This window comes from Anoplopoma fimbria, chromosome 17 (genome assembly GCF_027596085.1).
Source record: "Anoplopoma fimbria isolate UVic2021 breed Golden Eagle Sablefish chromosome 17, Afim_UVic_2022, whole genome shotgun sequence".
Classification (NCBI taxonomy): domain Eukaryota; kingdom Metazoa; phylum Chordata; class Actinopteri; order Perciformes; family Anoplopomatidae; genus Anoplopoma; species Anoplopoma fimbria.
Window position 1 is genome coordinate 683,677 of NC_072465.1, and position 59,862 is coordinate 743,538.

General features: G+C 38.2%; 5 protein-coding genes across 9 annotated transcripts; all 5 read left to right on the plus strand.

Annotated features, from left to right (window-relative positions):
- Positions 1–518: 518 nt before the first annotated feature.
- Positions 519–1,678, plus strand: gpr25 (G protein-coupled receptor 25). Its single transcript, XM_054617164.1, has one exon. It carries the CDS (start codon positions 587–589, stop codon positions 1,676–1,678), a length of 1,092 nt encoding a protein of 363 aa, XP_054473139.1. The 5' UTR covers positions 519–586.
- Positions 1,679–8,355: 6,677 nt separating this feature from the next.
- inavab (innate immunity activator b) lies at positions 8,356–25,652 on the plus strand. Of its 2 annotated transcripts, XM_054617240.1 has the most exons (11): positions 8,356–8,588; positions 10,213–10,258; positions 15,077–15,190; positions 18,144–18,277; positions 19,865–19,987; positions 20,089–20,320; positions 20,471–20,524; positions 20,750–21,053; positions 21,847–21,978; positions 22,173–22,878; positions 23,842–25,652. In XM_054617240.1, exons 3-11 carry the CDS (start codon positions 15,136–15,138, stop codon positions 23,932–23,934), a joined length of 1,833 nt encoding a protein of 610 aa, XP_054473215.1. In that variant the 5' UTR covers positions 8,356–8,588; positions 10,213–10,258; positions 15,077–15,135; the 3' UTR covers positions 23,935–25,652. The 2 variants fall into 2 exon arrangements, with proteins under 2 accessions (XP_054473215.1, XP_054473216.1); XM_054617241.1 differs by lacking the exon at positions 10,213–10,258.
- A 1,434-nt stretch (positions 25,653–27,086) lies between these two features.
- adipor1a (adiponectin receptor 1a) lies at positions 27,087–32,246 on the plus strand. 2 transcript variants are annotated; one of them, XM_054616535.1, is made up of 8 exons: positions 27,087–27,157; positions 28,781–28,996; positions 29,077–29,190; positions 29,816–29,987; positions 30,181–30,367; positions 30,968–31,155; positions 31,298–31,491; positions 31,850–32,246. In XM_054616535.1, the coding sequence occupies exons 2-8, from the start codon at positions 28,850–28,852 to the stop codon at positions 31,976–31,978; spliced, it is 1,131 nt and encodes a 376-aa protein (XP_054472510.1). In that variant the 5' UTR covers positions 27,087–27,157; positions 28,781–28,849; the 3' UTR covers positions 31,979–32,246. The 2 variants fall into 2 exon arrangements, with proteins under 2 accessions (XP_054472510.1, XP_054472511.1); XM_054616536.1 differs by having other exon boundaries at positions 27,094–27,157; positions 28,811–28,996.
- Positions 32,247–35,048: 2,802 nt separating this feature from the next.
- On the plus strand, positions 35,049–37,170 carry rabif (RAB interacting factor). 3 transcript variants are annotated; one of them, XM_054617341.1, is made up of 3 exons: positions 35,049–35,187; positions 35,627–35,772; positions 36,686–37,170. In XM_054617341.1, the coding sequence occupies exons 2-3, from the start codon at positions 35,629–35,631 to the stop codon at positions 36,932–36,934; spliced, it is 393 nt and encodes a 130-aa protein (XP_054473316.1). In that variant the 5' UTR covers positions 35,049–35,187; positions 35,627–35,628; the 3' UTR covers positions 36,935–37,170. The 3 variants fall into 3 exon arrangements, with proteins under 3 accessions (XP_054473316.1, XP_054473314.1, XP_054473315.1); XM_054617339.1 differs by having other exon boundaries at positions 35,050–35,187; positions 35,526–35,772; XM_054617340.1 differs by lacking the exon at positions 35,049–35,187 and having other exon boundaries at positions 35,197–35,772.
- Positions 37,171–39,352: 2,182 nt separating this feature from the next.
- kdm5ba (lysine (K)-specific demethylase 5Ba) lies at positions 39,353–59,446 on the plus strand. The gene is made up of 27 exons (XM_054616574.1): positions 39,353–39,894; positions 44,970–45,047; positions 45,355–45,477; positions 45,661–45,831; positions 46,593–46,718; positions 47,028–47,121; positions 47,245–47,348; positions 47,496–47,654; positions 47,805–47,924; positions 49,211–49,369; positions 50,013–50,194; positions 50,323–50,485; positions 50,898–51,017; positions 51,411–51,605; positions 52,229–52,410; positions 53,077–53,201; positions 53,372–53,522; positions 53,861–53,981; positions 54,244–54,599; positions 55,368–55,506; positions 55,622–55,801; positions 55,881–56,039; positions 56,867–57,286; positions 57,455–57,545; positions 57,647–57,834; positions 57,948–58,208; positions 58,310–59,446. Exons 1-27 carry the CDS (start codon positions 39,742–39,744, stop codon positions 58,445–58,447), a joined length of 4,458 nt encoding a protein of 1,485 aa, XP_054472549.1. The 5' UTR covers positions 39,353–39,741; the 3' UTR covers positions 58,448–59,446.
- Positions 59,447–59,862: the final 416 nt, after the last annotated feature.

A 59,862-nucleotide genomic window follows, 5' to 3' on the forward strand; every position in this document is an offset into this window, starting at 1 on the left:
ACAACATTGCATAACTCCACCTGCTCTTTCTCGGCTTGAATCAGAAGCATGTTTTCACTAATGAGAGAAAAATTCTCAGCGAAGCAAACATTTTCTTTTGCAGAAGATCAGTCACATTTGCTCCAGAACAGTCAGTCTGCATTCAGGCAGGAGTACCAGATATAAAACACAAGTAAATCTTACCTGCCCCCTACTGGCCACAAACCACTAATACACCATCTGAAACCAGAGCCATAATATGTGGTAGATCATTAAGGAATATAAACATAAGGAAGATGTGACAATTCATGTGAGCAAATATCTATATTCATATAATATGCCACATACACACACATACACACACTTTTTGTCTTGGGAAATATAATAGTTCACATTGCTCATTAAACTTCAAACTGTGACAATTTTTCAAGCCATTAGATAAAAAAATAAAGGAAATCCGGTCGAAGTAATACGTATCTGAAGGGCGAGAAGAAGAGAGTTGAAAGAGGATATCTCTTTCTCTGTGGTTTTCACGAGTGGCAGCACCCTGAGTCAGCGTCCTGCCACAATACAACTGCACTGCAGAACCAATCTGTGATCTCTCAGGATGGACGCCTACACTAGTTATCCACCTTACTATTACTATAGTGACATTGAGAACTCGACTGACTATGTGTTTTTTAATCTAAATGTCACAGTAGAATGCCCTGGCTCACCCATGCATGGCTCCAACATATTCATGCCCATACTGTACTACCTCATATTTTTCACAGGCTTTTTTGGCAACCTTTTTGTGATCTTGGTCGTGGGCAGCAAAGTTGGGAGAGGTGGGCGTCTGGTGGACACATTTGTTGTAAACCTGGCCCTGGCTGACCTCGTGTTCGTCCTCACGCTGCCTCTGTGGGCCATCTCCGCCAGCCAGAGCAACTACTGGGAATTTGGGCCAGCTGGGGACCTGCTGTGTAAACTGAGCAGCTATATTATAGCTGTGAACCGCTTCTCCAACATCTTCTTTCTCACCTGCATGAGTGTCGATCGCTACCTGGCCGTGGTGAAGCTGTTGGACTCGAGGTACCTCAGGAGCAGCAGGTGCATCCGTGCCACCTGTGCCGCAGTGTGGTTGGGCTCCATGGTGCTCGGCATCCCATCCCTGGTGTACCGCCGAGTGGAGGCGCTCAGGGGCGGACTCTCCTGCGTGGAGGATAACAACTCACCCTTTTTTCTTGGCCTGAGCCTCACCATGGCGTTGCTCACCTTTGTCCTCCCAGTGCTGATCATCATGCTCTGCTATGGCACCATCGTGGTGCATCTCAACCGCCACTGTGCAGCAAATCCCCGCGCTGAAGCCCGCCGCAGACACTCCCTCAAGATGGTCCTCTGCATCATAGTGGCCTTCGTGGTGTCCTGGCTGCCCTTCAACGTCTTCAAGGTCATCATAATTGGTTCTCAGCTCTCAAACGTTGATCTGAGTTGCGATTTCCAGTCGTGGTTAAGAAACGGGCTCCCCGTCTCGTGCTGCCTGGCCTTCATCAACAGCTGTGTGAATCCAGCCATTTACTTCTTCCTAGACCATCACTTCAGACGACTGGCCAAGAACCTGTACAAGACCTGCATAGGGGGGCAAAAGTCACTGCAGAGCCAAAACTCTTCAGCCTCTTTCACCAATGTTGGCACTTCAGATAGCCTTGGAAGAACTTAGCTGCAGATGTTTGAGTAGGAGAAGAAAACTTGGAAAGTTATTGTTCTTGTTCTTGGCTATTTTGTGAAAACTTTTCATACTCATCTTGATAAAATGTGTGCATATATTTCTCACAAGGGATGGTTACATGTGAAGAAAAACAGAAATGCGCTGCATGGTAAGAATGGAATTATTTCAGTTGGTAAGATTTTTTCAGTTGGTTTCCTTTGTCATATACTTCCTTTATTAAAATGTTCGACATACCTTGAACATGCTGTTTATAAGGCTTAACGTTTTTTACATAATTGTTGATTTATATATATATATATATATATATATATATATATATATATATATATATATATGTATGAAAGAGAGAGAGAGACCAATTTGGTGGTGTTATTGTAAAATGTTTGTTACATGAATATGATATAAATATTATTATATATTATTTTATATGATATAAATATCATTATATATTATTTTGTTTTGCTGATAAAATTGCAAAAATAAAAGCTGAACTTTTTTTGTGTATTTGTAACTTACAACTGAATCTTTAACTTAGGGCACATGGTGTTTTGTACTTGTTTTACTGATGACTCATCTAAAATAAAATAAATAAATAAATTGATTTTTATGCCACATTTGTCTCACACTTTAAAACAGACATCACCCTGAAGTTTATAACAAGCTTTTCCATAATTACAATTACAATCCAGAAACCAAATACTTTACGTTTAAATTACATCTGTCTTATTGCACTCAGACAAAAGTGAATGTTTATGGACATTTTTGTATAAACATATTTGGAGCTTGGCAGCATTCTACATAAAATGTTGTCATCTCCACTAAGTTGTAATTGCTTGTAAATGACATTCCTGAGCTCAAAGCAATTTAATAAAAAAATATATAAATATATATTTGTTTTGTCAAATTCAATTCAATTCAATTCAGTTTATTGTGTATAGCCCAGAATCACAAATTACAAATGTGCCTCAGAGGGCTTTACAATCTGTGCACATGCGACATCCTCTGTCCTTACACCCTCAGACTCGACTCAAATGGCAGTTTGGTCGTATTTGTGCAATTTCAAATAATACAATTCAGAGAATTTTAACATTTTATGCAATTCTCCAATGTAGCTTTGCTCATTGTTGATGTAAAAGTGCCTAGTTTTATCATTGTAAGTATAAAAGCAATATGTTTATGTGCAAATTCTGAATATTAATGCAATAATATCCAGTGTTTTGTGTTATAATGCAATAATAATAGTATTTATTATGACTAAACTCCTAAGATCTCGTAATTGGCTTGACCTCGCAGGTTTATCTTGTCTTTTAAGTAAACCAGTAGCTGTTCCACTCTGTGCACTTTCTGTGTGGTTCGACTGATGTTGTTCATCATCTTCGTGCTTCACAGAGTGCAACAGAAGACAAGAAATAAAAAAAAACACATGAAGACTAAAACTCAAAGAGAGGAGTGAAATATGAGGTTATTTATGTTTTACTACTTTCACATGTGAGTTTTGTATAAATAAACAAAGAGGGGTCGTGAGAAAAAAGTCTCACTTATTCATATGAGGAACTATTAAACTTGAAACCGAAAATCAGCCAGTACATTTGACTGCAACAGAAAGCAGAAGCTAATTGTGTGAAAGATGGTAGAACAATCACATGCAATCAGACAGTGGTTTAAAACATGACAACCGGCCCACTTCTCTAATTCTCTTAAGGTTTATCTTAAAATAAAATATTTCAGGAAATCACCCCGGCCACAGTTGATCTTATGGCAAGATAAATACAAAAAGAACAGGTAGCTCAGATCTGACATCTGGGAGGTCTCCTGAGAGGAAGAATGCAAAACATTTGTTATGCACACTTTTTCCTGGTGTCTTTATAAGAACTGTTTTTTTTTACTTCAGGCATGAGACACTGTTAAAAGTAACTTGTTATAAATCAAAGGCATTAAAATGAGTGTTACAGCTTTATGAAAGTTCAAATGTTCATGTGTGCCCACTTCTTTTTCAGTTGTATATGTGCAGTTTCAAATATGAGAAAACCCGATGCCAGGCTGTGGGTGCCGGGGTCAGGAATTTCCCCTCTCTTGCTTGAAAGAAGAAGGTGTTTCAGAGACAAATTTACCAACTTTTCACACAAAATTGTTTCAACACTATCCCAAATAACCCCAATGTGTTTTATTTCAAGTATAAGACAAACACAAGTAGAGTAGATGATCAGTAATTTACTGTTGTTACACAGTCTAAAGAACGCTAATACATGAACAGTGAAATCATTTACAGAACAGAATTTATTCTAGCTTAGTGGACAAGTGAGACAATGTTAAGTTCATCTGTTGCGGTTCAATTTCAGTTCTTTATTTTATGTAAACAATTAAGGAAAAGCTGTCGCTTTAAATGAAAATCTTAGATCCCAGGCTCCCTCCAACAATTACATTTGTATAAAGAGAAAATTCTGCAAGTAAAAAATTTGTACTTAAGACTTAAAATAATACAGAGGTTAAAATATTGCGACAAAATACATACATATGAAATATTAAAGTATGGTAGACAGCAGTACAGTAATTACAAAATGTATAAACAAATAATGAACCACAATGTAGTTAATTCATATGCATAATGAGGAGTGATGAATAAATGTAAACAGGTCATAAAAAGTAAAGTGGTTACATATATACTTTGTCAGTGCTTTGCATTTTGATGATTCTTTTTTTCTAAATATTTTTACCCATTAGATAACATTTTAAGTTTAAAGGAATCAGTTTCCAGCTTTCATTTGATGGGGGTTGGTTTGCTTTTATTGTACAGTTGAATATTTTTATAGATTGCACCTTTAACTGGAAAACAAAGCAGTTCACAAGCTTCACACACCCACATACACATACACACATTCACACATTGATGTCCGGTGTTTGAGGCTCTGGGGATTCGTGAATTGCTCATAGACACATAGTCACACAGACACGAGGGGACGGGGTTCAAACCACCAGCCTTGTGACAGTAATAGACCACAGCTGCTAATTTTTGTTATATGAATAGATGGGACATGTTACACAAAGATTAAATACAATAATGTTTTTGTTTTCAGCCTAATTGATTTATATGTTCAACATTGATAGGCTTTAATTCATGAGAAGTTAACTGTTGTGTGTTGTGGCAAATATTTTCTTCAATGCTGGTTGTAATTTTAAAGGTCAACTGGATTAAAAAAAGCAATTGAAAAACATGTTTCAAGTAGTTGTTTGCAAAAGATAAAAGTGTCTATATATTAACACAGACAGGCTTCATATTGGATCAACTTTGTAAGTCTATTTTTTGCTATCTTATTTAATATGTTTATTTTAAATAAAGGCACTTCAATCCATCTATAAAAGAAAAATTTGAATTTCTGAATTAATAGCAATATACTAAGAAAATAGTAAGAAATGATGGTTGTTAAGAATAGAAGACTTTCAATGAACTGGATGACTTATTGTGCCAGTCTGGCACACACAGAATGAAAGGTGTGACCTCCACTATGAGTCTTATCAGTGTTTTCCAGTGGGCGAGATGGCAGTCAGTTTCGGTGTTTGTAGTCTGTGAGACGGCGAACTGGTAATGTTCTCACAGCACTGTTGCGACTCTCTTTCCAGTGATTATAACCCGCTCATTACAAAACTTGCAAAGGTGAACTTGCCTTCAACTTCTCAAAGGAGTATTCTAACTGTAAAATAGTAACCTTCAATTAGATAACAAAAAAGGCAGCCCATGGGTTCATATGGCGCTGGCAGATTTATTGATGTTTCATTGATAGATTTATATCAGTTTTTTCAAATGGGATTTTTTTTTAATCTTGAGGACATTTTAGTCTTTAGTCAAACTATGTATCTTCTGTAAGAAGAATAAATAATGCCTCCTATCTTTTACAAATGAAAAATGTAATCCATAGGCAATTAAAATGTACTGGTATGACCATAGATAATGGTGTTAACTAACTTTAAGGCTGAATATTGTTACATGACTTAATGACTCTCTTGTAATGTCATGTAATGTTTTAGCATTTATTATTATGCTGTAGTTGCTGTAATTTAGTTTTATTTTAAGATACAAGTGATAGTATTATTTAAGCTATTGCACTAGTTATAAGTTAAACAAAGAACAAAACGTTCACACAGAGATAATGCCAACGCTGCAACTTTCAGGTCTGGTGAATGACTGGTTTCCTTAAAATGTCACATCAATTCTATGTGTGTGAGCTACACTCTGTTTGTACAGAGAACTTGTCTTCAACTTCTCAAATGAGTATTCTAACAAATGAGCCCATTGAGAAAAGCTTGTGGTAGTCACATAAATATATATATATTTTGTTTTATTATGTTGATTATTTAATTATTTTTTATTAATTTCTGCCTGTCCTGTTAGCAAACCTGAACTCTGATGATATTTGAATTGAGTCTTGTTCTCTAAAGGTTTTAGTGTCTCTAATGGTCTGTTGTGCAGGATTTAACATATACAGACAAAAGAGGATTTGGTTTGTACTGAAACTTAATCTGGATACAAGTGTCATTCATGTGTATGACGGTGTTTTCCAAAGATCAATTCTTCATACAATAAAGAACGGCAAAGAAAAAGTATCATAGGACCGTGGTTTCTGATTTATTCAATGCAACTAACTGCCTGGTAAACAGTGCGGTTTAATGTTGTTGTTTCTGACGAGAGGAAAGGAAGTACTAATAATAAGATTGTTTATCTTTAAATGAGGACTTGATCCTCCGTTAATCAGAACTTGAAGGATATTTAAAATGAGATATGTTTATGTGTTTAAATTTGAACAGTTTCACATATTATACAACAACGCAGTTGTAAATCAGGGCAGTTCAATGCATTTTAAGTTCCGAAATGAACATTCAAATTCAGTGCTTTAAAAAATATTTTATCTGAATTTCTCTGAATAATGTCTGACAATATATTTAATCAATACTGTTAAGTATATAAAATCCCTGAAAGAGCTATAAGAGGAACAATTTGGACTAAAATTATATAAAATGCAAACAATTTAATAAGTTTTAACAGCAAAAAATATGTGTTGACAAACCAGAAGAAAAACTTTTATCATTAATTCAAAATAGTCCAAGATAAAAAGGTATAAAGTTAAAAAGGTAGGAAAAGCTGACTCAGTTTCATTCTTTTCCGTGTTCAAAGACACATTTAGCCAACATTGCTTATTAGATTTGTCATTATATTCCTTTATTGATCCCCATGGGGGAAATTCAAGTGTTGCAGCAGCTCAACTACACAGAAACAGATAATTAATACACATATTATACAATAAAATAAAAATAAAAATAGAATAAAATAAAAAATAAGAATACAAATAAAAAAAATAAAAAAAATAAAAATGTTGATTGTGACAGCAAGAGTGTCCATTAGTGATAGGCTTCATGTTGATGGTTTGTAATGAACAGCAGATATGAGTTATTTATCTTTAATAATGAACCTCTAGGTTTTTAAACTAATGTTTGGGTAAATTACTATATCAGGTCTGTTTTACAGTGAACCACTGGATGAGTGAATGGCTAAGGTCATTAGATTGTCAGACACTGTGAAAAAGTGAGTCTGTAAAGCAAATATCCATTAGCCTATATCTATATTTCTAATCAGACTGCTTCTTGTAATTGATTTATGATTATTGTGCTAACAAAAGAATATCATCTCAGTTTGAAATCTAAGAAGTCTTACCTTCTGTGGTCAGATTATACTGTTCTATCCATTGTCATTGTAGTGGGCAAGTAATAGAAAGCTACACTTCAATCATATTATTTAGAATGTATTTAGTCAAAGTGTTGAATCTACAGTGGTTTTCATTATTTTTGTTCAATCTTTCATTTTATTTACCTGCTGATTAGTGGGTTTGAGACAACATCAGCCTAGACAATAATGCAGCATCGAAATACTTTTCAGTAAAGGCAAGTAATAGAAATAAAACATAAAAAAGAAGAGTTGTTTAGTCTCATAAAACACAGGATGTAGTGTTGGGCCCTGAACACTGATCACGTGTTTACAGGCTTCAGGCTGTGCAGCACTCTGGCGCCCTCTAGTGGCTCAAACACAAACAAGATAATGCTCATTTAAGTGGTTTCAACACGCGTTGTAGTAGTATAAAATAAATAACTGTGGACATATCAGATAAATAAGTGTTTTTTACGTCAAATCCGCTGAATAACCATGAAACGCGGGTTAATGCCAGCAGCGAAGAAGAGATGACCATGCGGCGTTCACAAGCCCATTTCAAGCTCGTAATTTCTAAGACTATAGTGGTAAATACAACGTGAAGCACTTTAAATGGACACTAAATGCAATAATAGCCACTTTACCTATCGAGGGATTGTTTGAAAAAAAGTGGCTATCGTTTTATTTCGGCAATCAACCAACAAATCGTCGGCACTCTTAACAGAGTGGGAAAACACAAAAAACGATCGATCCTTCATTGATACATTCATGAATTGATTTAACAAACATACTGACTCGTTTTAACATTTTTAACGTAGTGTTATTGATCTTGATAACCTTACTTGATACACATGGCTTTTAATACGCCGGGTGTCGGAGACGCGGTTACCATGGTAAAAACGTGATGTTGTTGTGTTGGTCGCGTTTCCGACCGCACCTGAAGGCAGCACAGCATTGTTTTACTTTACTTTACTCCTGAAGCAGCTTCTCCAACTAAAGTTGTGTTTAAGGAGTTCATCATTATGTTTGATGTTTGTGTTATTCTGTATCCAGCCTTCTAGACACGGAGACCTTGAGGACCAGTGTTGGTCGTCTCTGCTCCTTTGTCAGTGTGAATAGAAGTAAACTTCCAGCTCAGGTCTGGGACAGTTTGTATGGATGCAGATGAGACACGATGCTAGCAAGCTAACAGCTAACGGTGCTGAGGTAAGACAACACACGTTCTATGTTTACAACATGTGTGTTCATACACGTTATGTAATGAGCCAGAGGACTCCTTGTTGTTTTTAAAATAAGAAATGCTATTTGGGAGCGAATGATTAAATGTTTCTAAACTTTGACAAACTCTCCTCAGCCGAGGCCCAGCAGCTCTGTGAGGTCTCTATAAGATAAGATAAGATAAGATAAGATAAGATAAGATAAGATAATCCTTTTTAAGATGGATCAGTAGATGCCACAGATGGATCTATGTTTATGTTTTTATTCCAGAGAGTTTTCTTTAACATAACTTGACACTTAGTTCAACTCTTAAGCTTGTTGTACTATTTGATTTTATGAATGTACACTTACTTCCATTATTATTATTAGTCACATTACTATTACTATCCCTATTTCATAATTATAATTCTACTGTAATAATTGCTGCTGTTATTATAAGTAGTCTTATTATATGAATCATTTATGTCATATACATTGAATGTGTTGTATCTCTGTTATGCTGCTGCTCATTGTACACATGACATCTATTGCATTCTGTCCATCCTGGGAGAAGGATCCCTCCTCTGTCGTTCTCCCAGAGGTTTCTTCCTTTTTTCTCCCTGTTAAAGGGGTTTATTAGGGGAGTTTTTCCTGTGAATGTGAGGGAAGGACAGAGGATGTGAGGGTCTAAGGACAGAGGATGTGAGGGTGTAAGGACAGAGGATGAGGGTCTAGGATGTGAGGGTCTAAGGACAGAGGATGTGAGGGTGTAAGGACAGAGGATGGACAGAGGATGTGAAGGACAGAGGATGTAAGGACAGAGGACAGAGGATGTGAGGGTGTAAGGACAGAGGATGTGAGGGTAAGGACAGAGGATGTGAGGGTGTAAGGACAGAGGATGAGGGTGAAGGACAGAGGATGTGTAAGGACAGAGGATGTGAGGGTGTAAGGACAGAGGATGTGAGGGTGTAAGGACAGAGGATGTGAGGGTGTAAGGACAGAGGATGTGGACAGAGGATGTAAGGACAGAGGATGTGAGGGTGTAAGGACAGAGGATGTGAGGGTCTAAGGACAGAGGATGTGAGGGTGTAAGGACAGGGTGTAGGGTGTAAGGACAGAGGATGTAAGGACAGAGGATGTGAGGGTGTAAGGACAGAGGATGTGAGGGTGTAAGGACAGAGGATGTGAGGGTGGACAGAGGATGTAAGGACAGAGGATGAGGGTGTAAGGACAGAGGATGTGAGGGTGTAAGGACAGAGGATGTAACATGTGTACAGATTGTAAAGCCCTCTGAGGCACATTTGTAATTTGTGATTCTGGGCTATACAAAATAAACTGAATTGAATTGAATTGAATTACAGTATTCAGATGTAACCCACATTTCATGCGTATATATCTATTATGGTCTTATTGTTAGGTTTTAGCCATTAAACATTTCCCCAGGACATTTAACTTAAACATGAAAGTATTGTAGGACCCTGAGTTTATCTCCATCTTTCATTCTTTCTTCCTTCATCTTTTGATGACTGTGTTAATTCTGTGTAAAAGGGAGACATAGTTTGAACAGTATTACGTTTTCTGACTGCACTGAACAGCAGAGAAGTTATAAATGAAATACATCCTCTTTCAACAGAAACGCACAGCATTTAAAAGAAACTGAGAGGAATCATGACAGTGAAGTAAGTGGGGTATACGATGCTGTATTGCATGCTCAGTCTTATTACATCACAGCAGTTTGATAGTTACCTAATGAAGTTGATGCATAATGTACAAAATGGTTCATAGGAGACATATTGGAAACATGCTCATATTGTTTTACTTCAATCTCTTTAAAAGTGTTTTACGGCGCAGACAAATAAGTTAGTTTGTGATTGCTGTGCATTGAAACATTTGCACTCGCTTCACATTCCTGAGCATTGACCAGGAGGCAAGAGGACAGAGGTGGCTTAACCCCTTAAACCTCAGTGACCTGCTGGTGGGACAGTCATTACAAACTCAAGCTGTGCACCCAAACTTTATTAAAGCCCATATCAGTTTATTTTAAATTCTAGTGGGAAGCGTAAAAGTTTACAGAGATACCCAATATGTCAGATTTAAACTTTGGAGAAATGAGATGCACGCAGCTTTTCTCTGTGTAAAGGTGTTGGTGTGTTTAAGCTTGTTCCCTATCAGCCACCGTCTAGGGCTTGGCCAAAGTTTAGAATAGATCTTGATTTACATGGTGGTGCACAAACTTCTAATTCACTTATCCACATCAGACACACCGCTTCTACATGCTTGCTACTTTAAGATACATGCGGCATTTTTTCACATCTTTATTATAGTCAATTAGAGCCTTTAGGCAACATAAAACTCAAAGCTGGCCTGAGGCAGAGAGAGTGGGGGAGGAACCCAGCAGCTCCAAGAGTTGCTTTGTTTGCCTTTTCAAAGTTTTAGGAGTTGTGGTGCATTAGTGGAACTTTATTGAACTTTTCTATGACACTACCTTGATTTAAGTGTCATTACAGTGAAATTAGCAGTTGGTGGAAGAGCCAAGCTGCAAAATACTGAGGGGAAAATGGGTGATCCCTGGCAGCTGATGGCTCAACACACTGGCAGCAGTAGTCTAGCCGTACACATATAAAAGGACTCAAGAATATGTAAAGAATTTGTTTTGCCAGCTGCTGTGTTGCCTACAGGAAGCTATCTCTCTGTCCGGTGGGGACCTCTGGTTTATATAAACTACCCATGACATCCACCAACTGGCTACTTTCATCAAATGATGAGTGTCTGTGTTATACAGTAGTGTTGTGGGGAGATGTTTAACTAGTCTTCACATCAAGCACGATGGACTAAACTGCACAGCTGTTGTAATTACATTATTGAAAGAGGAACATTGGGATGAAACTGAATTCCTGCCAGCTCTAAAGTTTCACAAATACAATTATATTGTTATTAGTGTTTGTATAACCTCTTAACAGTAGTTTCCCATGAACAGAAGAGATTATTATTCATTTGCATGACTTCACTTCCCCTTTATCTGATTTTAGATTATCACATTTGGTATGCTGCCTGTTTCCACAGGCATGCCGCTGCTCTTATATTCTATTAACCATACAAGTCACTGAACCAAATATCTGCCGCTTTGTAACTGTGGCCGCTGCTTCCTCGGTGCCATGTCATTTGAGATCTGATTCTTGAGTGTCTGGGAATTGCTGGACCTTTGCTCAGCGTGTCTGAGCACCAACATTCCTGGAAAGCCAAAATGAATATTGAGATTCCGAATGAATGTGAGCCATGCATGTAGAGAGCAGGTGCTGCCTCCTGGTCCCTGTAAATCATGAGTACTATCCCACCACCACCATGCGTTTCCCTCTTTTTAGTCAGAGCAGGAATGCCAGGCCACAAAAGAGCCTCTGCATTGGTAGCCTGGAAGTAAGAAGAGAAGTGGTGAAGTTAAGAAGGCTATTTGCAAATCTAAGAAAGTAGATTTATAAGCTGTACTTGCCCTTTGAACATCCAGGAGATGGCAGTAGAAATGCATTGACCAGATATTTGATATTTGATGTATATGACACTGACACAGTTTGTTGTAAGAAAACCTGAGGAGGTGAAGAGTCAGAGTCATCAACAGTCAGTTATCAAGTCATAGAATCATCTATTACAATGTTGTCCAACAAACCTGAACACAGAAATATGTACAAAGTTAAACAGTTGAACAAGACCCTGCTGTTGGTTATTTATGAATACACTGAAAATAATCTGTGGAATACTTTGTCAATTAATCAATGAATTGTTTGGTCCATAAAATGTTAAACCTGAAGAGAAAAAAATAATATCACAAAAATATTCAATTTGCTATCATTCAACATATAGAAAAGCAAGAAATCTTCATATTTGATAAGATGAAACCAGTTAATTTTGTTTTTTTAATTGTGACAATCAACCAATTAATTAATGGACAAAACGCTCCAGCTTTAACAATGACATTATAGTAAATTGCTGTTTCTCATTTGTTCATAGGGGGCCCCCTATCTTTGCCATTCTGTGTCTACCTTTTATACTAATAGTGCCTTCGTAAAGGGACACACGTTTCAGTGAGGTTGCCACCACCCGTCTATTAGGACGCTGATAAGAGGGTGAAGTGAAGTGTAATCTCTGTGTCTTTGTCATTGTTGTTGACACAGTTTCAAGCTCAGACAGGAGCGCTGAGTTATTTGACACTGACTCAAGTGTTCAGCCCTCAGTATGAGGCCACTCCTCTTCACCAGGCAGCGCTTTCTAAGTGGGCGAGTCTCTCATTCCTGTCCAGACTCTACACAGCTCAGGTTTTGTGCATTTCCATTGAAGTTGGGAATTCTGAGAGAAAGTTTTCACTCATTTGATTTTGACAGTTTTTCTAAGATTCACACAAAGTAAGTAGATATTTTATTATGTGGTCTAATTGACAGTCTTTCATGTACTTAATTTGTCTATTGTCCTCTGGGGGAATTAATTAGGATTTATGTGGAATAGCTGTCATTGTGTTAGTAGTATTGTTGGGTTAATATTTCATATAGAGATATTCATGCTTTTACAAACTATGACACTGGTGTGATTGTTTTTTCTGTGGTACTAACACTGACACTCTACTTAAAGGCATCCCTCCAGTTAGCGTTTCTTATCTGTATGTGTGTCGTTGATTTCCCAAAGAAATGGCCACTTTGGTAATATAACGCACAACAGAAATGTTTGACTTAGATAAAAATATATTTTACTCTGTTTTGAAGGCAAGATACTGCACTTCTACAGTACATCATACTACTTAAGTAGTTTCAGTTCACTCCATCCGTTGGAAGGATGAGACTCTGCTGGTTTTTCAGGGGATTTCAGTGATTAGCACACATTGAGCTGGTGAGGAGAAATTTGATATCTCAAAACTCTCCACGAAGTCTGACTGGACACCCCAGCTTTTAAAGTACAGCATGTCTTTGTCTTTATTGATAAATTAAATAACTTAATTGTGTGAACTTCTATAGAAGTCTAAAAAATAATATTTATTCCTACTTTTTTGTTGATTTATAATGAAAATGATCAGTAGTTGCATTCCTAGAGTTTTTATTTCCGTGCCTTTTAGATTTTTGCTGTTATCAAGTTGATCAGCTATGTGATCCTCCTTCCTTGTGGTGAAAATCTCAGTAGTTTTGTTTTTGTAGTAATGTTTAGTTTTTGTTTTTTTAAAGTATCAGTGGATAACGAAGATTTTAGTATTTTTAGCGAAACGTAGCATATGTTAACATTTATATTTCAAACTGAAACAGCACCAATTCAGCACTGTAGGTTGTGTTGCCATTTAAGTTTGCTGTACATCAGCTGTTCAGCCTTAATTTAGCAAACACCGCCCAGCCAATTATCTGTAATTTTAAGGAGTGAAGATCCAGTCACAATCATGTGAGCTGATGGAGAATGTGTCATGTTCATGTCATGTTAAGGATAATATGGATCCCCAAGAGGATGGAGCAACATGTAAAAGAAACAACACTTGCATGTTGCTCTTGACTGCAACAGCAGTCACTATTCCTAAAAACAGTGATGCTGGGAAGCTTCCTACCCCTGATGTGGCTTTGGTATGCAACCAGCAACACATTCCTGTAATCTCTTGGGTAATAATTAAACCAACGAGTTTCACAGTTATTATTTGACACCAGCCGCATATATGGCTCATGCATCCTGAGCCTCTTATCTGAAGGAATGAGATAATGGCGATCATATGACATCAGAGACTAATAAACAGTCACACGCCCTAGACTTGGCTACTTGCGTGTGTACTACTCATGCTTTGGGAGACTATGACTACACCTGACTGTACGGTCAAGAAGGTGTCACACCTGAATCACTCAATCACCCGGTCACAAGATTAAGTAATGTTCGGTCTTTAGAAAGCTAGTGTTAATCTGTTTGGCTCTAGATTTGGTTATAGATTTTGACTAATCACAGAGGTCCAGATTGAGACCAAAATGGTAGACCTTTTTTTCTGTCAGCTCTTTGTGCCCTATGTGCAGCTTGTGTTGCACATGTACATAGCGACGCTGAACTTAAACAATCCATTTAGCTTTTACAGTGTTTCAAAAAATGAAGCGGTGTAGCTGATTATTTATGAAAGCTAAATAAGGAGAGAGGAGAAACACAACATGGTAGTAGTTGTTTTTAATCCCATTTTATACTCAGGTCAATGTTATAGTTTGAATCTGTTCTGCCTTTACATTTGAAGCTTTGGAAAAGACAATACTCTCTTCAATAAATACCAGAAAAGCAGTGTGCAATGTAAAATTGTTTTCTCAGTAAAATTTTAGTTTTTCATGATAGAGTTTATCTCTTGTCTTAACCATAATATTACAGCCGTTCAGAAGTTTGAACATTTTTAAGATCATGCCAGAAAGGATTCCTGACTTTTATGATATTCAGGTTGATGTAGACTTGAAAAACCCTGAAAATTGTGATGGATGCTTAAACTGAAATGCTGAAATAATACATTACAGGACATGGTGAGCGTTGACGTCACCCACTGAAGAGAATAGCAACTGGTCGATCCACTGACATGGAGGGCAACGGAGAGAACAGTGACACTGACAGCGGCATCATCCTTCATTCAGGTAAAACATTTTAATGCACCACTTATAGCATTTTTTAAATATTTAAAACCGAGGAAAGCACGTTGATGCAGTTTTTTTCAGGCTCTCAAGTATCCCCAGGTAGTATACACTGTAACATAACAACTACATTTGATCATCAGCTGTTGCTCCAGTAATTTAGTCTCAGGTTATAACAGTAGAAGTACACATGTGCTTATTTATGATCAGTGCAGTTCACTTCATCAAGGCTTGGTGTTTGACTGCATCCAATCTTGGTTCCTAAAATCTATATCAAGAACATCATAAGACCTGAAATAAGCAAAAACAAACTGGACTGCAGATTGTCTCTGGTTGGTTGCCCAAATGTATCTGAGGAACACTGGGCATCTGTATTGAATTGTGTTAATTAGTGAAAAAGGATTTAAATTCTCTGACTTTTCAGACAATAATTAATACTGGAAACATTGTGTGACACCTGCACCCTTGATTTAAATATCACATTATTAAAAAAGCAAAGCATCAAGTTCTTTCAGCCATTAGGCGCTTGCTGGAAGCCCAAATCAATGTTGAAACCGAGTACACACCTTAGACCAGCTCGTGCTAATCTTATCACAGCATCAGCTCAGCTTTCAAAAGACATCAAACAGAAGACAAAAAAAAAACTAACTGATTATGTTGATCTCTTTCTACCAAAGACACAATGTACTTTAACCTAATCAATCGATACTTCACCGCTGTTAAATTGAAACCCAGATTGTAAAATGAATCTTCTCCTGACACTGTTGACCTCTTTTTAGTCCAAGATCATTATTGAATCGCTTGTGCTTCAACAAATTTAGCATTATGACTTTGTTTCAGAGAATAATGCAGTTGTGCAGATTAAAATGAGTTAACAACTACTGCTATAATTCTCTTGGCAACAGAGATCTCAATACAATTATAAACAGTCTTATCAACTCCCCGCTTTAACACACACCAAATGTAATTATTTAGATACTAATTCCAGCCAGTTGAAAACAAGAGCAAGTCATCTACTTAAAGAAAACAGGTTGACATGTGAAGCTCTGTCAGGGACAGAAATGCATTTGGTCCGTTGTTAGATTTGTCGCTGAATCTGACACAACATGAATGATGCAAATAATCCAGATTAAAAGAGCATTCCACCGATTTAGCATTGAACTGTAACATTGTGTATCCCGATGGATAGTTTAGCGAAAAAAAAAGGATCAAATCAGATATTGTCTTTTTTTATTCCATTCATTCTTCTTTCTGGGGAAAACCTGGCATTTACATTACCCACAATGCAACTTGACCAACAGCATTTTTATGAGATTTTGGTTTGTTATGCTACTGGCAGCTAATGTAGCCTTGAGCCGCCAGTCTCAAGCAGAGATGCGGAGCAGGACACAGAGGTCGGGTAATCTCACCTTTTTTAACTTTAAACAACTTCACATACGGAGTTGTACTTCCTAAGATCTTTAAACAGGCGTTGATGACAAAACAAGCTGTTTAAGTATTTCATTTTGGCGTTTTTCACCTTTTTCTGACATTTAATTGACCAAATGATTAATCGTTTTACCAGGTGCAACTTGAGTGAATATGTTGCTCTTATTATTTTGTAAGTCAATATATATATTGGAGGTTGCCACAGTCAGCCTCATTAAAGGGAGTCACAAAATTTGGGCGTCTACATTATTCCCGTCTTGTTGTTGCTACGCCCATTAGTTCTGGCCCTTCTGACATTCCTTGACCCTTAATTGAACCATGTGATGTCTACCCTATACAAAGAAAAAGTGTCGATCCACTAAGAATAGGGGGATTGTCATTCTAGGAAGAGGAATTATTTGCCCTATTGTGGTGCTGTCACACTTCTTTCCTGTCGCACCTCAGATGTTTGTCAGTACCTGCAGGGATTCTGTTAATAATCTCTGAAGGTATGTGGTGCTCAATGCATTTAGCCTGAAGCCACTCCCACAGCCCTGAGACTAACCTTAATGTCATTAGTCACCAAGGCTACAGACAGCACCAGTCCAACACTTGCACATTGTTTATGGAAATGAAGAACCTGCCAGTCAATCTGCATGCCACTAAAGAAAACAACGATAAAAACAAAAGGTACGTTGTTTTGAGTGTAGCCATTGTGTTGTCCTTAGTGGCCTGGAGAGTTAATCTGAAGCAGTATCATGATGCTAAGGGCAGCATAGTATGAGCATGCCAGAACAATAACAAGGTAACAGGAAAGAAAGTAGAAAATATATATATATATATATTGAAATTGGATTAGAACAGACTGAAGCAATGATCACCATCAACATGAAGGACATGGAATAGTAGAGAGTTTGATCACTGACATTCTTAGCTTTTAGTTAAGTTTAAGTTATTTTGTTGGCAATGTTGTCAAGTTTAAAATGTCTGTAGACTTCTCTCCCTTTCTCCTGCGTGTGTGATTTACTTTGTTTTCATTGTGGTTTAAAATATGTCACACACACTATGCACATGTGTTAACGGAGTTGCCAATTAATACTAATTAATACTAAAACTCCTTTCAGTGTCATACAAATCAATTCAATCAAACTAAAACCGAAATGACCACAGAGTAGAATCACAGAAGGGAGCATTCACTGTTTGGCTTCTGTATTGGATTTACATTCGATTCACAAGGTGTACCCATTAAACTGGCAACTTTGTACTTGTACTGGTAAATGTATTTATATCCAAATATTTGGTAAAATAATCGATCAGTTATATCTGATATATATATACACACTATACATTCATAGATTAAAGGATCTTGAAAGTAAGTAGTCTTTGGAATGAAATGGTCCAATCCTTTAAGTTTGGTCTTTACTTTTTCATTTCTAACTTTGATTTCCTCTTACTTAAGGTCCCAAATGTGGAGTACTTAATAGAAAAGGACTAACCGTTTATTAATCTCAGCTAAATTCATATGCTTCTTTCCTTTTGCATTACGCAGGCTCTGACAGCCCAATGACACATATGAAGGATGTGACTACGCACACACGGGCCATGAAACTCAAACACCAGGCTCTCCAAGACCGTCTGGAGCTCTGCCTACTGGAGTTGAAGAAACTCTGCATACGAGAAGCTGTAAGTAAAGTTTACAACAGGCCAACAGTTCAAAAACACAATTGCATTATACATTTACATTGAAAATGTGTCACAGAACAAAAGAGTAACATAATCATGATGATTTAAGCTCATTCAAATCTTAAAGGTTTTTAAATGTACTAAAGACAAAACTCAAAATATTTGTTACTTAATGAGGCCAGATGTTACAATGTGTGCTTGCCATATTGCATGTGATTCATTTAACTTTTATAAAAGAATAAATAGGTGGAGTAGTTTAGTGCAGGAGGTTTGATGACGCATTTTACTGCATGTTAACAAAGTTACCTGTATTCAGCACTGTCTGCACTAATGTGGATGAATTAGAAAATGTTTTTCGTTTCTTCACTTGTGCTTTGAGTTCTTAGTATTTTTTGGGGGGGGTTTTGCCAGCAGATTTTGAATTTCAGTGGTTCGTAAAACACAACAAATTAATGACTTTTGATGTTTTACTGCATTAGCTTCAAAATTGCTATAATGTCACAGTGGTTATCTGCAGTCTCAGTCCACTGAGGGGAAACAAAAGGGCTTTGAATCTTTCCTCCTGTTCGTGACTAGTAGTTCTCTTGAATACCTATGTTGAATACACTTCCTGTAAGTTAAAAGCGTCTGCTAAATGACTGTAATGTAATGTAATGTACTGACATTGCTTGTTATTTCGGCCGCAGAGCAGAATACAAACATCATCCCTTTCTTTTCAGACACATTGTCTTGTGACGTTAGACCACGCAAAGTGGCTGCAATGAGATTTTTTTAAATATATGGCGGTTAAGTTTGCCAAAGCAATTTCACTGTTCCCATGACAGAATGGACATAAATCCAGCATGAGACTTTTGTCACGTCATCCCTTTATTTTCTGTATTTTCTTTATCTCTCTGCACTGGGAATTATCAAATTGACGAAAAACTAAAAACGGTCACACTGAATCATTTTGAAACTGGACACATACCCTTCTAGGTGTTTTTCTGCCACGCTTTGGTGCTCCCGGGTAAAATCCCAGGACTGATCATTCTTTCGTGTTGACACTGGGGCTGGGCACTCCTGTTGGGACATGCTCAGGTGAACTAACAAGAGACATGATGCCTCTCCCTTCTCTTAGTGAGAAAAGAACAAGTAAGCTCATTGGCCGTGCTTACGTGTTCGTCTGTCTGCAAAGCTGGCTGGTTAGGAGTGACTCAAACTAACTATTTTTTTGACTCTTCTTTAATGAAATCAGTTACCGTGATCTGATCTGCGTTTTGTTTGGACAAGGATGCTCGACACAGGGAGAATGTGTTGTGTAAGGAAATCTCTAGAAATACAGAATTGTGCAACAGATTCCTTGAACCTATTTGCCTGAACATGTAAAGAGCAGAATGTGATACTACATGATTTCTAAACTCCCACGGACATGGTTAAATAAACTCTAAAGAGATGTGTGTCTTTATTTAAATAACTGAACTGAAAGGATTTATTAGCGTTTGAAAAAGGCCTTTATTTTGATTACCAATAATGATTATCTAAATCTTAGTCACGTTCAAATGTTGCTTTGTGGACATTTGGATTTCTGATATTGTCTGTGTGGTTTAGGAGTTGACAGGCCGGCTCCCAGATGATTACCCTCTGCTGCCGGGAGAGAAGCCTCCGCAGATTCGTAGACGTATTGGAGCTGCGTTTAAACTGGACGAACAAAGCTTCCCTCGAGGAGCAGAGGTATAAACAGCATTTTAAAGTAATATGTAAACTGCAAAGACATGAAATGTTTCAAGAGTCACACAACGTTGTCTCTGTCTTGTCCCTGCGCCGTTTTACAGGATTCGAAACTGAGTATAGTGGATGCTGAGTTGGCGCTTCAGATGAAGATATATGAGGCAGCGCGCAAGCTCTGCGAGGAGGATCACATGAGTAAGGCTGTTAAAAAGAGCCGGTTACAGCAGTGCAAGAGGGAGGAGAAAAAACTGAAACGGCTGCAGGAGACGGCTTTTCAGCTACGACTGGAGCACGGTCGATCATCACCACTCCCTGCTTTTAATATTGCACAACACGGTGAGACTAGAAGATAGTTTGCCATCAAACCTTTCATATAATCAACTGTGCGAGGATGTTATGCCACTTCATAACTTAATCATTAATTAAACAGAAATGTGTCATCTGATACTTCACATGTGAACCAAAGTGTCTTTTTCTGATTTTCAGATCTGGGTGCATCTGATGACAGCTCTCTGTCTGATTCTGTTGTACAAGATGAAGGTAAGATTTAGCTTAAAATCTAGTGTTGATGAGAGTAGGAGCAAGGCCAACTTCATGTAGTTTGAAAGCTGTAGAACAACAGTTAACCATAAAACATGTGGGAATGTGAGCAGAGTCCAGTGAAAATGTATCATCAATACTTTAAGTGCTCATGATTTCTCCTAATAAAAGATGCTTCCTCAAAGAATACATTAAGATACTACATAATTTCTATTTTTTCCCTAGAGGTGACAAGTCAGTCATCACAGCTGTCCTCTGGACTCCCCGACCCCGGAGAGACCGATCCTCCTCAGCCTCCTGTGTCCTCACAGTCCTTCGTCGACGGCCCCTACATGTCTCCATCTGTGGCTCCACAGACCCTGCTGGTGACCCCAAGCCAGTCTCCCCATCCGAGTCTAGACTCTATGCTGAGTTTAAACTCAAGCCCCGTATGTGACCTTCCTCCCATCCAGCACTCCCCGTGGACAGAGTCAAGTCTCGACCAACCTTACCAGAAGAGCAGGAAGTCTCGCTCCTCCAGCAAGACGAGGTAATTCAAATCATCCATCATGTCTCCTTTCCTGTTCATCAACTTTTTAGCATTGGGGGAAAACCAATGTGTAGTTTGTGTCACTTGGATTGTAGTAAGCTGAGTGAAATGAAGATTTTGTGGCTACTAGTAACTTTAGCAAGCTTGACAGTGAAATAGTCCTGGTTGGATTCTTTGGAAATGCTGGGGGAAAAATATTTGATTGCAATTAATACTTAATGCTCCAATTCTGCCTTTAAAAAAAACACCTTTTCAAGAATTTTAGTAAACATATTTTCCAATAATTCTGGACAAAAGCTCATCTATCTATATCGTGTTGGGTGCAAACCCTCTTATTCTTGCATTGTATTGCAAAGTAGATGCCAGTGATGTTCATGAATGTGTAACACTGCCATCTGCCTTTGTTCTGCTGATACAACAGCAAATGGCAAGAATACAGAACAATAAATCCTACTGATTCATAATGACACATTGAAGCAGAGGGAGCATTCAGGTTATGTCCAGTAGTTGATTGCTGTAATAAAAACTCCAACTTTTGATAGTGTCTATTCATATTTGTCTTAATGCCACAGTATCAGAGCCAATATAGCAATTTATGGAAAATGTTACAAACCTTTTATGCTCAGCTTGATTCATTGAGTTTTTTTTTTAAGAATTGGTGTTTCAGCCATCTGTTATCATGAACAAAGCCCGGGTATTTTCCTAAGTCATTAAGGTTTTTTTGATGCATAAAAACACAAACTGAGAAACAAAAATTTAACGTATTTCTTGTGATGCCATTTTGTGTGTTTAGCAGTCCAGCCAAAAGTGAATTGTTGCCACCGTTGGAGGCTTGCTTTGCTTCCCATCTGAGGCTGAGCCGCTCTCAGTCGAACAGCATGCCTTCCACACCAGAGATGCGAGTACACAGACAACTCTCCCTCAGGTAGCTGCACCTCAAAAACATCTACAGTACTGCATGTCCGCAGCACAACTTCAGTGAACCTCTGAATAACTTAAAATTGCATTGATATTATTGACCTTTCCACTTGTTGTTTTCTTTGTTTGACTGTATGATGTACATGTAAAGGTTAGTTACTTCACTCAGTGGCCATACTAATCCTCTTGGTGTTCACACAGAATATCCAACCCTGAATCTTCATTTGAAAAGAACCGTGGTCGCACCAGAGGTCCAAGGAGGCGACTGACAGAATATGCAATAACTTTACCAGAGACTCTTCTCCCCGCGGTGAACTATGGAAACCACGTTAACTCTGAGGATAGCAACTCTGAACACTCATTTACATCTTACAACAGCTCACCATGTCATGAGTTGCCCTGTGATTTGCCCAAACAATATCAGTCTGCACTACCGCATCCTGGCCCAGTTGGCAGCTATGGACCACAAGCCCACCCACGCACTGGCTATTACCTTAATCCCAGGCTCCAGTCCGGCTCCAGCTTTCACAAGTCCTATTACAATGAAGAAATGGTCTACCAAAATGATCTGGATTTGGCGCGGGGCTACTCCGCCCAGCAGGCTCCCTGTCCTTCCAACAGATATGAGTATTACTATAAAGAGGCTGTGGTGCCCCACCAGAGAGCCCAGAGGCCTTTACCCCCTGATATCAGAATCCCCCCCTCCCCGGTTCAATGGGACCATCCACACTACCGCTCCAATGGCCTCCCACCACAAGTAGTGAATGAACAGCTTAAGTCATGGCACTGGCGCAGTCAGCTCAAATCCCCGAGATCTCGCTCTCTTGACAGACAGGGAGCAGTCAGAGTTAAAAACATCTCCACTCGGGAGGCGACCTTCCACCAAAATCAGAATTACCATGAACAGGTAAGCAGACAAGAGTATTTTGATACATGTCTTACAGTTTGTCAGCCAAAATTACTGCAACCAGTGGCGTTAAGTTACTAATTGTCATATTTAATTAGTAGTTAAGGGCAGGAAGTTATTTTCTTATCTATCTTCTTATCACATTTTCACATTGTGTTTGACTTTTTAATGAATGAATAATACGTTGAAATCACAGCTTTTAGATACCAGAGTGGCTGGAAAAGAAAATACGTCTTGTATTTAGTAATATTTTGGAAATTGGCCTGTTTGAGCAGAAGCCTGATTTTGGGGGTTTCTTGATAGATTTTTTTTTTTTTTTTTTTTTTTGTAATAATCGTTTAAATATAGGCCCTGAAACACAGGAACATATTTAATACAAAAGTAACATTGAAGCAACAACTTTACATGTCTGCTCAGCTTAAGACAGTAGTAGAAAAACTCAGCTAATTTACATTTATGTTGTCTCAAGATATTGTAGAGGAGATTTCTGCCATGCAAATGGACTTTGTTGTTAGAATAAAGTTTTTTCCATGTGTATATCAGGTGTTTTTAACTAGTTTTAGTATGTCTGAACAGAACATTTCATATTTGAAGTATATATTAAGGATATGCAGCTGATTTCTGAACATCGTTCAGATAAAAAATAAATATCTGTTAGTCAACTGGATGATCCAGAAATGTGTTGGTTGTTTGTTACAACAAACAAATATGACAATACAATAATGGCAAACAGCTGAATATACCAGTATAAGTGAAAAGTTGTGCTGGTAGTTGTTATTCACTAACTTTTAGTATAAGTCATGTGGAATTTAGACCTAAACAGTTAGAAGTCAAAGCAGAATATGAATTACACACTCATAATGCTACAGAAGACAAATTATACACCAAAACATCAGTCTTTATTGCTGCAGGAAATTGCAAATACTAAAAGTATTGTTTCTATTTTCTTTTGCTAACTTTCAGGTTATCCAAAGAAGGGCTCTTCAACGAGCTGCAGATGACACTCAAGGGCACTGGGTTGTAGATGATGGCTCTCACTTTGTAAGTCAAGTGTAAATCAAGGCCAACTTGGACCGCAAACTGAACATTGTGAACTCAGAAGCTGCAACTGCATTCATTCCCAACTAACCAAAGTGAAGTTGTCAGATATTCAAGTCGAGTTAACTGTTTATCCCCAGAAACATGACTCATGTTTACCTGTATTGGGGCATATAGAGGGAGAATTAAAAAAACTGGGACATCTTTCAATATAATGCAATTTAATACAACAATAACTACGGACACCATAGTTACTGTAAAGTTGTACATCTCTCTGCCAGTTACAGCAGAACAGATGTACTGAAATTTGAAGCACAGCTGTTAAGTGAACCTGTTGTATTTGTCGACTTTCTGTATGTTGTTTTGTACTTACCGTTACAAATTGAGCATTGACTGAGTGCTTGTTAAATGTTAGTGAGGGCTGTTTTAACCTGTGACTGTAAATCTGCTGCCAGCTCAAAATGTAACATTCACTGTCTCAAAAAACTAATTTCATCTTCAGAGTTTCTGTATCTTTAATTACAGGGTTATTATTATATGCAAAGCGATCATAAATGAAATGGCAATTAAAAGCAAATTGGCAGTAGTTCAAACACAGAAATGTTCAACAAAAGTGCACATCGTAGTCAGATTGTGAGAAATGTGAAAGTTTTTAAAATAATTTTTCATATGTTACTTAAACTGAGGTCATTGTTGAAGTTAATCTCAGATGAATTATGATTTATTTCAGAATAGCCACATGTAAAGCCCTCAAGTACACTGCTTTAAGGTTCTTAAAAATACAACATAGTACTCCATTAAATGTGGCTATCTGTAGCCAAAAACACTGCCATTATTGCGCATTTCTGTGAGGATGTGCTCGAGACACAGAAGTTTACTTTTAGCAGTTTAGTAAATGGAGAATACAGTGCTCCTTTTCACCAGCTGTATTAAGGACATCAATTCCTTGTGAGATAATGTAAATGACTAACATATCCTTTGTTAACTACATTTTGTGTATAATTGTGCCTTGATTGTGTCACCATGTTAATGAACTTGAGCTGCTTGAATTTAAGATCACAGTTTTGTCCTCATGTACTTTTGGAGGCTAATTTGCCTTGTTTTTACATTTTTGTGTGTCTGCGGCTCTGCCAGCTAACTTGAATTACTAATGGACTTAAACAACTAGTCGAAACTAGATATTAATTTACTCACATGCGTTACAACATAGTAAATTTAACAAAAGCAGAGTCTTGATGCTTGGCAGCTATAAATGTGTTCACTTGAGATTTATAAGTCCTGAGCTTTAACAGAATCTTTATCAGTGTTTGTGACTAGACACAATTCTTGTTGTTAGAACCCGTACAATTTCAACAATGATTTGAACTGTATTCGAAACACGATTAATATGTGATTCACAATCAAGTCCCCAATTATACAAGCTTTTGATGGTAGATCATTTGAGAATGAGAGCAAAGCACAGACTGGTCTTTCATTGATCTATTTATGCGTTTATTTATTGTGATGTGCATCATTGGACCCATGGAAAGTCAGGCTTGAAATAAACGAAGACATGGACCTGAGTTTGCAAAAAACAGCAGCAGTAGAGACTGACTTGTTGTATATAAAAGACCACAATCATGTTACCTTGTGTGCCTCTTTTTTATTTATCAGTTAAATTAGTTTAAGTGGACTTAATAATAAAGTGTAATGTTGCTGTTCATAAATCTGTGAAAATGTTAAACCTGTGGAAGAAAATAAAGAGTAATGTTTGCATAGTGTTGAGATTCATTTACTCCTTCCTACGTGTTTTATTCTTCACGAAACACATTTTTGACATGTCACAGTAGGAAAAGCACAGGTGTAAATAATAAAAATGAAAGATGGCAATGATACAATTCCATTTAGCTGCTTCAGGTTCAGGGTCCTGGTATTTTGCATGCTGGCTTGCTGTCACAGGCTTTTATCCAACTATGTATGTTTTTGTCATTCTCTGCTTAATTGATTGTGAATTATATCCCTAAAATAGTCACTGTACAGAAGGTTAACGTCCAATATTTCTGGTCACAGCATGTCAAATACATCTGATGTATAAAACAACATCATAAGATGCCTCCTGTTTCTGAAATATATTAAATAGACTTTTGATATGGTTTTAAATACTTTCTTAATAGAAAAAAACACTTTGTGATGTGTCCTGGGATAGATTTATTGTATGTACAGTACCAGTCAAAGTTTGGACACACCTTCTCATTCAATGGTTTTCTTTATTTTTTTAATTTATTTTTTCTACATTATAGATTAATATTGAAGACATCCAAACTATGAAGGAACACATATGGAATTATGTGGTAAACAAACAAATGCTCAACAAACCAGAATATGTTTTATATTTTAGATAAGTTTCAGATCAGACTGTATAACAACAGCGGAGACCACAGTCTGTCAACATGCTGACCAGACCCCCCCCATGTGGATATACATGTACATTTTTATTCCTGTTCTATCTTTATTTTGTTGTATAGTATGTGTATTTATTGTCTGTGTAGTTGTATAGTATGTGTATTTATTGTCTGTGTAGTTGTATAGTATGTGTATTTATTGTCTGTGTAGTTGTATAGTATGTGTATTTATTGTCTGTGTAGTTGTATAGTATGTGTATTTATTGTCTGTGTAGTTGTATAGTATGTGTATTTATTGTCTGTGTAGTTGTATAGTATGTGTATTTATTGTCTGTGTAGTTGTATAGTATGTGTATTTATTGTCTGTGTAGTTGTATAGTATGTGTATTTATTGTCTGTGTAGTTGTATAGTATGTATTTATTGTCTGTGTAGTTGTATAGTATGTGTATTTATTGTCTGTGTAGTTGTATAGTATGTGTATTTATTGTCTGTGTATTGGGGATCAATAAATGTGTATTTATTGTCTGTGTCTGTGTAATAACACTAATAATCAATAATAATAATAATAATAATAATAATAATAAATAATAATAATAATAATAATAATAAGTTGTGTCCAAACTGTTGACTGGTACTGTATAATACATATGAAACTCTTCAACTGTGAATGCATGCATTTAAGGCTTTGCTCATCAAAGCATCTGACGATACTTGTTTTTCTACTTGTGAATGTATGCTTTTATTTTGAAATATAACTCTGTGGATCGGGTGAACGGAAGCGCTCTCTACTTCCGGAAAGGATTGTGTTTCGCGCATTGATAAGTAATTCACCTTCCTGGTTTGAACGCTACCTTGTCAGGTAACTTAAGTCTATTTAATCAATTCGCCATTGCAGATAATAGAGCAGCAGGGTGAAGTTATTCAGATAACGTTGTACTCTGACGGTTTCACCTCGCTGCTAGCTGCTTAGTCCTCAAACCAGCGTCGCCTGCTAGCTGGTTAGCTACAAGGTATCGCTAGCTACAAGGTATCGCTAGCTACAAGGTATCGCTAGCTACAAGGTATCGCTAGCTACACGGTACATGAGCGATCCGCGACCTGCTAACCTGAAAACGTAGCAGACATTTCTAATCCAGTCTACATCCAGGTCCTGGCTCTGGACCCGGGTTTGCAGAGCTGCTGGCTGTAGGTTCGGTCGTCGCTGTGCTGCGGTTGTTTACGTTTTGTGCTCCATGTTCCGTCTGACGCGGTGCTAATCTGCAGCGACGCGCAGCAGGAACTCGGTTAAACGTTGTTCTTGTTCTTCACCCCTGCTTCACATGCTGGTGTTGTGTCTCACATCTGGGATATTGACACTAATGTGATTTTCGACAGATGCTTTTTCTGGCTGGTGACACAGATCTAAGCTGCTCCTTTGTTCTCCTGTTGTGAACGTCTGATCGATGTAACAGGTTTCACATGAGAGCCAGATTCATCACCAGCCTGTTATATCAGGAGTTAGGTTAGATAACACTACTAAAGCTTGATTATCGATCCGCAGTAACCCTGCGTTGCTTAATAACCTTGCTGTACTATGCATTACAGTGTCATATTCCCATTGAGCACTAACGTAAATCATATTGTTTCATTGTTTTGGTTTAGGCTGTGCAGACTGTACTAGTGTGCATTTACTGTATCCTGTTACATATGCAGATCTCCAACCTATTAGCAGTGATGCAATATGTTATTGTCAAGTCTGACCTATTTATTGTGGCCGACACCAATTCATTACCAAATAATTTAATCTTGCAATTGCAGACAAATTAAGATAAAAACAATTCAGCCCTTTTTTTGATAGCTAGGTTAGAGGGCCTTCATTATTCATACAGTAGAAACTAGATTTAATTGTTTTTAAATTGTGTCTATCAATATAACCCCCTAAAGCTTGAGTTTATTTTTTTAACATGTTTATTAAATAATTAGCCACTTAAATCAGACCTTATTGACAAGCATTTATAGGTTATAGAAAAAAACATGATTAAAAAATGACCTTTTAAAAAATACTCATGGCAGGTTGTCTGCAGCAATTGTAAACAGGCTTCACATTATTTGACGTAATTATCATCTGAAAATTCCATCATTGGAACAATAGCAATAATTACATTTTCTCTATTACTTGGTAATAATATATCAGCCACATATATAACGCGCATATCCACTTATACTCTATACAAAACCTAGTCCAGCTGTTTTTTTTATGGAAATGCATTTTTGCACACAACCTTGTATAAAGGCTACATAGTAAGAATCTGACCTGCATATGGATACGGTTGTTTTCCACCTTTTGCCTTTATGCGATTATGTTTATGTTTGCTTATCCTTTTGTAGCTTATTGTCTTTGTTTAGCTCTGTCTATTTTTGTATCCTCCTGTAAATTTGTCCTCTTTCTTGTATATGTCAACATACTTAGCCAGTCAAGCTAATTGTGATTCTGGTTGCTCAGGAGGAAACTGAACTGTACCTTCTGAAGCAGAATACAGAGGCTGTGAGTGGGTTATCAGGCAGTCTCCCTATGTCAGGCCGAAACGGGTCTGCAAGTGATGCAGACTGCCGGATCTCTGAGGACTGCCGTGCCCCAGATGTTGAGCTGATGGAGCTGGGGCCGCTGCTGGAGGAGGGAGGGGGGCGGCAGTCAGCATCTAAAGGCGTCCTTTCAGAGGTAAGGCTGTTTCACAAAATTCCCAGAGAAAAGTTGATATGGCTCAGTCGCTTCAATGTTCTCTTTGCATCTCTTTAAAGGGAGCCGCAATGCTTGCTGAGGAGGAAGAGGAAGATGATGAGGTGGGAGAGGTCCTAACCTTACCACTTCAGGCTCACCACGCCATGGAGAAGATGGAGGAGTTTGTACACAAGGTAAAAATGTCTTCTCAGTTTAATTTACTCAAAACTTTGTATAAGTACCAGTTCAGATAAACTGCCATTCAAAAGTGTTTGAGGTTGGTGTGAACAGGTCAGCACTTGTTATCCAATAATTGTCAATTATAGATATAGTTACTACAGGTATAAATGTATTTAGCACAGTTTTACAAAGTTTATTGTGATTGTTAAATGTTTGTTGTTGTCAAAATAAGGAGAATAAAGATCCTATGACATCACACGATTTGGCACCAAGCATAAATATTGCATTGCCGATGTTACATGAGCTGAAACTCAACACCCTGTTCGCCTCGGAGGTGTATACCAAGTGTAGTGGTATATTGTAGTTTAGCAGTGAAGTTCATGGACATACAGGTGCAGATCTGGGTGAACAGAAACACCAACATGAAATTATTGTGGAACTTTCAACATAAAATATGTTGTGTCTATTTAACTTGCATTTTAATAAAGATTATCGGCGCTTAAGATATTTTAACTCTATGTGAACTAATTGAAATCAAAATATTAGTTTCTGCATCAGCCTCGCAGGCTTTCAGTGTGAGAGCTATATGGTAGTTGTAAATTTATGCGTCCGTGAGTGAAAGCAATTCTTACTTTTCAGGTTTGGGAGGGGCGCTGGAGGGTCATCCCTTTCCATGTCCTGCCAGAGTGGCTAAAGGACAACGATTACCTTCTGCATGGACATCGGCCCCCTATGCCCTCCTTCCGGGCCTGCTTTGGGAGCATCTTCAGAATTCACACTGAGACAGGAAACATCTGGACTCACTTGTTAGGTGAAAAAGAAAAACACCTTACATAACATTCCTAAAATTGTAACGATCAAAAGTTTTTGCAACAGATTATAATCTTGTTTACAACCAGAAATGCTAGTTTATTAACAAATCTTTGAGCTGGATAATTCTGTGTTTCTCTGGTCTCTTCTCTTGTCAACTCTCAGTAAAACTGGCCTATTTTTTTCCCCCTCAGGGCTGATCTTATTCATTTGCCTGGGCACGTTAACCATGCTGCGGCCCAACATGTATTTTATGGCCCCGCTGCAAGAGAAAGTGGTGTTTGGGATGTTCTTCCTGGGAGCTGTGCTCTGCCTCAGCTTCTCCTGGCTTTTTCATACAGTCTACTGCCACTCTGAGAAAGTGTCTCGCACCTTCTCCAAGTAAGGCATCACACTGTCAGACACTGTTTTCACATACTGACCTTGTATGTATTAAAGGAACCATTTGTCTCCGTCAAAATATTTGACTATTTTAGATTTACTGTTCGTGGAAAAGACAGTTTCCTAAATTATGGGCTTCATATGTTTCACCGTGCTACTACTAGAGTTCAGGACACTTAATGGGCGATACACCCACAGTCATTATTAAGGATTAAATGCTCCATAGTTTAGGCAAAACTAACATTATGCTTTAGCGATCTTCGTGGCACGGTGAAAGCTTCATACTGATCTGTAGTTACAGCTGCTAGATAAGTGCATTTAAGCTTGCAGACTGCTGTAGCATCAAGTTAATTTAGGATGAATCATCATACTGTATGCTACATTGGGATATGCTTAGAAATATACCCGCTATTACCCTAACAACCATTAATGATTTTCCTGTGAAAAGGCCAATAATCAAAAATCTGCAGTTTAGTTGTCAGCCATTTTGAGACACAAAACGTGTGTTAATAAATATGAGAAAACAACAGCTTTCTTGCAACAAGCTGATTTTCCAGGCAAACACCCAGCTGTTGTCTCTTTGTCACCCCCTCTCTTCAGGCTTGACTACTCGGGCATTGCCCTCCTGATCATGGGCTCCTTCGTGCCCTGGCTGTACTACTCCTTCTATTGTTCTCCTCAGCCTCGACTTATCTACCTCACCATTGTATGTGTCCTCGGCATTGCAGCAATCATAGTTGCCCAATGGGACCGGTTCTCTACACCTCGTCACAGACCTACAAGAGCAGGTGCTAACCAGTCGAGGATAATATGCACTTTTTAGATATAGTGTTTTCTCTGTAATGTTTGATTTTGGGGTTATAATTGTATTGTGGATGTTGAAATTTTCAAAGAATTACACAAAATAACAGAAGTCCATGCTTCTCTTAGGTGTCTTCATGGGTCTTGGACTGAGCGGCATTGTTCCCACCATGCACTTCACCATCGAGGAGGGCTTTGTTAAGGCCACCACAGTCGGCCAGATGGGTTGGTTCTACCTGATGGGTGCCATGTATATCACTGGTGCTGGTCTGTATGCAGCCAGGATCCCTGAACGCTATTTCCCTGGAAAGTGTGACATCTGGGTTAGTATTTGATGTGTTACCTAACTTTACTTAACAGAACTTAAGAAAGCCACATATAAGTAGCGCAAACAGTTTCGTTTCCCCCTTCGAATAACAAAATTGAATACTAATTATTTAAAAATTCAAACACCGTAATGGAGGGGGAAATCTACCATGTTTAATGACATTTTTGCGTGATGAATACAATGCAGTGCTTCACCTTTGCTTCTCAGACAACAAATGTGAATATTTCGGATAAACAAATGAGCAGTTTCAGGCACAGCTGTAGACAATAGATGTGTTTTTGTTTTTGTTTTATCAAACAGGCAAATGATTTGGAATGAAACTAATACATAAACATCTCTTTCTCTCCTTCTAGTTCCACTCTCATCAGATTTTTCATGTTCTGGTTGTGGCAGCGGCATTCGTCCATTTCTACGGGGTTTCCAACCTGCAGGAGTTCCGCTATGGTCTCGAGGGTGGATGCACAGATGACACTCTACTCTGAGAGGCCTGACTGTGACTTACTCATATGTTTCTTTATAGTCCCACACACAACACAACACAACACACACACACACACACACACACACACACACACACATATATACACACAAACAAACACGCACACATGCTCAATCACTTAAAATGCTGCTGGAATTCAATATAGTCACTTATTGCTCCTTCTGTACTTCTGATTTGCTAACATCTTGTTTGGGTTTTGGTGGTCTTTCTGTTTGGCTCTTTTTTGCTCCAATAAAGTAGCATTAACTAGCCATTGAACTACAGAGGGAATCTTCAACAGGCACTACTTCTACAATAATTATTAAACTTGAATTCTACATTTTCAAGTAAGGTCAAAATGGGATTTTAACCAAAATCATATATTCCTGTAACTGAAGGTCACTTCCTAGAAGCTCACTATTTCCCCAATCTTTTTGTAGGCTGTTACCATTGCACAGAGGGCACAGAGAGTATTATTTGTGCTGTAGCAGAGGGCACATACTGTAAACCATTCCTATCCTGCCTCCCAGTTTCCATGCGGTTTAGAGGATGAATGTACTGTCCACCAGGAGTGAGGTGTAGAGCGGTCCAGGACTATTAAGGTCCTTGAGGGCCTGCACACACACCAGATGTTTTCCAACTGTGCTGACACTGATTGTGCAGCTGTGTGTTAAAGCCTCGAGGACCACTACGAACCCACCCATGCCCACTCTGCAATAAAACAAGAACTGTTCTCTTAAGGCCCAGTTAATCAATCTAAAAATCACATTGAAATTAAATAGAATACATTATTATGAAAGGAACATAGAGCTTAAATCTTATGAATATGATCTATTGTTGTGGTAAAATAAGGTGCAATACTCATCGGAATTCTTAACAAAATGATCAAAAATGAAGGTCCCAGTTTCTTTGAACTGAATTCCTCTGCATTTTGATGCATTGTTTTCAATTGACAAAAGACTCAAACAAATTATTTTCAAATGACATAATGGCACAGAAAATGTAGAAGTTAAAAGAGGCCCCCTGCCATAATGTTTCAGTCAGACAACGCATCATTGATTCATTTCTAGAGTAATAGTTCCTGGGAGTTGCACAATGTACAGATCTGGATCAGTCAAATTGTGTTTTTGTCAGCTAGCGATATTTCTGTTGTGCTAGATTTCAGATGCAATGAAAGGTGTAAATATCAAATGCACCTTAGTGTAAACTCTTAAATTCAAAACTTTAAATCACTGTATGGGATTTAAAATGTTATGTTATGTTTGATTGACATAAACTTTTAGTATTCCTGTGCCTTAGGCCAATGGAAATGTTTTTAAATAAAACGGCCTATATTAACAGTCAAGGGAGCTTCAAGGATTTCCAGATGTTGATTTTTCTTATTTTCCTTGCCATAAATACAATCAAATCATTATTGAACTTAAATCTCCATGGATAGGTTGTATCAACTGCTGTTTAAGACTCCTTTTTCTAGATCAACTTATTCAAGCTTTATTACAAAGACTAAAACAATGTGTATTCTTGACTTTGTGTAATGTCCTGTGTAGAAAGTGATAAATCATACATTTCACTGAAATGTAAACATAAATATTTATTAATGGTAATCTTGGAAAATTATTGTAATAAATTTTTTTCCACATGTACAAACATGGTGTCCAATTGTCAATCGTTTACAACGTAAGCCTATGACATCAGCAGTAAGCAACTGTGTAGGCAACAGGATTAATGATCTGCAGTTTATCACATTTTTTATCACCATACAAAATTGTGTTTACAGTTTTTTAAATAATGTTCTGTCTTTAAAACATTTTTAATCAATTGTAGAAATCAACAGTTACCATGTTTTGAGCACATAAACCGAGGCGACACAACAGATCTTCCTCATTTCCCTCATCTCCTTGGATTAGCTGCTGGCTGGAGATCAGGAACTGCGGCAGAAAGATGTGTGGTGTTCGACCACAGCTGTGATAATGCCAATAGAAAATTGCATTAAAATGCCAGACTATCAGGACTATAAATCAGACACAATAAGAAATCACTCGAGAGATAACATTTCTCCTACAGGGCTTCACAATCATTTAACATTTTATTATCTTAAAATAGGATTTTTTTTACTTTTCTGTGTCTTTTGTAGATTAGAGCTTTATACAATAGAGAATTATAACATTTAAAAAAAGAATTTGGATTATGCATTACATTTACTCTTATTAACTAATCTCATAGTCTATCGATTTATATTTTTCACTGTTTTTTTAATCAATTATTTTGTGAGGTGGGCCACAGTGACATCATCACGACCCCTGCGTGAAATATGTAGGCCCTGAATCCATTTTCACTAAATATACATCACTACTTTAAACAACCTGGCCTAGTGGCTGTGTCCTGTCAGATAATAATGCAAAGGGGTCTCTAACAAGCAGGGGCGAAATTGAGCACCAGCACAAAAAGATTTTCTAGATTGTAGGGAAGCATATGTAGCACTGCATCGTGTTTTCTCAATTTTTACGGCCAACCCATTTTATAGTATTTAATACTTCTACTTCACTAAAAAGAGGGATATCGATATTGTACGTTTGACTCAGTTTCATTTATTTGACAGCTATAGTTACATCAAAATGCTGCTTGTGCTTACAATTTTTTTTTTTTACCAGAAATTAAGATTAAATAATGAAATGACAAGGGCCGTTCTCCTTAATAAGTACTTTTTCCTTTGGTTTTCTATAAGTACTCTTGCTGGTAGTACGTGTGTTCTGTTACTAAGGACTTTTACCTGTGGGGTCATTTATATTGTGGTATAACATCTAAGTAACAAGTAACACATCTGGGTATTATTGCCATCGTTGCATAACTCAATTTCATCTTAACAGACCTTTCCAAAATAGTGTTTTGGAAATATCCTCAAAAATGCCAAATGTATTGTTGCTATTTCAAAAAACGTAGTCACAAATATTTTGGAGACCATAAAAGTAACCAGTAACCATGCCATCGTCATTTCCTACAATACACTTATTTACAAACGTTGCTCGGTCTAGTCAACAGAACTAGGAACCATATCCATGCGGAACCAAAGAAACACCCGTGTGTTTCTGAACGAGAGCATTTTGTGGCTGGTAGACTTCAAGACCAGCTAGTATGCTAGCCTAGCATTTAGCCAACCTGTTTGTCTTACGGGTTTATTGTCGTATTCAGCATTGTCTTTTCTTCAACCTTTAGGTACGTGTTATTAGACTTTATTCTAGTGTATGTATCTACCAGTTATGGATGTGTGCCGTTAATTAAGTCTGTTACTCAGTCTGTTGATTCATCGTTAGCACCGATATTAGCATGAATACAAGGGGTGGGGTTTACAGAGTGTTGTCGGGTTTTAAACCAGTATTTATCTGGTTAGCCTTTAAGGTAGACATCTCAGACCGTGGTGCAGCGGAATGATTGTCTCAATAAAGTTGTTGGGATATAAATGAAACATGTAAACATTGATTTTCTTTGTCACTACACTACAACGGTTCCGAATGTTTCTACTTCCGGTCCTCTCTGTGTGTGTGTGCGGTCAGGAGAGCCAGTTTAACAGCAGCCAGTCAGCCCTCACTGGTTAGATACAGTGTTTCTCCAGCCTGTTGTGCACCTACATCACAGTGAATCTGCCGTTTGTCAGATATGGCCAACATTCAACAGTCCACAGACGGCACGGACCGGTCCGACCTGGTTTCGGAAGATGGCAAGAACAGCAAAACTGTGGTGTGTCAACGCTGCGGATCCAAAGTGCTGTGTCCGGGGATGGCTGTGTTCGCAGAGAAAGAGGTATGAGGTCTGGTGTATTGGTGTTTAACCTGTCTGTTTGTATAGCACCATTTCCTCCAAGGTGCTTTACATGATAATAAAAACCAGTGGTTTAATGCAACTATATGCATTAACTCAAAGACTGTACTTGAGTGCAAATTTGAGGTAAATAACTTGAGTATTTCTATTGTATGCTGTTCGACAAGCATTCAAATACGGTTCACAGAGAACTATTGTAGTTTTACTCCACTAGACTCGTTTGATAGAGTTACTAATACATTTACGAACAAGGATTTAACATTCAAAACCCTATGATACATTTCTAAAATATTATGCAGTGTTATAAATTAAACTACCCAACTGTCTATAAGGTAGTAAATCACTTTACCCTGAGCAACTAAGAGAAAGCAGATCATTTTAGTAAATGATCTGAAAACTTGTTCTAACACTAAATGAAACAATAAGAAGAAACTGATAGATATAGACATACATACATACATACATACATACATACATACATACATACATACATTGCTTTATGAGAATGCTAAACCAAATAAAAAAGGTCTTGATATCATCAATTAATATTATAGTCCAAGATCAGCAGGCAGACTGAAGGAGAATGGTGCGTTGTGTTCTGAGAAATTAACAGGATTTATACACCGAAAGCACAATATTTTTTGTGGCAATTTAGAGCTTTATATAACAGGAGGAGGATCTTGAAAAGCAACAGGCAGCCAGTCAGTGGTGGTTTCTGAGGACCAGTGTGGTGTAGTCTTATTTTTATTTCTCTTTGATCCAGCTTTGTCTAACTATATACAATGAAAGATATGAAGACATGCCAAACTTTTCATGAACACACTGAGTCCTAAGGGATTTTGAGTTCTTTCAGAAATGTTTTCATGTCATCTGAGGCTATGTTTTCACCCACCAGCTGTTCCTACCATCCATGCGGAAAAAGAGCGGCCTCAGCACCACGGAGGGCTCAGTGGACGGGGACACTCTGACCGCCCACTGGTTTGTGGACGACATGTACACTTTTGAGAATGTGGGCTTCACTAAGGACGTGGGGAGAATCAAGTATCTCATCTGTGCAGATTGTGAGATTGGACCAATCGGCTGGCACTGTTTGGATGACAAGAAAAGTTTCTACGTCGCTGTAGAAAGGGTGAATCACACATAGTCTAAATGCATATGTGAGCCCACATGAACTTTAAATATTGTGTTGGCAGGCTATGCATCTTTTCATGGATTTACTCCCAGAGTTGATCCCAACCTAATCCATCATACAAACACTTACATATACTGGTTAGCGTACGTTGTTTATTGTAACAGGACTGTGTCCCTCTCATTCCCCCCTATCACACTAACAACAGTATGATCATCATGTTCTAATAAAGATGTTTTTTGGGAATCTGACGTTGAATACCATCCTGGATAATGTGATGTAAATTCCCTCATCTCAGCGTCTTTCAACCCAAGTTAGTGCTTGTTTAACTCATTAAAATAGTTGAGGACTAAAACAGATTAATCAATTTAATTATTTTTATCATTGTTAATTGTATACTTTATGTGTTTATACTTTTGGTAAAACAAATGCAGTTTGCTCTGTGAACTTTAATGGGAGTTTTTCACTATTTTTTTTTTAATAAATTAGGCAAATTCACCAAACATTTCTGATGGATTATTAAATACTGGAGACAATCATTGGTTTCAGCCCTCAACAAGTTAGACACTGTTGAGAAAAATCAGGTCACCATTCCCGTGATTTTACCCTTAAAATACAGGGAGTGAATTCCATGATATTTTCAATGAACATCATAGTCGGACATTCAGCCTGCTCCCCATCTCTTTACTGAAAGAGATGGGGAGCAAGAACCTTTAACGTATTATAAAATTGTCATTAAAGGTCATTGAGTCATTGTCTCACAATTCTCAACTATCCAACAAGGCAAGTCCAAACATATCAAAAATTGCTTACTGTACAACGCCTAAGATAGTCTTCTAGTCAAATGTACATGGAAATGTAGATGGTAGTTGTTGTGGACCTTGGTTTAGTTTTAGGTTCCAGATATAAATAGTATAGTTTGTGGTGTTGTAAACTTGTGTTTTTAAAATCCAACTGTAACATTTGTTTGAAGAGACAATGTTGTGATTACTCTGGCTAATCCACAAACCTCCCTGATACCTGTACATAATAATCACTGAAGAAATACTCGTTATGAAAACAGTTTACTGCATGGGTGTATCAGCCATTTAAAAAAGTTTACTCTTTGCCAATAGAAACCGTTGTTTCATTATTTGATATTAATTCATGGCAGACAGGTTTCTCTTATAGGGAGTAGTCTTTGTTTTATTGTGTGTGTGCTGTGCACCTGTCATCTAAAGGCTCTGCCAGCTGAACCCCACCTAATCAGAAGCATCTAGTCCGCAGACAACACTGGGAGCGATGGTGGTGGAGCCGGTTGCTTCCCTTGGTTCAAATGTATGTAGAGTATTATGTTAAGAATACTATAAAAATCGGCGTGTTTGTTAAAAAGTGCATCAATTTCCATGAACAGGTTCAGGCTGTATATGCTGTGTATGCTAAATTACTATAAATATAAAACTCAAGACCAAACAGATAGCTTGTGGTGAGTCAATGTTTTAGGTGAGAGTTATCTTCAGCACCTTTAAACATGTTCAGTTGAATTTGAAGACACCTGCCATGTGAAGGCTACTTGTTAATGTCTAAAATCCAATAAGGGGAAGTTCAAACGAAACAGAGAACAAGGACATTCAAATCACTCTCATATACAGTGAAACAAATAAAGTGGTAGGCAACTATTATAAGCAGATGTTACAGCTGTTGCTCCTTTAAAAAAAAGTGTTTAAAATTATGTAATTGATAATATTATATTGACAAATGATTCAAATAAGACAAAGTTATAATTCAAAATAGATGTCAACAGATGCAATATATGACCGCCCTACACAAACAGCTTTAGGTGACTTTAACAACCAATGTCAACAAACAGTATTAACAACAGTATTATATGCTATACAATTCTTTATATTTAAATATATTCAAAAAGGAGCCCTATAGCATTTTTGAGTAAAATGGGTAAAATGGTTACCCATTTTTTTAAACAATAGAACTGTGGCACATTTTCAATCTGCCATATTTTACTCTATTATAAAGGCTTCACTTTCTGCTTGGGGCGTTCAGAAGTCAGTAAAGAATAAATGTTTGTTATTAAAACATAAACAGCTGAACTATCAACATATGACCGTAGATTCTACCAATCAACGAGCTCCTCTCGACCATTTAAAAACGAAGAGCCGGTCAGCGCGCAACGATCTAGTGGGTGTGTTCGTTTAGATGCGTCTGTTATCCCGGCTCACCCGGGCGGGGTGAAACCAACCAACAGCTTCAACGCAGCGCACCAGCGTGCACAACGGGTGCGTGAAACAAGCGCACCCAACAGGAGGGCGATAATCTGATAGGAAAACACGGAGCCAATAAACTACATTATCCTTTATTTAACAGCAACGTGCTTATAAAGTGTTAACTATGTGAGAGCAAACTAAACAGTAGTGTATTTATGAAGGTATTAAAGTAAAGTAAATAACGTGTGAGGCGTTTTAACTCTACAACAGTTTCCAACAGGCATCTAACTCATTCAAACAAACACAAATGAGCTGCATCGTTGTAGTCATTTAAACTCATAATCAGTATTGTTATTTGAAATATATGAAATATGAAACTGTTTGGTACCAGGATGTGGTACCAGGACTGTAGGACCAGGACTGTGGGTGTCTATGTTTCCAGGCGGAGGGACACAGTCTCGGCTGTCACTGCGCGTCTCCAACTAGATAATTCGTCTTTGAGTTCAATGAGTGGAGACCTGAGCTGAGCGACGGGGACGTCCACGGCAAACACACACACAGCGTCGGAGGAAAACAAAACACAAACAACGTTTCATCTGCAGTCATAACGAAGATGCCACGATGACTCAGCCGCAGCTGAACGAGTTCATTCCGCCTCCGGAGTGTCCTGTGTTCGAGCCCAGCTGGGAGGAATTCAGCGACCCTTTTGCGTACATCAACAAAATACGACCCATCGCGGAGAAAACGGGCATCTGCAAAGTCCGCCCGCCGCCGGTGAGCCTCTCATTTACTGTGACTCTTTGTGTTGTCCGTGTGGAGCCGTGTGTGTCTCCGGCTCTGTGCTTCGTTTCGCAGGTAAAGTTGTGTCTTTAGACGCGGTTCAAACATGGCGGATTGCGGCTCTGAGTTGGATTGTCAGGACTGTGTTGTGTTTGCAACAACGAGAAGTGTGGAGGACGCAGGCTCCTGAGCAAGTTCCACAAACACGCAGACGTGTAATTATAACAACAACAACAATATTTATATTTATTAAAAAAAATAAAAATAAAAAATAATTAAAAGGTTGAAGTTTGTATGCAAATGTGAAGTGTTTACGTCAAAGCAGGGACGGAAACCAGCTCATGAACTAATTAATCATCCGCGTTACTCCCCCGACGTGATGAGGGTTGAGCCAGTATGAGGTAACCGGGCCACCGTCCATCAGGCCCGTTCAAAGCTGACATGTAACGTCCACGTTCACGTCGTCTAACGTGACGTACGTGCTGGTGACCGCCTGTTTATGGAGAGACGCTCAGAGCAGCTCAGCCGGACTGTTTGTCCTCAGAGGCTCACATGCTGCAAACTTACTTCAATTTTTATTATTATTATTATTATTTTTAGCTAACTTGCAAAATATTGTAATATCATGAAAGCAATTGTCAGACTTTTTTTTTTTTTTTTTTTTTATTCTTATTCTTATTAGTTATGCCATAATCCACATCTCACTTGAGTCAAATACTATCAAGTGTTTATTTTAGATAATTTAAATGTGTCTCGCAGTGATCTCCTTTCTGTTTGGCTGGGAGAGAGAAGATATTTATTCAAGGGTGTGTCCAAGCTTCCACGCAAATTAGAAAGAGGGCCACTTTTGAAATAATAATCATAAAGGCTGATTCTCCCATGTTGTAATACAAATAATAATATTACTTTGACTGAGGACAGATTTTTTTGGCAGTTACCAATGAATCATTTGAAAAACATTTAGGTCATGGATGCAAATTTCTTTATGTAATCTGTTTTCAAATATAAAGACTCGTAGTTGAAATAAGGAAGTTTGTAAGCCTATTTACTGGTCTTAGTGCAGCAATTTAACCAAAACAAAGGTGGAAGGGGGACTGCTTGATGTTTGCTTTTCCAAAATAAACCTGCTTTTAATGGATTGGTTGAAAGTGCACAGCTCGTGCACACAAAAGAAGGCAGTGGCAACAGCTTTGATCATAGATTAGAGGCTGATAGTCTAGGTCTAACTTTACACCAGATAGACCAAGGAACGGTTGGTTATCCTAGTTACTGCATTGTTTAATCATGCAAAATATCTCCAACAAGAGATTTGTATCATAGAGAAATACTTGAGACAAAGCTTTAGCATGCTACACTCTAGCACAGTGGTTCTCAACCTTTTTTCAGTGATGTACCCCCTGTGAAATACTTTTTTAGCCAAGTACCCCCTAACCAGTGCAAAGCATTTTTGGTTGAAATAAAGATGTAATACTAAGCGCTCTGCCATCAGTGTCTGATTTATCAAACTGTCAACACTGACGATTGCATTGTTGCATTAAATTCAGTTTATGAACTTATATTTTATTGAATATTTATTAAATAACAATTTTTAAAGGATTTTTGAATGGATGCTAATTTTAAATATATTTTTAAAAAATCTCACGTACCCCCTGGAGTGCCTTCACGTAGCCCCAGGGGTACACGTACCCCCATTTGAGAACCACTGCTCTAGCATGACCAGCTTTTTTAAGTTATAGCTGCAAGTCGTTTGTACAGTCATCTTTGTGAAAAATGCAGGGTCATGCTTTCTTCTTCTTTTTTAATGAAAACCCTATGGTAGGAAGCAGTATGTCCAGAACATGCATACATGTACCAAAAGGCGAAAAACAAATCACATTTATGAGTCAAACCCTACCAATTGTCCTACACTGTGCACCATTGTCTGAAGCCCTGTGTCATGCAACAATATTTTTACTGGATGTTTAGACCAAAATTTGGTGTGTGGACCAAACAAACCAATAAACAATCCTAAATCCTTCAGCAATATGAATCTGAGCACACAAGAGTTGATTTCTACTAAAGCAAAATTGAAGTGCATTATTTTTTATGTTTTTGTCCAAGTCCTCAAGACTTGTATGACATGTCACGTCCTGTGTTTTTTAGATGTGATCTGGCCGAAGAGCTCCATTTGTTGGTTTCATTTTCCAGCATAAACCACATTTTCAGTGGTGGGGGGGGGTTTGGAAGGAAAGAAGACATAGCTCCACAATCTGTTTTTGATCAGTGATTTCTGGGTGCACACTATGTGGTCAGTTATTCCTCCAGGGTTTTGCACGGGTCACATTTTTACTGTAGATGTTAGTAGCACACATGCTAATGATTTTCATCTAAAGGAAGTTTGTGGTTAGCTTTTCATCACTCATATTTGTCTTTTTTTGCGCGAAAAAAGGCATGTCATGTTCGGACCAAAATTGCACTTGTACTCTTAACTTGTGTGTGTGAAAGATGGTTAAAAGTATTAAAGTCCTGTGCAGTTCAATATGTTTCCTAGCAATTGTTTTTCTTTTGTGCCAGGACATTTGCCGTCTAATCCATCTTTTTGTCTACAGATGATAAGGTTGTGCATAAAAAGTGATTGTTGTCCCTACTCTGACCAGCATTTTTATCCTAGTAAGAAAAAAGCCTGTCAATCTTTTGTGCATCATTTTACTTTTCATAGTGCTAGTCCCACAGTAACATTGCATGCAGCAGGTGCTCAGTTATAATGGAAATGCAGACTATTTTAAAAGTTAATTCTGGGCTTCTGTACCCATTACGAAATATTGTGATAGTTGAATTGGGTCCAGAGCTGTAACCTAGTTTCCAGGCTCGACCAAGGCATGTCACATGATCTGTTCTTCACCACTTCTCCCCTGCCAATTTGGCACACTTCCTTTTCAATGCCATAATGTAGTGTCAGTTGGAGTTTGGCTCTTAAATGTGAACTTTGTCATTTAAAACCAAAAGTTGATCTCTTTATTTGCTTATTATACACATGTGATGACAAGTTGATGTATCTCATTTTCCACAAATTAAGCTTTACCAGGAGTGAATGGAACAGTGAATGCAAATACTTCAAATCCAAATTTTAAAATCCAAATTGTATATATAGGTAGTAGCTAGTTATTGCGTTAGACTAGTTCTCTAACAGGAATAAATCTTTACCTTGCCAAAAAAGCTTCTACAAGCTCATTCAGTCCACCTAATTTAGATTGGTATGTGGCCTGGTTTTTCTGAAAGCCGAAACACAGTGTTGGGCCCAGAGTCTGAGCCATTAAGGACAAAGTAACCATCCATTCAGGGCTGTTGCACAGTAGGTGTGGCTTTATACATTTTTAGGTTATGAATTTATGTAGCGTTTATAGATTTCTGTGTTCATTTTATCACAACTAGACTGAGAACATTTCTGACATAATATTTGAAGGGCAAATCTGAAACCTGAAACTTATCTCTAACATTTCTGTCTGTTCCACAGTGTCAGAAATGACTCTGAATTGTTGGGAATCTTTGACGAAATAAACTGGATTATTTCAACTCTAGATGTTAAAAGTTTTGTCCATACTAATCACAGCTCTTTAGCTACCAAAGTAACAATCAGTCTATGACAGCATATCAACTTTATATCGCCCAGTATAGCATGTTTTCCATCACACTCAAGGAAACAATTTCACAAGTTGTTTGTCTCTCATTTATGTTATCACTGATGACAAATCAGCAGTCATTAAACAGAATTTTATTCTCTGGCTTTAAACTCACTTTGAGAGTTACCATTTTATTCTATTACTGTCTTTTAAACATGCCTTTTGATTGTACCGCACTTTGGTCTAATTTGCTTTTTAAATACTTTTGGATTTAATGATGTAAAACTGAGATTATCTTGCTAACTCTTGAGCCCTCACGGACACGATGTTTTCTAGTCTTGCAGGAAGTTGTGTGGTCTAGAGCGTGTAGGTGTGCAAGCACATCAATATCAGACATGTCAGCGTTTAGTCTGTCAGTGAGAAAGATGGTGTTGTTAAGTTGGTGTAGTTAAACATAGCGACATGCAGCAGTGTGACATTTTTATGTGTTTGTTTGTGGGATAATTATGTTATTTGATAAATAAGAGAAACATTGGAAGACATTTTTTTGATTTTACATCACCCCTAATAATGCAATGCAGCTGAATGAAAATCAAGTAAACCTTATTTCCAATGTAGTTTTTTGCATGCAAAACAAGAAAAGAAATCAACATTTAATGAAGCATCATTAGATGCATGTATGTACAGACACGCTGCTTCCTGTATGTCTGTCCTTTAATGATTGTCCGTAGGTTTACTAGAATAATAGCTGTCTCTTGGATGTGCAGACTCGGTGTGTTGTCAAGATTAGTTTAAGATTTTTACTTCGTATTGACTAAAGGCATGCTTGGAAAGAGGATCAGAGGATAGATGGTAAATTATCACACTTGCGTGATAAGAAGCAATAGTCAGAACTCTTTTCTCCTCTGTTTCTTTTCATTTGGGTCAGGAACTCAGTGAAATTATACTCTAACCTGTATTATAAAGAAAAGTGTGGTACTCTGAATAGTTTGCTTGTTTAAGGAAAAGGTTTAGGGCAATCCAACAGTCCTGTCCTGCAGCCCTGCACACAATCTTAAAGTCAAACTCATTAGTATACCAAATCTTTGTTCGAAATAATCTGCATAAAAACTAAATCTGTGTAGTTTGAGTAACGTGTAGGAAAATAAACAGTGCCCAGCTGATTAAGGAAATAAATTGCACTTGAAAAAATAAAAGTATAAATTCATTACCTGTTTTTTGAGATTAAAAAACTCAATTGCAGCTGTGAGCCACAGACAGGATAAGGAGGCCAGAAACACATTTGTGGTTTTGGGGTTTACATGGGATTTGTTCAGAAAAACAAACCCCACTCAATCACTTCAGGCCTTGATGAGCATGCTGTACTGAACAACAAAATTATGATTCAATGACTTTTGTTTCAATGTAACTATCAAAGATTTAGTATCATTTTGCGTCATACTTTTTTTCTTTTTTTTTTTATTCTCTCAGGAATGGCAGCCACCATTTGCCTGTGATGTTGACAGACTGAAATTCACACCAAGGATACAAAGACTTAATGAGTTAGAGGTATGTTTATTTTGTTTTGTATGTTTAAGACATGTAAAATGCAGTACATGTAAATGGGGAATTTGGTAAATAAAAAAAATCCTGTCTATTGATTTTATTCTTGCATTTTGAATTTGAAGGTATTGCTACAATGTTCCTGTTTTTGTCAATTTCTCCCAAGCAATACAAATGTAAAACAAACAATTTACAGCTTCAAAATATCAGATAAATCCTTGTTAAGCTGTTAAAGTACTGTGTTGTCATTGTTGAAGAATATCAAGGAATTGTTCATTACACAATATTAACTTTTGTTTCACTGTGCCTTTAGGCTCAGACCAGAGTCAAGTTGAACTTCCTGGATCAAATAGCAAAATTCTGGGAGCTTCAAGGATGCACTCTGAAAATCCCTCACGTGGAAAGAAAGATTTTGGATCTTTACCAGCTGAATAAAGTGCGTGCAAATACTTGCTAGTGATACAATCAGGACAAATAAATCTTAATAAAGATTAAAAAAAAAAAGAATAACTTAAATGTATTTGTGTATGTTTAAAGAAATTCTCAGTGAAATGTTAACATAAATATAGAACAACTTCCCACACATACAGACTAAATGCATAATTTCTCTCTTTCCAAGCTGGTAAATGAAGAGGGAGGCTTTGATGCCGTCTGCAGAGAGCGGCGCTGGACTAAGATATCGGTCAAGATGGGCTTTGCTCCAGGCAAGGCCATTGGCTCTCATCTGCGGACCCACTATGAGAGAATCCTCTACCCATACAACCTATTCCAGACTGGAGGCAATCAGCCTGTACGTCCCCTATCGCTTATGTTTTCTTTTCACATTAGAGCAGCAGTAGCTAGAATTGTTAAACAAATTGTTTGGAATTGAGTAAATGTTTATCGGAAGAATTGATAGTCAATTTAGGTGCCTATTTTTAAGCTACACAGTTTATTGTTATGAACAATAGGTAGTGATTACAGCTCTTGCTCTACCTGCTCAATACACACAGTATTATTATAGATGACAGCATTATAATTTGGTCTTAATTTGAATTTGGTTAAAGGGGGGCTCTGACTGAGTCTTAGTTTGGACCTGAGATTAGAAACAACAGTAGCAAAACAGTGCCAGATATTGAGTATTTTGGTCTCTTACTGAGGTGGGACAAGATCTTATGAATTTATAAAAAATTGTTGCCACAGAAAAGCTTTAACTGCATAAGTCAGTATTTCTGCACCACAACCCTGAAAGATCAGTTAGATTCACTGGACTGTCAGTGTCATAAATTAGAACTGACGAGCACAAATCACTGGGGCCATTTTGAAATGTAAGATTTGTTTCTAGCTCCATACTTTCACAAGAGCTTTGCTAGTGTTTGGTGTCTTTGAAGAGATATAATGAGGGGACTTGTAGAAGATTGTATTGATATGTTGATATTATATAGTTAGCGGTATTGTTCATTTGGCTTAAATGCAGGTTTGAAAAAAAGAGGCTTTAGAGGTTTTTATTGCACTCAGGGTGGCTCAGTGTTTAGTGTATTTTGCTTCATTTTCCCTTACTTGTCTTTGCAGAGAGCCACCTTGACCAATGACACTAAAGATAAGGAGTACACCCCTCACGACCTGCCGCAGCGGCAGTCTGTCCAGCCTCAGGAGACCTGCAGCATCGCTCGCCGTGCGAAACGCATGAAATCTGAAGTGAGTCCAATATCTGTCTGTCTGACATTGTCACTTGTGCCATTCATTACGTGTATGCTATGCTAATGTGTGTTCATAAATCTGGATGCCAAGCAATAGTTTATATTCATATGCAATCCACATACAGGCTAACCAGGACTACCAGTTCTACCAATCTACATTGTGACTGTGGCTTTATATCACTTTGATAGGGAAGCTACATGTTTTTCATACCAGTTGTCTCTTTTTAAAAGAGTATCCCTCATATCATATTGAGGACCTGTTCTCTCTGTCTCTGTTTCTCACCGACTCTCACTGTGACTTCAACAGAGAGGCTGTGTTAAAACCGAACCAGGGGAAGTTTGTGAGAATCGTCCCAATCTCAGACGGAGGATGGGAACGTATGTTGGCAAACAAGAACCTGGTAAGAACAAAGCAAGCACTGCTGCTTGGTTTATAGATTAGAAAGGGGGTTGTGTCAGGTGTGATCAGTGACATTATTGGAGAATCTTAAAGCTTCCATTCAGCCTTCCTCTGTGTCTTTTAGTGAGGATGGCGGTCACTGAGGTGAAACGGGAGCCCATTAAACATGAGGCTCCAACACGTTATGAAGAAGAAACTGTATTAGATAAGAGACCTCCCTCGAGTAAAGTAAGTATATTGCTTTGTATTGACATTTTGACTTGCATCACTATAATTGTGCCAGTGAAAATACATGAATCCATTCTAAAGGTTTGTACTGTCTGAGAAAATTGCACATCCCTTGACAAAGGCAGCGCTAACATCTTGTCTCCTCAGGTGGACCAGTACATGTGCCTTGTTTGTGGCACTGGGACTGCTGAGGATCGCCTGCTGTTGTGTGACGGCTGTGATGACAGTTATCACATCTTCTGTCTGATCCCTCCCCTCCACGACGTTCCCAAAGGCGACTGGAGATGTCCCAAGTGCTTGGCTCAGGTGAGCAAACCATATGCGAGCCTAATCCCGGCAGAGAACCTTATAATTGGGAGCAAGATAAAAATCATCTGCCTGAAATTCACAAATATAATTCAACTCCAAGTGTTTTAAAACTTTATTTTCATCTTTTTCCGCTTTTTTATTTTTCAGGAATGTAGCAAACCTCCTGTTGCTTTTGGCTTTGAGCAGGCCAGCAGGAGCTACACCCTCCAGGCTTTTGGAGACATGGCCGATTCCTTCAAATCAGACTACTTCAACATGCCAGTTCATGTGAGTTTGCCTCACTTGTTCGTTGATAACTAAGTGGTTACCTTGCTACTCAAGATGGCCTCAGACTACAGGAGTTTTGGGTTGTTTAATCCCTGATTCACCCCTCTTGACAATCAGGGAGAAATCTGGTTTTGGACCTTGTTCTGGACCGATGTTCTGCCCAGATTATTGAGTAAAACTCCTGAACTGTTCTTAGACCTTATTCATTTTAAACATGTTTGTGTGTAGGAGTTAAAAACTGTATGATTACATCTTGTTCTTTCCGAGCGGTACCACAATAGCCAATTGGAGAGACGAGCCGTAGCAGCTGACGGTATTGCCTAGCAACGATAAACATTCTAGCCCTTGAGGCTAATATTAGCTATCACACTATGGTTGAAAGATATTAGAACTGACAGGTAAAGTCTCACCTGCAGTTCTGGCTGAAGAATAGACACCTGTGTTGTCAACCGGTTGCTCTCTCTAGCACAATAAACTTAATAATGTCTTGTATTTAATGTGCCATTTTTTTCAAATCTTGTAGTATGTTCATGTTTAAGAATGTTGAAGTAATTTGAACATATGTTTTTATTTTGAACCAGATATACATTGAAAGAAGTTTTCACCAAAACTGTAATGACTTGATGATATAGTCATAACATGTTTGGCACAGTGGAAACAAAGTGGAAACAAAATTTGTGCTGACATCATTAGTTGTGTTAAAAGTGTTTTCATTCAACCACCAAACCCCTGGTTCAGATTATCTCGCACAAAATATTCCAATCATTTTTAAATGTATCTATTTATATCGCAAAAATCTTTTCTGAGACTTTTGTAAACAGATTTTGGAAGATCTTTGAGGACAACAATCCTGAACTCTCTGTTACTTCTGTTTTATTACTTTGGCCTGCAACAAAGGAATGCTTTGATTACAAGCTTCCAGGGAGAGTCCTTTTTCTCTTATGATGTTGTTCACCCTCTCAAACTCGACACATCCTGTGAACATACTTTTACTGCACAAAGAGAGTAAAAGAGGTGAAGAGGTTAGAGGTCTGGCTTAGGGGGGAGGAGCAGGAAGTAGCAGACCTATTGAGCAGCTAGTTTGAGATGTAAATTGCTGTCCCGCTGAATTCCAGAGAAAAATGATGCTCTTGTCATTGATCCCAGCAGATATATGTGTGTGTGCAGGGAAAACACTAAAACACTTTTTAAAATCCGTTTGAACTTGTGATCAAACTCTCTTCGGTTTTTCGACTGGTGTTAATATGGCAGACAATCGCATCATGTCATCTCCTCATGTGCTTTAGATGGTTCCCACTGAGCTGGTGGAGAAGGAGTTCTGGCGTCTAGTCAGCACCATTGAGGAGGACGTCACTGTGGAGTACGGAGCAGACATCGCCTCCAAGGAGTTTGGGAGTGGTTTCCCTTTGAAAAACAGCCATTTTGAAGTTACTCCTGAGGATGAGGTACAATCTGTCTGCTGTTTTGAGGATGGTGTTTTATATTTGTCAGAATGCATTTTCCCCTATAATTTGATGTCTTTAACTTAATTATTTGATTCAACTTGAACGTTACTGGAAATTATAAAAATATATGTAAACCTTTGTCTCTCTAAAACCCTTGAAAAAAATTATAAAAACACTATGTGGTTATGGTTTGTAAAAGGGAAAATGTATATAATAGTTATCCCCCACAACCTCCAAAGATTTTAAATTTTTTCCACATGTCTAAAAACATGCAAACTGATTTCCTGGTTTTATACACAATATAGTGCATTATTTATAGTATAGCAACGAACAGTGTATAAAAACAGCTCGTCCCCCCGATACCTCATAAACATTGATCATAGAAGGAAAAATTAAATTGAAATACTACAAATAATATATATATATATATATATATATATATTTTTTTTTTTTTTTTTTTTTTAAAACAACCCTCAATATTTCCTAAAGCAATGTAGGTTTGTGGCTGGTTAATGGGAAAATTAGCAGTACAGCAGTAATGTGACGATACATTTTCCCCAGTGATAACCACTATAACGACAGCTGAACTAGGCTTTATCCGAGTAGGAAGTCAGGTGGATTGAAACCTGTGTCTTACCTGTAGCATTACCTGAGCAGCGGCTGGAACCTGAACAACATGCCGGTGCTGGACTCTTCTGTGCTGACTCACATTACGGCCGACATCTGTGGGATGAAGTTACCCTGGCTGTATGTGGGGATGTGCTTCTCCTCCTTCTGCTGGCATATTGAGGACCACTGGAGCTACTCCATAAACTATCTTCACTGGTAGAGTGCACACTCTAAACTCTATTGTGTATCAGAAATGCATTTTTTTGGAGATCTGATTAATTCTTCAAATGAATTGTGTGGTGGTGTTAAGTCTTTTTCACTGATAGTTTTGACCATATTTGCAGGGGGGAGCCAAAGACGTGGTATGGGGCTCCAGGTTATGCCGCAGAGCACCTCGAGTCAGTCATGAAGAACTTGGCACCTGAGCTGTTCGAGTCCCAGCAAGACCTCCTTCACCAGCTGGTTACCATCATGAATCCCAACACGCTGATGAACCATGGCGTCCCGGTAACCTGCTCTCACTGTTCTACTCATTTATTAATCATCACATTGAAATTCTAAAAACAAAGTGAGATCTTTATACACTACACTTCTTACTTTTAAATATTACACATCATAGTTGCACAGAAAGTTTGTCTGTAAATATAAATCAAAATAGATAAAGAAAACGTGAACTTGTTGTAGTGTCTTACCAGTTTTAGGGAAAATATTTTTTGATAACTATATATAAATCAAGAAAATATATGGTTATAAAAAATATTTTTGATAACCTTATATCAAACCATATATAAATCAAGACATCAGTACTTTGCTGGGTCAACATGGTCAGTCTTAGTCTCTGTATCATCCCCATAACAAATGGTAATTGTAAAAACATGGATTGTAATTTCTGTCATTTAATTTTCTTACTGATGAATAGATCTATCGCACCAACCAATGTGCAGGGGAGTTTGTCATTACTTTTCCCAGAGCTTACCACAGTGGATTCAACCAGGGCTTCAACTTTGCTGAAGCTGTCAACTTTTGCACCACGGACTGGGTAAGAAAATTTGTTATTACTCTGTTTGCACCAGATCATTTTATACTTGTCTTGCTGTAAAGTCATGTTTTCATTCAGTAGGAGTTCTGTTTATTAGATTTTACTGATAAATATGTTTTGCTCCAGCGGAGATATTTAAGTATGCTTATAATAATCTGTATAATAATAATTATAACTTTATTTGTATATCACCTTTCATGCCTAGATTCAGCCCAAAATGGTTAATAAAATGGGATTAAAAACAATTTTATTGACCCTTAATACAGATTATAATGTATAAAAGTCTGATATTCAGGTGAAAAAGCCTGTTGATATTATACATTTTTTGGCTTTCATAGTTCCAGTTAGCCCATTGCTCCAAAAACTCAAACTCGTCTATATTTCTTTTGACAGATGCCCATCGGCCGTAAATGTGTGGCACACTATCGCCAGCTGAGCAGATACTGTGTCTTCTCCCACGACGAGATGGTCTGTAACATGGCCTATAAAGCAGACACGATGGACGTCAACCTGGCATTCACAGTGCAGAAGGAGATGACCGTCATGGTCCAAGAAGAAGAACAGCTGAGAGAGAAGATTAATAAATTGGTGAGGAGGTCTTGTCTGAAGAATCTTTAGTCTGTTTTTTATTAGTTCAGTTGTTTTTTTAACAAAATTCAATGTCAGGATGCAGGTTTAATATTTCAGAATCAGCTTTATTGGCCATGTATGCAAACAAGGAATTTGACTCCGGTTTCTTCCGCTCACTAATACAAAGAAACAGACAAATATACAAAAACAAGGAGATCCAAGAAGAACAAAGTATTAACATTTAACTGTTATGCACAACATGAAATATAAAAATGCAAAAGTATATACATGAACCTAAAATAACGACAATGAAATGTAGATACAAGTGCATATTTGTGACATCCAGGAGGTAAAGCGAGTTAATAGGACACATAAACTTTATTTTCACTGTGTTCTAAAATATGGAAACAAAACACATTTTAACTTTTATTAAATTGTTAGAATTAAAGATCTGATTCATGTTCATTTTTCAGTTTGTAGTATTAGCTCCTGTGGGGCAGTCATAGCAAAGCGGGTACACCCTTAATCACATGTCATGAAGAATACATTAGAGAAAACTTTGGGACTGTTTAGTTCCTTTGTCTCCTCTGCAGCTCAAATTACTGATTTTCTTACCTTTTTTTTTTTTTTTCTCCCCCCAGGGTGTGGTGCAATCTAGACAAGTTGATTATGAAGTGCTCCCTGATGAGGAGCGGCAGTGCTGCAAGTGTCGAACCACCTGCTACCTGTCTGGCATCACCTGTGCCTGCAGTCCTGGCAAGATGGTTTGTCTGTACCACGCCCGGGACCTCTGCTCCTGTCCTCATAGCAACCTTACACTCCAGTGAGTCCTCAGTAACCACAACAACTGATCATACTTGTGTTGTATTTTTAGAATTAAGAATTGTCTGCATCAGATAAGCTTCCTCAAGGGCAAACTAAAGACTCCTTGCATCAGGTTTTTCCTAAATGATATCTTACAAGAAGGCTGTATTTTTGTATTCAATTTGAATGAAGTGATGAAAATACATTCACTCAAAATCACAGCGTCTTCATATTTCTGATCACGATTCACAAAGAAATCGACACCTAAAACACTAGAACGAGAATCTAACTGGCAGAAATCGGCAGCTTCGCTAACATTTTCTTGCATAAGGAGTGAAATATATTATAAAAAAATACCTTTAAAATGCACATTCGCAGCACACAGCACTTTATTAGTTACGTCAGCAAAAAAGAGCCCTGCTTTCAGTTTTTGTCTGCAATTAAATATTTATATCACTGAGTAAAGAGACAAAATTTCACCAGGAAACCTGATGTGCAGTTTCTGAGGCAGTGGGATAGGAATATGTAATGCAAGAGGAAATTCACAAGTTTGAATCTCATTAGATGATTTAAAACATCATAATCCTTATAGCTCTTATAATATACAATTTGTGTTTTCTCTTGTAGAAGACAAATGTCAGTCATCATTGTATATTCATTGCCTCGTTTTGTCTTTTCCCTGCAGTTACAAGTTTAAACTGGATGAGTTGTATCCAATGATGGAATCAGTGAAGCTGCGTGCAGAGTCCTATAAAGAATGGCTCTGTAGTGTGAAGGAAATCCTGGAGAACAAAGGAAACAAGAAAAGAGGTAAGTCAATAAAAATAAAAAAATCAAATGACTTCAATACTCAGATATCCAAAATATGTCATCCTTATTTTATGGGATACACTCATTGCTACTCTGTCATCCAGCCACACTTTTATATGACTTCACCTTCTATTTCATACTTTCTAAACGTTTGTACTGCTTTCTGCCAGGTTTGGAAGAGCTTCACAGCCTAGTGGAGCAGGCAGAAACAAAGGCGTACCCACAAATCAGCCTCCTGGATCAGCTACGTACAGTCGCCTCAGAGGCTGATAAAGTGGCTGTGATGGCTCAACAGCTTCTCAATGGAAAGAGGCAGACGAGGTGCGACATTAAGAGATTTTCACACCTGACTTTGTTTAATTGTATTGTTTAGGAAATTACAGTTTTTCAGTATGTTTTGGTGTCCGGTGGACTCTAGTTATCTTTTATTATTGTTATTCACTCCGTTGTGTCATTATCGGAGGTATAAGGGATAATTTACTGTTCATATTTTCCATTTATCTTGCTAGACAAATGTGGTAGAAAGCAGGCTTTATTCTCAATATTCCATTATTGAAGTTTAGAGACATTCATTACATACATTCATTTTTTGGTTTATTTTAGCTGTTTAAGACAATTCTGTCATTTGATCTGCTTTTTTAATTTAATTTGTATATTAGGTATCGTTCTGGAGGAGGAAAGTCCCAAAACCAGAACGAGTTGACTGTTGAGGAGCTGAGGTCTTTTGTCCGGCAGTTCGACAACCTGCCGTGCAACATCCGACAGGCTCCTTTACTAAAGGTTAGATCATTGGATTTGAAACATTGATTTCTTTGTATGACCACCTGAATCTTAAATATCGTTAAAGTTGAATTGGTTACTTTGCAAAAAATCTGCACAAATTAAAGCTTTTCACTTTCTTCTATGTCAACACACTTTCACAATGAGGACCAATAATGTCTAAAAATTTGGTTTGAGTGAGTGAATTTGGCTTCATTTTAGAATAGTCCTGTCTCAGTAGTCAAATATCCGTCCCTAAATGCGTGTTGAATGTGACCCCCAGGACCTGTTGACCCGGGTGGATGACTTCCAGCAGCGCAGCAAGGGTCTCCTCTCTGATGAGTCACCGAGCCCGCTGGAGCTGCAGGACCTGCTGGACGAGAGCCTGGGCCTGGACGTGGAGCTGCAACAGCTGCCCCTGCTGAGGGAGCGACTGGAGCAGGCCCGCTGGCTGGAGGCCGTGCAGCAAGCCAGCAGTCGGCCAGAAAGCCTCTGCCTGGACACCATGAGGAGGTTGATAGACCAGGGCGTGGGTTTGGCCCCTCACAGCTCTGTGGAAAGAGCCATGGCTCGTCTGCAGGAGCTGCTGACAGTGTCGGAGCAGTGGGAGGAGCGGGCGCTCAGCCTTATGGAAGCCAGGTGAGGACAACGAGCAGCACTGGGCCTTAGTTCACAAGTCCATGGCTTTTATCTTTTTCTTACCCTGCCTGTGGTTTAGCAAGAGACAAATGGTGTCAAGGCTGTCAAAGTTTCAACATAAAATATATATTTACCATGAAACACATTATAAACTACAACAATGACAGACTGTTCATTACACATAAACAAACTCACTACCCACCTACTCTCACTAGTTCTGAGTGTCTCCTCTATAAATGAGCAAGAAAATTTACACTAATTAAAATTCAGGAACACCTCAGTTTGGTTCCAGTTTTGAACCTGTGTACTATGACCTTATTAAGATAACATAAAGTCTGTATTTCTAAACAGTTACTTTTTGTTTTTGTAAAATTAGTTTTGTAAATTAGCAAATTTCTAAAGTAGTGGTGTCGGACGTGGAAAGAAAACGTGAAATCAGCTTTAACTTCAGACAGTGCCGAGTGAAATGTGCCAAGTCTGCAGAGCTGGATCATGTTGAATAAAGAGGATCATGGTGTTGTGACAGTGTTTAACCCACTGATGGATGCACAGAGACTACTCACTGTGGAGCACCACACTCTGCAATAGCAAGCACCTCGTAGGATCTGATACTTGATGTTTATATAAATCTATTAAAAATGCAGTCTTATTTTGGTAGGATTCAAAACTTGAACGTGCAAGGTAAAAGCTAAAGTTACACCCACAAGAGACATTGTATAAAACCTGAACATGTAAACTGTATTTACTAAAGCTCATGTCTCTTCACAGGCCGTATCCCAACATAGAAACACTCAACGCCGCTCTACAAGAAGTAGAAAACATCCCATCCTATCTGCCCAACTGTCTGCAGCTGAAGGATGTCGTCACCAAGGCCAAGAAATGGCTCCATGAAGCCGAAGCACTTCAGGTGAGATATACTTAAACTGTAACCATGCTTTATGTTTTCAGCTAATAAAACTGGGCCTGAGATGGTCAGAGATGGTTGAGTTTGGATTCTAAATCTGGTTTGTGCGTGTTTGCAGCTCGGGGGACGTATTCCTGTGCTGGACAGCCTCTCTGAGCTGCTTCTCAGAGCAGAGGGCATCCCAGTGATGCTCGACCCGCTGAGTCGACTGGAGCTGCTCGTCAGTGATGTTCAGACCTGGAAAGAAAGCGCAGCAAAGACATTCCTACTTAAAAACTCACCTTTCTCCCTCCTTGAGGTAAACAGATGTTAGTAGGTGTGCTCATTTCAAGGCAATATGACCAATAAATAAATAAATAATGTATTTATGTTCTCAGGTGCTTTGTCCGAGATGTGATGTCGGTACCGGGCATCAGAAGTCGAGATCTAAAAAAGCAAAAGAAGCTACACAGATCAGCAAAAAATCTCCAACAAAACTGGAGTCTCTGTGTGACGTGGAGAGAGTTCTCTCTGAGAGCAAGGACTCTGCCTCTGCTGTGAGTATAGCTGCAGTATTTGATCTTTTCTCAGTTACAGTACAAGTAGGTTTGGAGGAAAAATAAGTTGAATTGTGAACGTTAACAACATTTTTCATTATTGTAACTAACTGCATGTTTAATCTTTTAACAGTTAAATTTACATTTAGAGTATTTACAGTTGAAACTGTGAAATGGTCTATATTGTATTGTTGTGACATCACTACTGTACTGAAATCCTGACGGCTCATTTAAAAGCATAGTTTCTGAATATGGGCTGTGTGCATTTTTCAATTAATTGAATGTTTCGATACTTGCGGTAATTATAAGATAAGATAAGAGATAAGATAATCCTTTATATGTCACTTAGACATGCTTTATAATAAAAATACATGAAACTTTTTACAAGATGGGATCTTAAATACAGGGGCTCAAATACACACAAAAAATTATTTAATTAAGTCAAAATGGCCCCTAAATGTCATATGACAACACAGTGTTCCCTGTTCACCTCTGGGAGCTTTCAGCTGTACGGATGGGGGAAGCATACTTTACATAAAAAAATACATATACCCCTGTAATGTTAAAACGACAAAGTCCCTGGTCTACTTTGGTAGCCTAAAAGCAACAAAAGGCAGGATGGATGCCTCACAAAGTGAACAGGGAAACCTTATTGATTTTATTATCAATCATTAACACTATTTCAACCAAGCGTAGTGATGCGTAGCCTTCCTTGAAGGCCCTCACTACAATAGGGGGTGTGAGCCTAATCTGGTGTCAGCTTGTGGACTGACAATGAGATCAGTCTTTTAATTTGTTTTATTAAGTCACATTTTCCTCCATTACAGATGGCAACTCTCGCTGAGGTCCGACAGAGGGAGATGGATATCTTGTTGGCTCTGCGTGCTTCAAACGAGTCCAAGCTTGTTCCTTCTGAAAACTGTTGTGCACTCAGTGTTTGCGTTTGCCAAAAGGCCCCTTCGGGTGCCATGATGCAGTGTGAGCTCTGTCGAGACGTTTTCCACTGCGGTTGCGTTACAACATCATCAGACCTCGAGTACGGCCAAGCCTGGCTTTGCCCACTCTGCCAGCGGTCGAGGAAACCCCCTCTTGACAAGGTCCTGCCTCTGTTGGCTTCCCTGCAGAGGATTCGTGTTCGGCTGCCAGAAGGGGACGCCCTGCGCTTCCTCATCGAAAGGACGGTGCGATGGCAGCACAGAGTTCAGCAGGCATGCACAGAGGGAGTGCTGAAGAAAGTGGCAAAGATGGTCAGTGGAAACACATTTCATTACTCAGTGTACTTACAGTGAAATAGATGAGTCTCTTGATTGTTATAATTCACCATCAGAGGGTCTGTTTGCTTTATAAGGGACATTAACTTTGTAGACGCGCCGATCACTGTCAAGCATACTTAAGTTGATTGTTTATTGTTTCAGGGGAGAGTTGGACCTGGAATATCTTCACATCTGACTCAGGAAATAAACGGTTCATTTTTTCATACAGAGCACCAGTCTGTTCCACTCCAGGGTAAGTGTAAAAGCTTTAAGCTCTCTGCATCCACGCATTCTTTGCATTTTCTCTTTTTATGTCACCTCTGAACTTTCCGCCACCCATCATATTTGTCACAGTTCTGGGTTCTGAGCTGGAGGAGCTGATGGTGGAGGGATTCCTACTGCAGGTCACTCTGCCTGAAACTGAGCAGCTGTACAAATATCTGCTGTACAAACTGGCCCCGCTGCTCTCACATAGCGCCCCTGCTGGGAACAAAACAGAAGAGGACCAACAGTCGCAGAGAGGGAGCCCCCAACACAACAAGGTAATGAGGAATACAGTAAAGTGTGTTGCTTGTGGATCATATTCTCAAACACACTTATTATGATGTATCATGTCTTATGACATTTTTATTGTAATATTTCTGTCTTAACACAGAATGGAGTTTCCAGTCTCAAAAAGGAGGATGTGAACGGTCAGAGCAAAAGGACCAAGCGACGTAAGGAAAGCTCCGACTCGCAGCACAGCGAGAAGGCCAAGAAGATTCGCAAAAAGAAGTCTAAGAAGAGCAAAGAGAAGAGCGACGACAAGTGGACGTGTTCTCCCACACACACAGTGTCTGACCCCACTGCTTCAGATTCAGAGGAGGACTACTCACTGTGTGCTGCACCATGGTGCAGAGAGCCAGAGGGCGACGAGGTTTGTTTTAAATCTGTCAACTTGATTTACCACAAGCAGGACTTTTAACTGATTAATATCTTCATTTGTTAACATTTTTCTCACATCTTGCTGCTTCTCAGGTAAACTGGGTCCAATGTGACGGCAGCTGCAATCAGTGGTTCCACCAGGTCTGTGTAGGAGTTTCTGCTGAGCGAGCAGAGAGGGAGGAATATGTTTGCATAAGTTGCACACAGCCAGACTATGACAGAGGAGAATGAAGACCAAAAAGCGACTTTGAAGGATCAGCGTTTCTTTGTTGCGGACCCCAGCACTTAAGTGCACACCTGAACTCTGTGTGCTCCTGTGGCTTCTCCCCCTTTTACCTTCTGGCTTGCCCGTAGTGAACTTGGTGCTATTCACTGTTTTTTTTCCGGAGTTACAAAAGACTTCTGTCACTGTTTTTCATCACCTGGCTGGTTTTTCAGCCAATCAACTAACCCTTTCAGAAACTTTCCAAGACTTGATGCAGATGTACAAAATAACGTTTCAACAGCGCAGGGATTTTTCAACCAAAAAAAGTCAATTTGACATTACATTTTAGAACTGCTTTTTTTTTTTTCATACATCTGAACAATGTGAAACCTATCTTTTTCTTGTAGAGTAAATATTATTTATCTAAGCAATAACTGAACTGATAAATTGAGGTTCAGTTTTCACCTGAGCTATATTTGTGCTTATAAATTCTTTGATAGAATTCCTTCTTGAAGCAAAAACCCTGAGCAATTCACATTTGAATCCTATGATATTACACAGTTCAATTAAAATTTGTGAACAGAATATGAATCAGAATCCAGAGAGTAACGACTGTATGTCTGAGCTTGTTGATCCAATATGTGCAAAAAATTTGCACCTGAATACTTACCCATACCCCTTAACAAATCACTGACTTTAATATAAAGTCTGGTTCCTTTTGCGCTGTCTGCGGAGGAAAGAACAGAGTCTTGGCGCTGCTTAATACTAGATTATGTTCACAAAATAAGAATGAACTGTCCAACATCAAAGGAATGTACATTTTGTTTAAGTGTGGATTTTCCCTTTATGGTTTAGATGAAAATATTGTGTTGGACTTAGATTTAACACAGACTGTGTGATTTATTTGCCACGGGTATATGACCTTTTTTCTGCTCCTTTTTGGTAAATAATATAATTCATATGTTGCAGTTTGCATTATAAAATAAAAAAAAGTTTGTTCCCATATGCCTGAACTCGTCAATCCTCTTCGTGCGATACAGGTAAAATGTATCAATTGTTGTCAAAACAACATCCGCAAACAAACTGTCTGTGAATGGGGAAATTAATATTGGTGTCAGTAAATACAATTAAGGAAGAAAACGTGATTTTATAAGATATTTACCACAACACACTCTCATAATGAAATAGAAAACAATACAAACAATCAGTGTATAAAGATTACTACATACTTATTTAAAAAAAAAAACTATGGTTCCTGATTAATAATTTATGGCACCTTGCTAACTAATCTCCAGGAGATTAGATAGAACAGGTTGCACCATCTTGAACATTTTTAATCAGTGATTTTATTAATAATTGCAATTTCTAATATCAACACTTTATATTAGGCTTTTCAAGCACATCGGACCAGTAAAACTCATGTTTAAAGATTTTTGATACA

Coding starts and splice junctions, on each gene's coding strand:
- gpr25 (XM_054617164.1), top strand. CDS start 587: ATGGACGCCTACACTAGTTATCCACCTTACTATTACTATAGTGACATT.
- inavab (XM_054617240.1), top strand. CDS start 15,136: ATGGAGGGCAACGGAGAGAACAGTGACACTGACAGCGGCATCATCCTT. Junction 15,191..18,143: donor CGGCATCATCCTTCATTCAG/GTAAAACATTTT, acceptor TGCATTACGCAG/GCTCTGACAGCCCAATGACA. Junction 18,278..19,864: donor AACTCTGCATACGAGAAGCT/GTAAGTAAAGTT, acceptor TGTGTGGTTTAG/GAGTTGACAGGCCGGCTCCC.
- adipor1a (XM_054616535.1), top strand. CDS start 28,850: ATGTCAGGCCGAAACGGGTCTGCAAGTGATGCAGACTGCCGGATCTCT. Junction 28,997..29,076: donor CTAAAGGCGTCCTTTCAGAG/GTAAGGCTGTTT, acceptor ATCTCTTTAAAG/GGAGCCGCAATGCTTGCTGA. Junction 30,368..30,967: donor GTGTCTCGCACCTTCTCCAA/GTAAGGCATCAC, acceptor CCCTCTCTTCAG/GCTTGACTACTCGGGCATTG.
- rabif (XM_054617341.1), top strand. CDS start 35,629: ATGGCCAACATTCAACAGTCCACAGACGGCACGGACCGGTCCGACCTG. Junction 35,773..36,685: donor CTGTGTTCGCAGAGAAAGAG/GTATGAGGTCTG, acceptor TTCACCCACCAG/CTGTTCCTACCATCCATGCG.
- kdm5ba (XM_054616574.1), top strand. CDS start 39,742: ATGACTCAGCCGCAGCTGAACGAGTTCATTCCGCCTCCGGAGTGTCCT. Junction 50,486..50,897: donor TGATGAACCATGGCGTCCCG/GTAACCTGCTCT, acceptor ACTGATGAATAG/ATCTATCGCACCAACCAATG. Junction 57,287..57,454: donor TGAAGAAAGTGGCAAAGATG/GTCAGTGGAAAC, acceptor TTATTGTTTCAG/GGGAGAGTTGGACCTGGAAT.